Source organism: Cotesia typhae, unplaced genomic scaffold (genome assembly GCF_013202065.1).
Source record: "Cotesia typhae breed Kobodo isofemale line unplaced genomic scaffold, CoteBio_Ctyphae contig_123, whole genome shotgun sequence".
In the NCBI taxonomy this organism is placed as follows: domain Eukaryota; kingdom Metazoa; phylum Arthropoda; class Insecta; order Hymenoptera; family Braconidae; genus Cotesia; species Cotesia typhae.
In genome coordinates, this window is record NW_027423715.1 from 2163638 (window position 1) to 2215048 (window position 51411).

General features: G+C 29.2%; 3 protein-coding genes across 5 annotated transcripts; 1 reads left to right on the forward strand and 2 right to left on the reverse strand.

The window, feature by feature from the left end:
* The first annotated feature begins 653 nt into the window (after window positions 1–653).
* Egfr (epidermal growth factor receptor) lies at window positions 654–44088 on the forward strand. 3 transcript variants are annotated; one of them, XM_074257605.1, is made up of 7 exons: window positions 26186–26436; window positions 31511–31785; window positions 35491–36888; window positions 37845–37977; window positions 38777–40610; window positions 41386–42130; window positions 42755–44088. In XM_074257605.1, exons 2-7 carry the CDS (start codon window positions 31650–31652, stop codon window positions 43063–43065), a joined length of 4557 nt encoding a protein of 1518 aa, XP_074113706.1. In that variant the 5' UTR covers window positions 26186–26436; window positions 31511–31649; the 3' UTR covers window positions 43066–44088. The 3 variants fall into 3 exon arrangements, with proteins under 3 accessions (XP_074113719.1, XP_074113706.1, XP_074113712.1); XM_074257611.1 differs by having other exon boundaries at window positions 41398–42130; XM_074257618.1 differs by lacking the exons at window positions 26186–26436; window positions 31511–31785 and adding an exon at window positions 654–1146.
* A 658-nt stretch (window positions 44089–44746) lies between these two features.
* On the reverse strand, window positions 44747–47374 carry Mrrf1 (mitochondrial ribosome recycling factor 1). The gene is made up of 3 exons (XM_074257643.1): window positions 46681–47374; window positions 45962–46599; window positions 44747–45472 (listed from the first exon to the last, which is right to left on the reverse strand). Exons 2-3 carry the CDS (start codon window positions 46573–46575, stop codon window positions 45229–45231), a joined length of 858 nt encoding a protein of 285 aa, XP_074113744.1. The 5' UTR covers window positions 46576–46599; window positions 46681–47374; the 3' UTR covers window positions 44747–45228.
* Window positions 47375–47510: 136 nt separating this feature from the next.
* On the reverse strand, window positions 47511–50978 carry Hmgs (hydroxymethylglutaryl-CoA synthase). The gene is made up of 2 exons (XM_074257631.1): window positions 50236–50978; window positions 47511–49233 (listed from the first exon to the last, which is right to left on the reverse strand). The coding sequence occupies exon 2, from the start codon at window positions 49204–49206 to the stop codon at window positions 47827–47829; it is 1380 nt and encodes a 459-aa protein (XP_074113732.1). The 5' UTR covers window positions 49207–49233; window positions 50236–50978; the 3' UTR covers window positions 47511–47826.
* Window positions 50979–51411: the final 433 nt, after the last annotated feature.

Genomic DNA, 51411 nt, shown 5'->3' on the forward strand with positions numbered 1-51411 from the left:
TTCTAATTTCTAGATGTCAATTTTTTTTGCTATAGTTTATTTGTTATAAAATTTTTCAAGTTATTAATAATACTGAAGTTAGCAGTCAGTTAATTTTAAAAATTTTTTTAATAAATCAATTACAATAAAAAAATGCTTATAAAAATTTTCACTTGTAATTTTTATTAATTTTTACATGTGAAAACTTTTAATTTAATTGCTATAAATATCTAAAAAAATGTATAATCCTGAAGTGAGCCGTCAGCTGTTGATTTTAAAAATTTTTTTAAATCTATCAACTTCAGGTTATAAAAATTTTTATATCTGCCAACTTCAGTGTCATAATTATTAAATATGTGCTAAATTAATTAAATACCGAAAAATAAATTACATTTCTTCAGATAAATGATTCCAGCATCAATAAATATTTGTTTTTATTAATTAATGCGTTTATTTTGATTGCCTTGATGTGTTGAACAGCGATACGACAAATTTTCTGATGCAAAACTTTTGGAATGACGCTTCGTAGTGTTCCGTAAATCTTCGGTTATTTGTAGTAACGTCTTCGGGTGTTTACGTATTTTAACGGGCGCTACCTGTTGCGCATGCGCGGGATTTAGTGTAACCACTGACAAGCCGCGCGTATTCCCGACTCGACTAGCGTGCGAGTGCGTCGTGGACAAATGTCGTTTGCTTTTTAAACACAAACGTTTATTTTTTTTTATTTACATTTTTTCCTCCGTCCTTTTTACCGAGTATTTTTTTATAAAATAATTTGAAAACTGTCGAGAGTTTTAACAAGTGATATTTTTTAGTGATTAGAGACATCTGGTGATTTATTTTTATGGTTATTTATTAAAACCAGCAGCAATTAATAAATTTGAAGAAAACTGCCTGCAGGATTCTAGTGACAGCTTTGCTGATTGTAAAAAGATAATAATAATAAATAAGTAAATAAAAAGCAAGTGTTAAACCAGTGCAGTGGTTTATTTTATAAAAAGGCGAGTGTCAAGTGATATGCATTGTTTCCCGTTATTTATGTGGAGGTAGCTGTTACCAGAGACTTTGAGTCCTGGACAACTTAAAGGAAAATGGCAAGAGCCATAGTTGGAATCTACTTGCTCTCTATCTTGGCAGCTACTTATGCAGAAGTTATTGAAGAGCGAGGTAAGAAGATATTTTATTTTTTTTTTTTGGAGTTCTAAATTTTTTATTTTTAAAATTAATTACAATTGCTGCGATTTAAAATTAAGTTAGCCGACATTTAAAAAATTTTAGAATTTTTTTTAATTGAAAAAATGATAAAAAAAAATTTTAGAATTTTTTTTATTGAAAAAATAATTTAAAAAAATTAAAAAAAAATTTCACCTGTAAAAAACTGTAAGTGGAATTTTTTAAAAATATTTTTTTGTTCTAATTTAATTATTAAAAAAATTTTAAACTGTCGGCTAACTTAAGTATTATTTGCTGCGACGCAATTTTAATTATCTTCACTAGAAACGTTAATTTTTTTGAATAATCTTCGCTATGCTGATTATCGCATTCAAGATAACACCTATATTTGATCAACACCAACTTGATAAATAGTACTCTAGTATCAAGATAACATCAGCGTATGTCTTGCTCGAGGTTTTGGAATTGAAAAATCTCACGTTACCGAGATGTTTATAAGGCGAGAAGAAAATATAAAACACTTGCTACGCTGCTTTTATATTATTTATATATTCTGTTTTACGGCTTATTATTACTGAGTTTTATTCATATCATGTTGATACGAATATGAAATTTCGGTTTGTTGATGTACACTCGAGACGCTCATCTTCGTTTGAGAATAGTAAACGCTCTGTTCTGACAAAAGGTAGTATGTGTTTCAAAAATTTTACTTAAATACTGAAAGTTTAAATTCTTTTAATTTATGATATTTAAAATCTATTTGATAATAAATTTTTTGATATTAATATCCAGGTAAAAATTCTAAAAATTGTTAAATTTAAGGAAAAAAATTTTTTTAAAGAAAAACAATTATTAAAAAATTTTAAAAGATTGTTAGAATTTTTATAAGACTCAGTTATTTTGATATTTTTACTTCAATAAAATAAAAAATAAAAAATTATTCATTTTACAAACCACAAATTAAAAAAAAAAATTAAACTACTAGGTTGAAAGTAATTTAAATAATTAAATAACAAAAATCAATACTCCAAAAGATAATTTACTGCAAACATTATAATTAATCGAATTGAAATTTAACTCCTAAAATATTATGATATGTATCTAAATTTAAGTATCAATAAACGCCTTCTGTCAGAACAGAGCAGAGCCTGATTTTTATTTTATTTATCTGGATATTACACGGTTTGGTTAAAAAATAAACTCAAACAAATATAAATATTAAAATATTGAAATACATGGAGTATACCAGTAGGAGCAATATATAGTGCGTATGTGTACTAGGTACTAAAATTCCAGAGTTTGCGTGAATAAAATAATTTAATATTTTATAAACCGAGACCCTGGAGACCTGGGCAAAGAAATGTACCTGTATTATATTAATACACATACACATACGCTTATAAAATATATATAAACATATAATAGTGCTAGGATGTATGCTGGAGGAACGAAATGCCTCAACATCATCGAGCTCACTCGAATCTGCTACAAAGCACCGGCTCCTTGTCCCACTCGTTCTACTTGACCAAGGAAGGCATAGACAGAGGAGTGGTAGCCAGCCAACCATTAAGTCTGAATCCGAGTAGGTCTGATGTGAGTCCTGGGTCCGTAATATAAACCTATACCTGTACTACACTATACTACACTGTATACCTTTACCAAGACTGAGATTGAGACTGAGACTCTTACCTCCAGTGACTCCTCAGAAACTCTCTTTACTTTATATTACTTTATTTGCTACTTCATACTCCTAGTGGTTGGTTCCGAGCCCAGCTAGGACTGAAAACAGGGAATAGACGATATATAGTGCATCTACCTTCCACCTTGACTCTTCTTTCATGTCTTTCTTTTATCCACCAGTACTGTCGTAGTTGCCTTTTCATTTATTTCTTTTTTATTTTATTATTATTGTCATTATTTGCTATGATTGTTATTATCCTCTTTTTCCTCAATTCGTCAAAGTGTGACTTCTTTTATATAAAAAATGCTGGACACGGAACCCAAGATTGAGGACTAGACTTGGATTTGAGACTGGTTTTATTTTATTGTCCTCGTGTTAGGCTGCTGTACCTTTCTTTGTTCATCGTGTTAAGTTTGTTGTATATTTTCTTATATGTCTTTGCTTTCATTTTATTTCGCTGTGCATCGAGATTCTCAAGTTTTCATCTAAAGTTGTTGAAAAAATCAACTTTGACGGAATTCAGGGAATTTTTCTTTCAAATTATCAATATTGGATTAAAAAATTTGACTTGCATACTTTTTTATTATTCTGAAAAATCGTTCAACATTTTTTTATTGTTCAAAAGTAATTTTTAAAAACTACTCCAAAATCTTTAAAATTAAACGTATTTTTTTTAATTAAAAAACTTTCAATAATTGTAAAAATTGCTCCAAAAATAAATGTGCACAATTTTTGAAAGTTTTTAGTCTTTTTATAGAAAACGTATCCAAAAAATTTTCCAAAGTAATATTTTATTTTAATTTCAAGGCACTAGAATATTTAATATTCAAAATAATTTATTGGAGTATATTAAATAAAATATAACTCAGTTATATAAAAGTTCCATAACAATAATCAAAAAACAAATACATAAATTAGTCATTCAATCTTACACGGTATTTTTGTTTGTATATATATATATATAATAGTAAATCTCTTCACATATCAAACATATCAAATCGAGAAGATATAGAATTATGCGTATAATTTAAATATAACATTGATTCCAATTCTCAAATGTTTTCATACTGATAAAAATCTCTTGAAGCAAATCATAAATATTATTTAAATAATTAGATAATTTTTCTGTACCTTAAAGTTAACTTTAAAAAATTTTAATTAGAAAAAAAAAAACATTAAAAATGAGACATTTGAAAATTTTTATAAATTTTAAAAGAAAATAAATTATTCAAAAAAATCTATACGTATAAATCATAAATGCAATTTTTAGAAAATCATTTAAAAGTGTTTATTGATTTAAATGTAATTAAAAAACGTACACATAATTTTATCGGATTAATATTAATATAATTTATATTAATGTCTATAATTTTTGCACAAAGAATAGACGGAATTGAAGTTGGCTCCAATGGTACGGAAAAATAAAAAATCAAAGTCAATATAACTGAATTGTATGGGTGATATGACAAATAAAGATTTAAGAGTACATATGACGAGCACGATGATGATGAAGAAGTAGAAGTAGAGGTGAATGTATGCATTGATGCACTCTTTTAAAAGCCGTGATTGCTGTCGCGAGTACAGTAAGGCCAGGATAACTCAATTGGTTAGCAGCTTGATGCTAAAGTACATTTACGATAAATCACGATCGTAAAGTCCAATTCATGGTTCATTATAAATATTTTATTTGTATTAGATATTTTATTCAGCGTTTTATCATAAAATTATCCACATTCATCTAATTTGCGGTTTTTTTTTTATTTCCTTATTGTATTTATATTTATATTATCATTATGCAGCCTTCGCTTATTTTTCTAATTAAAAATATTACACAGAGGATATTGTTCATAGCAAGTGGCATTAGACTTAGTCATTTGTTGATTATTTATTATTGCACTATGACTGTGACTAGATTGTTGGTCAATGTAAGTGTAGAGTGCAATTAAACAAAAGAAGACATTTAATCAATAATAGGGTCGTATTTAGTGAAATAATAACAGCAATGATAATGATTAATGATCAATCATTAATGATAATCAACAGAGTAGATAGCAGATAGCAAATATGTATGATGATTTGCGGGTACTGATGTGTCATCAGTTGTCATCGAGATTGGTTCAAGTGGTGTTGACCTGGATGAGATCGAGGAGAAGAGACACGATGCTCTTTCGTGGGAACACGTCATCATCCACATTGAGGATCACGTGCTTTTATTATTATTTATTTATTTATACAAGATTCTTCAAATTCTTTAAAAAACCCAGAAAAAAAATTTTCTTGAATCAAGTATATAATTTTGAAGAACTTAATCTTTTTGATTTAAGTAGAAAAATTCTTGAATTAATAAATTTTTTTTTTATTTAAAAAAATTTTACTTAATTCAAGAATTTTTTTCTCGAATCAAGTTGATTTTTTTTTTACAGCTTATGCATTTGTTCATAGACTGGAATTTTATTTCAAAACTATTTCAAAATTAAAGAATCAGCAATAGTATCGCAAAAAAACAATTAAAATTATTCTGTAAAAATATTTTGAAAGATATTTTGGAGTCTAGTAGTTTTGATTTTTCTTTAATTGTTTTAACTGGTAAATTAATAATAACTTTGCTGAGATTTACTTAAATGATTGCAGAAGCGTCGTTTAATTTGATGATTCTTGAGAAAAGATCCTTGAGTCGAATGAAAATTAATAAAGAATATAATATTTAAATGAAAGACATAAAAGATCCTTCGGTTGTAGATTTCTTGTAGGTTTTGTTAATGAGTTTGGAATTCATGGGAATGTACTGTGAATAAGATGTTGATGGACGTTCATACGAGATTATTAAGTGTGTAAGAGATGAAAGAGAAGAGAAACCGGAGTATGAGACTCGATCTCTTAGTGTCAGTCTGGTAGAAAGACACGAGAGCCAGTATGAAGGCTTTTGTGTTTATTATACTCGTATGCTCTGTGTAATGACGTTCTGGATCTCGATGTGTGAGAGCAGCATCCACAGGGAGCGGCTTTTACACAATTATTTAATGGACTAATGAAATGATACACCCGCCGAATCTAAGCCATTTACAACTTTTATTTTATTACTCCTTTATTTGTAATTAATTCTCTTATTTATTATTATTGTAGAACATTGCGCTGCTGGAAATTTTTTATTCTTTAGAATTCATTATTAAATTTATTGACTATAAAATAATACTCTGTTAATTAACATAAATTAATGCAATTTTAAATTTAAACAAAATTTCATACTAAAATTAACAAATATCTAATATCTTTTTTAACGTAATTTAAAATTTTTTTTCTTATAATTAGTACGAATTAAATTTAAAGAAAATCAAAATTCTAAAGTCTAAAAAAAATTTAGTCTTAAATTTATATTTTTAAAAATAATTATAACGAATTCATAAAAAAATCATTTTAATTCACTTTCACTAATTTCATTGATATTTCTTTGTCTCTTAATTCTTAATAACAATTATTAATTCTTTCAATTAAAATACAATCTGTATTCTTTTAAAAAAATCTCACGGTTATGGTCGAAAGATAAATAAAATTTAATTTTAAACTTCCGTGACTTGCATCGAAGTTAAAAATCCTTGAAGTACATACTAAAGCTTTAATAGCCATGATTAGATAAAATTTCAAAGTGAGATACTTTACTAATGCTCCTAAATAGAAAAAACAAGCATCCTCTGCTTAATTATAGGACTTATTATCGATCGAAAAGATTTTTTTGTAAAATCATCTAACGATGTTTTTCTTCGAGAAATTTCATAGCTGAATAAATATTTTAGCAACAAAACTAAAATTTAAAATCCAAAGTTTCTTATTTTTACTTCACTTTGTGTTATTATCCTCGAGTACAAAAAAATTGAAAAGCTTGCATCGAAGAATAGACGGGAAGAGACTGCGTCCAGATTCGAATGGCTGGAATAAGTATAAGAATTTTTTCTTTTTTTTTTTTTCCATTGAAAAGGATAGAAGCATCATCCTCTCTTCCTTCATCAACAAAGTCAAACTGGTTTATCCTGTCCATTATCGTACCTCAATCGCGAGTTTCAGTTTGAGAGTCAAGTGGAAGTGGATGTAAAAAATAACTAAATCGATAAAATTAAAAATCATATTATTTGGGATAAATTTAAATTCATACTCGTAATAATTGAATTTATTTTTGCATAACGAAATTCGAAATCAAGCTTGAATGCCCTTCTCAGGTGTACGGGCCAGCATTTCTTTACGGGTATTTTCTTTTTCCTTTCTATTTTATTTGGATTTTTTTTTTTTTTTTCAACAGCAGAAAGACTCCCAGTGGTCCATGTCCATGTACCATACCGGCTGATCTAGACCATACAGTAGAGATAAATAGGATTGTACAGGTCACCCCCGTCTCACTAAAATCTTCTCGACAGGGCGTCCCTTTTTTTACTAAAGCCAAACGAATTCCATTCACTCATTCACTCTTGTGTTATGTTGTACCTTCGCTAGGTTGCCACATCCTCGTTCCTTTAAAATTCCAACTTGCTAAAAATACTTTGGATTTATTAAAATAATATTTTATTTAAAAATTTTACTCTTAAAATTGAATTTTTGTCGATTTTAATGATTCATATTATTTACATTATTTTTATTACTTTTGTTTGCGTAAAAAAATGAATCAGAGGCTTAAAATTAATTCAAAATTAATCATTTCAGATAAATAATTTTTATCAATTTCTGATTAATCGTAAAAAAAAAATTTTTTATAATTTTAATAAAAAAAATTCACCTGGAAAATTTTAATAAATACTTCCTGCATTATCTCCTAAAAAGATGCATCGAATGTAAATTAAAGTATGATACCAGTAAACACCCATTTCCGTAAATTCGAGATACATAATCGTTAATCTTTGAAACGGGCAATTTAATAACTTAATTAAAAAATTGTTTTTTAAAAAATGCAAATGAAAATGTTTCCTTGTTTTTGAGTCCGGCTCGAGAAAAAAAAAAATAATAACCTTAAGTAAGACAAATTTATTCATAATTAAAATTCTTTTTACTGTACAAAGCACAAGTTGAAAGGTAAAGGTAAAGGCAAAAGGTGACACAATAATAATAATAATAATAATAATAATAATAATAATAATAATAATAATAAAAAACATAAATGGCCTTCAATTAAAATAGTAGAGATTTAATAAAACGGAAGTGTCGGATAGATATGATAAAACGCGGCGTTAAACCTGACTTGCTCTTGAACGACGAACAAGTTCGAAGCCCCCTTCTATTACATTACATTTCATTTCTATAATACCAATACACATATTATATGCATATAGTATAAATATAAATATGTAATGTTATGTATTACATGTATACAGCGATATAAATTTGTCAGAGTAACCCCGAGACAAGATGAGAGTGAGATTCTTTTGTAGTTGCCGATTTAAAGGCTGGTTGAGAAGAGCGTGGCAGGATAGGAAAGAAGATAGGACGGATGTATTCTCGTCTAATATTTTTATTTTTATACTTTTATCGAGCATTGACACCACTAATCTTCCGAAGAAATTCACCAACATGTTTCCGATTGAAGCCGTGTATACATGTTGTATAAATATGTAATACATATTGAATGAAATACAGGCATATAACAAGAAAGGGTGGATAAGGGAGAGTGAGAGAGAGAGAGAGAGAGAGAGGAGGCTGGATCCACTTCTACGACAAATTGTTGAAGATGTTTTGTGATAATTGTCGGCAATAAAATACACAATGGCAATGAGATTGAGGAATTCGCTGTAGAACGTTCAGTTGTATTGATTATTCTTTCAGTGTGTTGTAAAATAAATGATGGAAATTAAATACGAGGATAAAATAATCTCGGCTATGTTGTGCAGTTTAACTTCTACTCAGTCAAGGCTCCTGTCCGCGATAACACTCAATACATTGTAATTTAATGTCATACACGCGCGAGACATTCATTTAATTCCCTTTCTAATATACCTCCTTCTTGTTCTTGTTCTTGAGTTTTAGTTTAAGTTATAGTTTGCGATGAGCTATGTCACTGTCACAGTTTGTCTGTGTGAGTCACATCATGTGTGTCTCCACACAAACTAAGACGGTGAAGTTTAATTGAGGTTGATGAGGGGGGCAACCGTATTGGCCCGGAATTCAATGTGTGATGCTCAAATGATGTTTTACGCTGGTTGTACATTCTGTTATTTATGTCTTCTATATCATTTTTATCGCGAACCCAAGGAAATCTATTTTCATAAATTACTCACTTTTGTGTTATATAATACCAGACACTTTTTATTTCTGGAATTTTATTTTTTATGATATTTTAAGCCCACTACTAGATACCTAAACACAGGCAATTCTTTTATTGACAATACTTTTGATAAATTCATTATAATTATATATCGTTTCATATCTACGGGAGATCAAAGTTGAGAAAAAACAAAGTAGAAAGATTTTTTTTAGAATGAGTAATTTTTTATGAGTTAGATGAAGGTTTTCTTCAAGATTTCCCGCAGTCAAGGTCTCTAAAATCCTGTTTTAAACGAGTGGATCCATAAAAATTCTTTTACTAAGTTAACCAATCAGATATTTAAACACTCTTTTAGGTGAAATCTTTTGTAAAATACCTCACAATATACAACAACTTAAAATACTTATCGTAATTAATTGTGTTAAAAATTGAAAAATTGAGCTATAAAAATTTTTTTATAGAATTTCTTATATTTTTGATATTTAAAACGAAATATGAAATAAGAATATCAAAAAATCGATGGATTACTTTTAAATTATTTATCGAAGGTAAATAATAAAATTACATGCAAAGATTTCCACTATAAGTTTTTTTTTAAATATGTTTAAATTCGTAGATTTCTTATCACCTAAAAAAAAAAAAAAAACGTAGAGCAGCATTCCGACATAATTACCCTGTCAAAAAATACTGAGGATATTTGACATTTAGATAAGATCATAAAATCAAACACAAAGTCACTAAATCTCTAAAGATTTGTCCTCCGACAGTATCTACGTGGGTTTTCCAGTTTGCAGTGAATAAATCACTTGGATTAGACTTTTTAGCATCAATTTCTATCTTAGTCATTGGAATTTTTTGTTCAGCCCGACTCGGCAGTCAATTAAACGTTTAATAACCAGACATAAAACTCGGTATGAATTTCTCTACAAATCAACGATATTAAATATAAACATAAATAATAATTACTGTTAAATACGAAAGAGAATTTACTAATAAACGGTTTGAACATCAACATCAGAATATTTAAATTAAATATTACCCAGAAACTTCTCATCATATCATCTGAAGATGCATCGGTAGCGTCTCATGATTGCGTGCAGCGGTTACAGAATGCAAGAGAACCTCTTCTCTACTTCTTAGCCTTTACTTTGATATTGAGTTTCTTATCCATCCTCAGCTCAACACAACATCATACACCATCCTCTTTTTTCTCTTATTTCTCTTATTTTTTTAACAATTTTTTTACCGCTCATTATTATCATTATTATTATTATTGTTGTCATTATTCTTTAACCTCCCGCTTCTTGGTGCATTCTCTCTCCGACATATTCTATCCCATTGAGGTAAGTAATAACCATGCAGTTTCCCATCGCGTCTTCAATGGGCGAAGATTGCATGTTCTGAGAGCTCAACCCAGTCCTTACCATTATTTATCTCTTTCTCTCTCGCAGCTCGCGGCACCAACACAATCCTAAGCACAAATAACACACACGTGCACCGCTTACTTTCGTGGCTCATTCAACCTTCTCTTTATTTAGTTTTTATCTTATTTTCCTCTGTTTTTTATTCAATATACAGCCGAAACTTGGTTCTACAAGCAAGCCGATGCACCTTACTCAAATTTTTTAAATTATCTGAAACTTAATATTTCAAAACATTAAACATACTATTTTTACATAGTAGATAGATGTAATAGGTAATATAAATAAACACGCTTTATATTATTTTGTTCGAGCGTAAGGAAATTGTGTATAAGAGAGATAAAAGACAAAGCAAAAATAGTAAATAAAATAGGGCCGAGTTTACTGGGTAAATCTTTGCTACTTTTCAAAATATAAAACTTCTATTGAGGATCTTTGCTTATGTAATTCTTAACAAAGAATTTTTTTTTAGACTCAAAAATTAATTATTTAAATATTCAAATTTGTATTATTATTTAATTGATAAATAATTCTTTTAATTCAAGAAAAAGAAATTTTTAATGAAGAAATTTTTTTTGAAAAATTCTATTGTCGTGAATCAAGTCGTAATTTTTTTTTAATAATCTCATAAAATTAACCAAAATCAATAAAAAATATTGAACCAAGAAAAATACATATATTGAAGAATTTAATTTTCTTGGTTCAAGATTTTTTTCTTAAATTGTTACAACAATTTTTACAAATTCCATGCTGCAAATTTTTCAAAATTCTACGATAAGATACTTTACAACCAATTTTAAATTCCTTCATTACATTTTATTTTCTTGCTTAATTATTACCAAGAAATTAACAAAAAAAAATTTTATTTCCACCGTAAATAATATTTATCGATCCACCAAAAAAAGAAGTTGAAGTAAAGAATCTTCAGCAGTACAAAGACTGGGAGCACTGATCAGAAGCTGCTGTTTTACCATATTGGGCATCTGTGCACTTACTAGTGAAGTAATCTGAAGATGGGCAATGACACTACACAACTATACAGTGGATCTAACAGCCAACAATACACCATTACTCACATAACACATTAGTGTTATAGACAACAAGTTTCAAGAAAAGAAAAACAGCCCAGATATGTCTCCAGAGACAAGGTCGGTATCAAAGAGTAAAGATGCGATTCCTCTCCTCCGGTACTCTACTGAGTTTAGTTAACTTTTGCGGTCGCGTTTACTTCTCACATGTGAGTGTATCAATGTGCACTAACATACAAATACACTGAACACATACAAAGATGTCGTGCTGGGGTGAATGTCCAGAGACTGGACGAACAAGTGAACTCGGCCGTTCACAATCCTGCATTACTTCAACTTATAGAGTTGCTATTACGTCTGTATTACAAATTTATATAATAAATGACAAATAATAAATATTTACGTATACAGAGAGAAATGTGCCAGGGATTGGGATTATGTTTGCACAATAGCAAGAGGAATCTTGACTTTGATCTCGAGAACGGACATTAGAGCTTAATTTTATTTGTTGAAAAATAAAACTTATTATTCCATTGACGCGTAAGTAAATAGATGGATTGATATATTTGTTGGGCATTGGCCACCCATCGTGGTGTTTTTATGAGAGCACTCGTATCACCAGCATGTAAAATTAAGAGGACAGGACCCGAATCTCCGCTGTAAGGTTGACATAGGAGCACCTGGGTATTGCGTTACACGTCTCAAGTACACACTAAATTCTCTCTTTACTCTCAATTCTCTATACATATATTGTATAATAATACTATACTACACGCTACTCTAGTCTACAATGCTTGTATAGTACTCAAAGTGGATGAAGTGTATGGAGGATGGGAACTCGATATAAAGATGAGGTGAGATGGGAACGGAAGAGTCGAGAAACCTACTTTGCGTCTAAACTTTTAACCAAATTATCTAGAGTAAATTTGTTGATTTACATAGAAAGTATAGTTGGAGGTGATTATGAGGGAAAATTTATTCATGTCCTAAGCAAATGTTTGAGGAAAAATCCCTGCAACAAAATTTTAGAAACTTTGTTAATTTTTAGGAAACGTTTGTTAAAATTAAACCAAAAAAATTAGAAAATTTTTATTTAATTTTAAAAAAATATACCCGCAGCTCTGAGGCTGCTTAATTATTATGTGGTGAATATACGTTTAGAAATGAGGACAGATGCATTTTTTGTTGCTCAACAGGACAATTTTCGGTTTGAGTTGAAACAGAAGGAAGATACTTTAAAAAATTTTCTCGGGTCTTTAAATGAAATTTGAGTTACTTTTTTACGGAGAAAAACATTTGTCTGAATTATGGCCCTTGAAAATTGTCGTTTGTAGAAAATAATCTAATTTAACCGAGATAATTTCGGTGGAAATTAGAGAGATGCAAAGTGAAATTTGAATCGATTTTTTTTTGTCGGAAAAAAAAATTTTCTATGAAAAAATTCTTGATAAAAAGTAGATTCAATATTATTATTTAAAAGTATCGGTAGTTTTTTTTTATTTTTTATTTTGCTGGGAAAAATCGTAATTTTTATTTTCACTGTAATAAATTTGCTTTTTTAGAAATAGAAATTTAAATAAAAATGAAAATTTAATGATTCAAAGATTTACTTACAATAAAAACATGAATTTAAATTAAAAAATAATAAATAATTAATGAAAAAAATTTCTTTTCCATCATAACCGCTCATGAATTAATAAATAAATGAAAATATAATGCTGAAGCAATAAATTAACAATTCAGAAGTCTTAAAAAAGATCAGAAAGTTAGTAAACAAGATAAAATGATAAAAGATTAATAAAAATAACAATAAATAGATTTATCGTCCAATTAGTAACCAATAAATTGAACATCTGAAGAATAAACAATTTTTTATGACCTCCCACATACAAAGTTTCTTACAATAAATAAAAAGATAAAACGTTTTTATCCTTCGCGATTTAAAAGAGTATATATTAATTCTCATCGTGTTTAGTGTCCGTAAAAAAAGACCATCTGTACATTTACTCGGTAACATATGCCTTTGCGCTCTTTATATATTTTTTTTTTCTTTATAATTTTTTCTTAACTTGTAACTTGCTTCTACATTACGCAGACACTTGTTTACATATCTCGTAATGTTTGTTTTCATAGCGACAATATTTGCGATTTAATCACCTCAGTAACTTAATTTATAATTTATCATTTATCAACTTACGATTATTCGTCCAACTTAAAATTAAAACTAGTAATAAAATTAGTGAGCCGATAAAACTCCTCTTGAAAACTATAATTATCATTAAATTCATCTACTTATAACTTACACTCCTCTGACTTATCTTTAGACTTAAAAACTAATTTGTAAGACGCCCACGACACATGCTTCGAATGATTAATTAACAACCCAATTTCTCACGCTCTGAATCCAAAAACGTTTGCAATGTTAATAAACAATAAATTTGTTTACTAATTTTTTTTTTTTTTTTTTTTTTTTTTTTTTAAAATAATAAGATAATTACTGACACATAATGTAATGTATATTTATTGTGTCATCTGTTTTAAATGTTATACTAAGTTTACGTAAATATGTAAAAGTATGACCGTGCCGAAAGTAAAAAAAAATTGTATTGCCTTGGTACTAAAATGAAAGGGGGGCAAAAAACAGACAAAGAAAAAACTACCAGGTGTATATTTCTGCAGTAAACTGTATAGTAGGCTGTAAAGAGTAGTGTGGAGTGAATATTAAAATACATGAGTGAGATGAGAACTGAACAGCAGCATTTAAAATTGGAGAAGAAGTATAACCAGAACCCGGAAGCAGGATCTCCTCACAAGGACGCGCGTCCTGTCCCGAAGACCTCTTCTTCAACAGAACAAATCATCGGCTTTCCCCACCCTCTTTCCTCATCTCTTCCGTTCACATGTTTTAAACCAGCTGCCTATACTGTACTATTAAATACACTAAATAAAACTAAACTACATATCTATAACAGGGTATACTTAGAAACTACACCGGCTAGTATCTTGTAGTCTGCTAAGTAGACTGGCTATTATTTTTATTTTTCCAAAAATTATATCCCTCGATTTCTGTCGTGCCGACCACAAATCTCGGGAAAATCCGTTCCACCTTTTCCTGGCAAATGGGTCATGAAAAATTTCATAATTGCAGGGTTCTTATTTTTTTTTTTTTTTTTTGGGTGGTAAAACGTTTTCTTAAGAAAATAATTTTACACGGTCAATTTGGCGTGAAATTTATTATATTCTGTTGAAATTAAGACGAACTGATGAAAAAAATTTAATTGATTCAAGAGCAAAAATTTTAAATGAAGAAAATAATTTTGAAGAAATATTTTATTTAAAAATTTTTTACTGATGAGAAAATTAATTTTATTTAAGAGAAAAAAATATTAAACCCACATTGAAAAAAAAATTCTTGATTGAAGGGTAAATTTTCTTAGATCAAGAAAATTTTCTTGAGCTAAGAAAATTTTTTTTTGCTCCAAAATAACTTTTATCTTCCTAAGAATTTTATTTTCAAATAAATTTGAAGAATATGATCATTTTAGATCAAACAAAAAAATTCTCGAATTAAATCAATTTTACCGCTCAATTAAAAAAAAAAAAAAAATTCTATAAAATGATATTCTTGATTTAAGATTTTTTCTCTTGAATAAAATATTTCTATCAGTGCAAAATAAAGTTAATACATTTTGTCAAATGTTCCTTCAAAAAATTCTAATTATCCTTTGTTTTTCTTACCAAAAGGAAATAAACTTAAACCGTGAGAGAAACCCAAAGTTGAATATCATTTTTCATATTGATATTCTTCCCATTCTCCGGGGGTAGCACTGGTAGTCATCTGCCATTCAGTTCCATCTCGCCCTTATATTCTTTAAATTATTATCCAGCCTCCCTATGCTCCTACGCCATACCTGCCCTCGGATCAGGATCATCCCACGCTCCAGAATATGGCAGGTGTTTAAATTTTTCCGGCCAACTGTGAACTTTACTATAAATGATATCGACTCATTTGCTAGAAATAGTTTTACATCTCTATCTCTTCATATAATTCTTTCAACTGGCTTAAGAAATTAAAAACATAAAATAATAAATCTTATTCGTTTTTAAATTTTATACAATACTTTCAACCGGCCTGAAGATAACTTGTTGGATCAGATGCTTAATTTTTTACCTGTGTTGAATCTAAAATGACTGTTTCAACATTTACCATCTAAAAAGTTATTGTTATTACCCATTACTCCCGTCAACCCGTTAACTGTAAAGTAAACGGAAATGAGAGATTTTCTAGCCTTCACAAAAAAACAAAAAAATAATCAGACAAAGAAGTTTCAAATTAAGTCCTTAACAGTTTTCCAAAGTTAATATTATATTAATTAAATACATTACATGCTCGATGTTTGAGTTTAAAAAGGAATGAGTGACTCGATACGAGTAACGGAAGTTCCTGGTTCGAATCCAGGCCTCGGTTTTTTTATCACCGTAAATGATAAATAAAAGTATTCAAATAAGATTAATCGTTTAATTTTTTTCGCTCAACTTAAGCGGAACGGCTCATTTTCTTTCAACTTAAAATCTAAATACTCATCTATACCCCTATTGTACCTTGTGAACTATTGACATTTTTCAAGATTTAAGCTCATCCCGATGTTACACTCATCAAGACCTTTCATTTAAGTACCCACATTAATTTTTCATATATTTATATATATCATATATTTATATATATATATATAAAATATATCAAAAATGCGTGTGGGTACTCAAATGAAAGCTTTTGATGAGTGTAACATTGAGATGAGCTTATATTTTTAAAAACGTCAATATTTAAAAAAATACAATGCAATTTAACAAAATTCATTATTTAATAAAGCAAAATTTTATTTATCTATAGTGTACAAGTCACGACAATCACGTAGTGACTGCAAGGTTGCTAGCAAATATTATTTAAAAAATTATTTTTTTATCTTTTTAATTACATAGTTTTTAAATAAGAATTTTTTTTTTTTACTATACGACTTATTGAGTAACATTAAAATTAATATTAATGTTTTCACAACAAATTTTATAATTTATTCAACAAATAATTTCCTTTACAACGCAAATTTTTTTCCTTGTTGAACAACACACAAGGTATCTTCATTCGTTAATACGGTATTTACAACTTTGTGTAATATCCAGTCATTCGATCTAATGAAAGAAGACATGCCAGTTATATTTATTATTCGAATGCACTGAGCTATTAAATTCTCTCACAGTCTTAGAAGCAAACAACACAACATAATCAACCCAAGACTTTCTACTCTTAACTTAACTTGTATTATGTTGAATGGGACGCTGCAAGGCATCCTTTTTCTCATCACCACATGGCCGCTACCCACTTCTCAGCATATGTTTCAGGCCCTATACATTTATTTTTATTGTCTTTACTATTATGTCCCGCATAACGCATAATACTCTTGTCTTGTATCTAGACCTCAGAGGGCTTAACTATTCTCACGCCTCCCACCTTTTTTTTTGCAGCGCTACAAATCAGGTAAATCCAATTTCTCTTATCAATACAGCCAATGTTTTAAATTAAAAGAAGAGTGAAAGGATTTCAGCCGTCAGTTTCTTATTAAAATTAAAATAATTCTTTTTTTTTTTTTAAACAATGCAACAAATAATTACAAGGAAATTAAACAATAAAAATACACGGCCGCAGAACTCGATACGTAATGTCTACATCGAACTTTCTCTTTACATTTTTTAAAACTTTGTAACTACCATGTCTTACAATCTAGTTACTCTATCTTTGAATATGCATGTCTTGGATTTATGCAATTTTAGGGACCAACACAATCTACAGGGAAGGAAATTTCCCGCTGTCGGTAATAAAGACAGTGATGTAATTATCAGTCGGTATAAATTCTGTCGGCAATAAAAAATTGTCTTGTCAGCCGCCGATAAAAAGTGAATTCTGTTTTTTAGCTAAAATTTAAAGCGACTTTTTCACAATTGATTTTTTAAAATGTGACAAATTTGAAAATTCAGTCGCGTTTTAACAAATTGCCTCGGTGAAACACTGACAAATAAAACTGTGCAATCTCGAATATTTATTTCCGTACATTCTGGAATTCTCTGCCGTTATTCTCAAGTAGAAGTGGAGATAGAGTAAGTAAAGAGTAAAGAGTGAAGTAAAGTATTCGTTGGCTGTTGGCTGGCGCCGAAGGTCGACGGCCTTCATCAGGATCAAGACCTCGTAGCCAGTACATATCACCTAGCAAGAAGGAATCTGACTTAATCCCAGGAATTCACTGAAAAATAATCGTATTTCTTAGTAGCTTTGTACTCAAATTTTAAACTCAGTATTATTGAGGAACAAATGTAAAATGGTAATTTTATTTGAGGGATAAAATAATTCTCAGCTGGCTGATAAATTTAAATTTTATTTTATTTAAATTCACCAAAATAATAATGATGGGTATCGAAGGTGATGTGACAAGATGACCTGCTGAAAATTACATTAATTACTATTCCAGATGAAGTATTGTTAAGTCATGAAAGGGGGCTTCATTAAAATTCTTACAAGCGTTTTAAAATTCACCGAGAATTATATCGCGTTCGTATCAAACTGTCTGTATACCAACCGTGACTCGACGTGTTTTTTTTGTCTGTACATATTTTAACCACATATATATGTATATGTATGTTCTTTTAAATCGAATTGAAACATTCTGAACATGTAATCAAAATCTGTCTATCAAATTCATGATTGATTTTCCATCACAAAACAACAAAAACAATTTAATATTACTTATATATAATATGTGATTATCTCTTGAGATTCTATCTCAATCTTTAAAATAGAATTTTTTTTCACTTAATTAACAAAAATTTTTTTTTTTTTTGTTTCAGGTGAGTAACAAATTACAATAAATCGAATCCACATGACAAATATTTGGCTCAAATTTAAGGTAAATCAATTTTTTTGGAAATGACAACTTTTGAGGTATTAATTATTTATTTTAATACTTGTTACAGTTTTTTATTTTTTTTTTTTTTTTTTTTTTTTTTTTGATAAAAAATTAACATTTTAAAATATTTTTTAAAAATTATTCTATTTTTCGGCGGATTTTCGATTTTAACCATGAAAATTCGTAAAAAAAATTTTTTGTATTAGCTTTAAAGCTTCTAAAAAATTTTTGTTGACCAAAAATTAATAATAAAATGTGTCCACATAAATTTGACAATTTTTTCTCATATTCTTCTTTAAAAAAAATTTTTTTATCGAAAAATTAAAATTTTTCAACAATCTTCAATAATTAAAAAATTGCCATTTTTTTTGAGATTTTTTTTCTAAATTATTCTAGTTTAAATAAACTTTAAAATGGTTAAAAAAAAAATTTTAATATAATTTTAATAGATTAAAGGAACAATTACCGTATTTTTCGTGAAGGTTACGAATAAAAAATATTTATTCCTCAGTATAGTCACCAAAAAAAATGGCTAAAAAAATAGAGATAAAATTCAAATCTTAAATTTGTAATGACTACCATTAGCATCCTTTTAACACGGTATCAAGTGATGATAATAAGTACCCAATTTGTTGAGTACTTTTATGCAAAACAATCGAAAATGTTTAGCATTGATTCAGACGACTGTATCTATTTTATATAGAGTATTGTGTACATGTATATATGTATTTGAAGATTAATATACGTTTGTACCCTTCAGATATATATAAAGTATAAGGATTTATACAGATGAGATTGGGTAACGTACCCACTGCCAATTTATTCTCTTTTAAGCCGAAAGAGAGAGTGGGCCGATAGATTAAACGGACAGATAGTTGTACCGCGGTCGAAAAGTGGTCGAAAAGCATCCTCTCACGTTCGTTCTCGTTTTACAAGTTGTCTTACAAGATTGAGGCAGGGGACCTCCGAGGTCGATAGTAAAACCTCGATCCCGTGCCGTGGATCCACGGGCTGCTTTTATATTTTATAATACCGTTTTAGTAGAATCATTCCTTTTATCAACTTCCAACCAAAATACACGAGATTTTGTTGTTTCTTCACTTTTTCCACCGAGGTATTAAAATTAAGAGAAACGGGCTTAAAATCCAGCACGACAACAAAACATTTTATTCCACTCTTTACGTCAATAAATAATATTTTGTTTTAGTTATTCCATTTGAATAATAACCACTGAAAATAAAAGCAAAAACTTAAAAATTAATGTCAAGTAAAGTACCTAGTTTTTTTGTTTACAACATTATTTATAAGTTCATTATTCATCAAAAATTCACAAAACAGGTTTTTTGTATAATTAGAAGTGTGGAACAACTTATTTTACAAGCACTCCACACTTGGATCTTAAATCTCAAAATTTTAAACTATCCAAACCAAATAAGGCATTAATGTTTTATTGGTATTTTTATTTAAATAAACACCGACGTACCAATTCACAATAATGTTGTACGACATTATTATATATTGTATTAAGAGTATTTTTTTTTTATTTTATTTTCAAGTTCAATATATAGAACAAACATCAACTGTAAATAGAATCTTTTCATCTGGCCCGTCAATGTACTTAGAATAGTCATTAAATATTTACCAAAGTATTTAGTTCTAAACTAGAATTTAGTTTTTGAGACGCTGTAAATTTTAAATGTGTTTAGAAAAAAAAGAGTAAAAAATTTTTTTTGTTATTGTGATATATATTTTAAAGATTTAGTGCCAAACTGTTGAAAAAAAAAACTTAAAAAGAAATATTTTGAACCAAAAAAAAATAATTTTCTAATTTTTAAATCAAGCTCAAAAATTTTTAACTAATTTGAATTCTGATTAAAAAATTTTTTTTTTGGTTCGAAATTAATTTTTTTATCAGTTAAAATTTTTTTAATAGAAAAATTGAATTTTAAAAATTTTATAAATCAAAAAAGTTTGTCATTATTTTTATTTAAATAATTTTTATTCAATCAAAACAATTTAAAAATAACACATTGAGTTAACACTTTAAATACTTTACAAACAACAACAAAAATTAGTTGTTACTTTTAGCATAAATGTGTTACTTCTTCAACATAATCTTAAAAAAAAAAAAAATCATAAATAGCTTGAAAAAAAAAAAAAAAATCAATGTAAATAATTCAAAAGATTTTTTACTCATATTATAAAATTTATTGGTATAAAATATACAAATATTCCCAAGATACTGATGATTTCTATCATCAGATCCTGAGGAGCCTTGAGCGCTTATTCCCATCTGTGATCCAGGATTCCCCGCTGAGCTAAAGGTATTTTTCTCCATCTTTCTTTTATCTCTTCCTCTCTCTCTAATAATATTATTATTATTAGTTTTCTTTTTTACTCAAAACGTTTAAACAAAACCAACGCGTGTCTTGCGGCGGCAGCACACGATTCCAGTGGAATGGAGAGTATGGAACTCGGATGGAGAAGATGAGAAGCTGGAGAATGAAGAAAAAGAAGACCGAGACTAAGAAGAAGAAGAAGAAGAAGAGTAGAGGATTCTTTTGTCTCTGAAGCTAGGTTCTCTTCAGGTAAGATCCTATCTGGCATAAATAATTATCCCTACGGTCTCATAGCGGACCTACTCTTAGTGCAGATGCCGAAAGGAGCTACCAGAATCGGTCTTCTCTCTTATTTTCGCGGGCTCGTATTCCGCGATGTGAACAATACTAACAATATATGTACATAAGTAAATGCGCTTTTGGGAATCCTGGGAATATTCCAAATTCTCGATTCTTTTGTGCCATTTAGAGATTTAAATTACAAATTATTCTGTAAATTGTAAACATACATAATGTTTTTATTTTTTTATCAAGTTTACAGCGTCTCAAATAATGTTATTTTATTAAAAATAATTATATTTTATTTTTATTTCTGATTAATCATTGCTGTTTATTTATTTATTTATTTTTTTTTTTAGCTGTTTGGATACAAATTATGCTAAATATTCTTTCAGAATTAGTAAACTTGACTTGACTCATTTGTAATAAATTTTTTTTATACGTTAGAATTTTTTTTTCCAAAGAATTTCGATCTAGTTATTGTTTTTCTAAGAAGAATTATATTAATGGTTAATTTTGATTTGTGTTGGAACGCAAGTTTTTTTATTGAGCTATTAATCATCGCTCGTATTTACGTTTATATTTTCAGTGTAAAAAAAATTTTTAAATATTAAATATAATATAAGTTAAAAATGTATATAAATTATCAGGGTATTCATAATGCTGAAATTTACGTTCGTGTGGTTGAATGATAGCTTAAGTGTTTGGAAAGGCTTTGATTTTGCCGAAGCCGCGGTAGCTAAATGTTTAACGCGTCAGTACGGTTCTCATCATGGTCAATTTATCCCCGCGGATATTTTGTCCGGTTTTGCTTCTATTCGTACTCAGTAATTATTAAAATCCAATGAGATTCTTACTTTAAATCCTCTATTTATTATTTTAGAGTTAAAATGGGCTTCGAGATTTTGAGTGATCGTTTATTTTACGCTGTAAAACGGACAATAAATTATAGAAATTCCTATTGTCAATCGAAAACCGGCTTGAATTTGTTTTTTAGATTTTTTTACGCTTGAAATATTTAATAGGATATAAATGAAAAATTTTTGGTGATTTGTTTTAATTTTTTAATAATTTACCGTGTTAAATTATGAAATTTCTAAGCTGTAAAATTTCAAATGAAAGAAATTTTTATCGAATCTAAATTGCACTATATAAAAAAATTCAAATTTTTTAATTTTTTACAAAAAAATATGAATAAATTTTCATCTCAATTGGTCATAAAAAATTATCATATTTTATCTGCTCTAATGGGTAAAAACAAAATAAATTTTCCACCTTAAATTCATTAAATTCTATTTAAATTTAGTAATTATTCATAAAAAATTTGAAATTTCACTAAAAAAAAATTTTTTATCCAACTAATTTTGATAAAAAAATAATTTTTACGCAAAAGTTAGAAACTTAAAAGTTTCGGGTTCGAATCCTGGCTTTGGTTTTTAAAAAAAATATTCTTATATTTCAAACAAATTATCCAAAATTAATAACTCAACTATTAATAAATAATTCTTATTATAAAGACATTAATTGAAAGATTTAAAAAAAATTTTAGACTCGAAAAAAAATGATTATAAAGTCAAGTTTACATCGACAGCTCTCAACTCCAATTCACGAAGAAGTAATAATTTATCCGGTAAGTTTGAATAATTTTTCTTTTATACATATTTCCATTATCCATTATCTCCAAAAAAATTTGAATAATTCTGTTAATAACAGTAATAAAAAAGGAAACCTTAAGTAGTTTTTCGTGCTCAATGCGAGTGTAACAAAAACAATTAATCACAATAATTATTTGTTTTGTTACGTCAGCCTATACGCATAAAGTTTATAACATATACATACAGTGTGTATAAGTATAGAAATTTTCGAAGAAGTACAGTTAGTTTTTGTAGCTAGAAGTGGTCCGTCAGTTACAAGTTATAAGTTTAAATGTTTTCATCGTCAAACACGTATTAAATCCCAACAATGACAAAACCAATCCCTCGATAAGCTCAAACTTCACCCACCATCTAACGACGCACCCACACGGTTAAAACTTTTCTCCTACAGCGCATTATATCCATATATATCTCTATCTAATGTGTATATGCTCACATAAACACATATTATGTATTATTATTAAAAATATATATATTTAATCCGCCTACGCGTTAATGTACCACACGCACGCTTACCTAGAATTTTGAATTTCAAAACAATTCTCCAACTAAATTTGAAAGTCATCGACGCTCCCCTTTCTCTGTTCTCCGTCTTCTCTTTCAATTTTACTTCTAAACAAGTAGTATTTTGTTTTTTAGTTTAGTAAATCTTAATTTTATAATCTATATTATTAAGAGAAAAAAAAATTTTTTTTCCAGGATAGTCATATGATAAAATAGGTTTTATCTTGTGAAATATTGACATTTTTCAAGATATAAGCTCATCCTGATGTTACACTCATCAAGAGCTTTCATTTGAGTACCCACATCAATTTTTCATATATTTTATATATTTTTATATATATATATATATATATATATATATATATATATATATATATATATATATATATATATATATATATATATATATATGAAAAATATATCAAAATGCATGTGGGTACTCAAATAAAAGCTCTTGATGAGTATATCATCGGGATGAGCTTATATTTTCAAAAACGCCAATATTTAAGAAAGTACAGAGCAATTTAACAAAAGTCATTATTTATTAAAGCAAAATTTTTATTTTTTTTGCTAAAATAAAACAATTGTAAATTTTTACACTAGTTAAAAAAATTGACTCAAATCCAAAAAAAAAAAAAAATTGAACTAAGAACAAAAATAATTTCTTCCACTTAAATTAAACAAATCTTCATCCATATCTATTTCAAAAACTTGTAGGTACATATAAAAAACAAACAACCATTTGTACCAGGCTCTACACCCTCTCAAAAACAGCATAAATAAAAATAACAAATAGCCAGTTGATATGCACACTGTGAAGATGAAGAAGGCAAAAGTCTGGAGGCAGATAATCTAGCCGCTAACGACGGTTGAATGTCAAACGAGTGAGAAACGAATTTTTTTTTTTTTTGTGCTGTACCCCAAATTTGGTTATTGTTCTCGGCATGTAATCCGTACTCCTAAAATTTAGTGTCTCACAATTGATATTCAGTTTGACTAATATAATATTAACTCCGCTTGAATATAGACAGACAAGGCAGGCAGGCAGACAGACAGACTAGACCCAAAACTCAAAGTCAAGATCAGATGTATGAGTAGGAGCTAAATAAAATAGAAAAGAAGATAGAAAATATGAATACCAAACCCGCCCAGAATTTAAAAGAAAATGGTCAAACCACTTGAAGGTAACAATGACTCACTGCAGGGGTGACGAGCGTGGATCTATCCAAGGGTTCCAGGTCTGCTCTAGGTCAAAAAGGATATATTATATTTTATACATCGAGTTGATCATATATTGTGAGATCCAACATTTTACAAAATCATCTACGACTATATATTATCCACAACTACTTGCAAACGTCTATCCATCAAGTCTATGCGTAAATCTCACACAGGTATATATTTATCCCCCCAAAAAAATCTCCCCCGAGGCACCTGCTGGAGCGATGTACCCCGAATTGAGTATACACTACACACTATATAATACTATTTGTATATAATGTAAGGGCGGCATTGAGAGACCCGAAAAGTGGCCTTGGGAAAAAATAAAATAATTTATACCCAGTGCTCCGACTCTGCCATTTTGTTATATTTCGTGTTAGCCGACTACGAGTGGCTATGTAATGCTTTGCACACATGTTAGCGAGATTATATTATACAGTGGTACAGAAAACAAAACCTGTTTACACATCGTCGCTCTTATTTGATTGCAAAAAACCACAAAACACACATTTATAAAAACTCCTATACTATGCTGCTCATTAATTGCACTTACTATTTCTTATGATTAAAACAATATTACCGCAGTCTAGATGTTATGTTAATCTTACCCACTCGGAACCAATACAAAGGGAATGTTTACATTTACAATCTAACTGTTAACTGTTTGGGTTATTAGAGTCTGGGTGGTAGAATTTCGTGTTAATGTTGGTTTTTAATTCTTTGGTGAGAAATTCTTTATTTTAATGAGATTCTTTTTAAAAGCTGGATGGTTGAAATATTGAAGATATAGAATCTTTTTTATTAGAAATTCAATCCTCTTCAAAAAAAGGTTTAAAAATTTTCCGTATTTTCAATTTTTTGCCTAGAATTTTGAATTGAAATCAAAAATTGAAGATATCGAAAAGTTGAAATTTTGAATTAAGAATTTTGAGTGCAATATTGAAGAATCCTTCAACAAAATTCCAAGTAATTTTTACCCTATCCCACTTTTGACTAAGAATTAAGCTTGAAAACAAAAAAAATCCTCAACTTTAAAGAATTGTATCAAAATTTCTTCAAAATTGTTTGTGTAAAAAGTGTGAACTGATATTTTTACACTAAAAACCCAGGTATAAAAAGTCTAAAAGTCAAAGCGGATATACAAGGTTGATTGTTCGTGTCGGTTGTACACGTATTGATATGTACTTGTTTTAAAAGAGTAAAGCTAGAGTAATCCTCTTCACCTTTATCTCGAACTCGAGCTGTAGCTTGAGCTTCAGCTCCTTCTTCTTCATCTTCATCTTCATTTTCATCTTGTTCTCCTCCTTGTCAATCCAACGAGATCCTTTTCCATTCTCCATCATTCGTTTCAGTCATCCAGCAGCCTTCCATCTAAAATAAGAATAAAAGATAGACCCTTGCTATCCTCTTCTTGAATCCAAGATTCGCTCGTGCCAGAGAGAGGACACCAATACTCTCCAGGCACAGGCCTGTACCTTCTATATGTGTATTAGAATCTCTGGCCAGGTAAATAAGCCAAGTCAGAGAAGGTACGGCTTACCTGCAGGCTCCTACTCCAAAAGATTGTTGGTACGGTTGTAAGTATAAGTATAAGTCGTGATCTGTTGCCGTAGTGGAGGGACTTTCAAAAGGAGGGAGTAGAACCCAAAGGTTTCAAACTTAACTTGCTCTTACAAACACTCGATCAGCCAAGGTGAGACGGCTACGACACGCGATAACTTTTATTTGTTTTGTTTTGAGTTTTTCTCGATTTTATCGAGAAATTTACCTTATCTTTTAATTAAACATTTTTTAGTACTGTGCTGTGACTAGTTTTTAATTTATCCAAACACGTGGTGCAATTTTTACACAATAATATTATTAATTAATATATAAAAATAAAACGTATACTGTGCAATAGTTGTATCAAGTTTTGGAGTAACTGTGCTGGATAATTTGTTGTTATTAAAGCCGTTGTGATAGGTGAGTTTAAATAAGATTATGAGCTTATCGTAAGCATTAAACCCATGGATTATTGATAAACATTTATTATTAGATTTATAACTTGTAATGTATGTATACCTAGAAAGACTTGAGCAATCGAAAAGAAAGTTTACACTCAATGGTGGGTAACAATAAATGCGTAGGCTGATATTGCCACAAAATTTAACAAAACTGCCTATCAAAAGTTACTTTTACAAGTTAATAAACTCTTGCAGTTATTATCAACGCCCAATATAATTTCAACTTATCCTTACCCAGGATATAAATGCAATATTTCAAATTTAATTCCCAAAACTTGACAATTAAAAATGCAAAACTGATCGAAAAAAGCTCAAATTGATAACAATTTCTTATAATTGCGCGGCCTCTTTTCTATCAAGAAGAAAAATTAAATTTCCGATGAAACAACACTTATTGCATTAATATTAATGTTAACGGTGACGTTAATGTATGTTGTGTATATATCCGATTCTATACTCATTGCAAATAATGAAATTACTGGTGAGGTTTCTCGGTTATTTATTAGTTATTACGCAAGCACGGAATTTATCAGAAGACGTCTTGAGTAGATTCTTTGCCCAGCCTCTGTGAAAAGAGAAAGAAGACACATGATAGACGAGTGTTACGGGTGTATCTGTCTCTGTCGAACACTCGAAGATCCATGTTTACAAGACGGTTAGTAACCACGGAGACTTGAACGACGGGATAAGAAACGAACGGCATGCGTTGGCGGCAACTGTCCCTTTCAAAAAACATCCATCTGTTTGGCTTTTTCGGATCATCTTCTTCTTCGTCTTCTTATTATTGCTCCTCTTCTTCAGGGACCTTATTTTATGATTGTCCTGGCTTCTATGCGGACTTTAGCACGTGACATCTGCTGCAGTTGCGCTGCTTTTGCCGCAAACTGGAAGAATTATCAAGCCAGCTTTCAAAGGACCTTTACAATTTCAGTTGTTAAACTTTTGAAGTGGATTTTTTTGGTTATTATTATTTTGAAGCGGTTTTGGTGAAGAAAACGGGTTGACTTGCTAATGAATCAAGGAAGAATAGTTTGAGGCTGTTAATTTCCTGAGAATTGAAGAGTGAAGAGCAGAAGCAATGTCGGGCAAGTAGTTGGCATTAATAGAAGTGGATAATTGTTTGTTGTGGATGTTTAATGTAAAATATAAGATGAGTTTGAGGTTTGAGATGCTGAAAGGTCCTCTATCCTCAGAGTCGAGCTGTTTGCTTCACTCCCGGAGTCCAGGTACGAGGGAAAGGCCCTGACGTCAGCGTCAGGAATGAGGTTAACCTGAAGGCAAAATCGAGCGGCTACAATTGCACGTGGTTGTTATGGTGGGCTTGCTGTTTGCTGTAGGATATTATATTGCATTAAATGCAAGCTAGGTCTTATCGCCGGGTTATGAACGTTGACTTGTGCCATTAACTATTCATGTCAAATGTCAATCTACTGAGAATGCACTTTATATTACTTGTCTGTATCTTTTATTGAGGAGAAGGGGAGCGATTTTATTCTTTTAAATTGTTAAGTTATTTTACTGAAGATGCCGACAATTAATTTAGGATTTTTTTCAATGGGTAGCTAATAAATTGAAGAGTTGTTTTATTTATTTGACAGCTGCACGATTTTTAAACACACTAATTGAGATTTCTTAGATTTAAAAAAAAATTTTTTTTTTTTTTGGAAAAAAATAAGTTAAATTTTAATTTTTACAGCTTGTTTTTTTAAACTTTTAAATTCATCGCATAAATTAATTATTTTAATTAAAAATTGGTGAAATTAATTACAAGTTTTTATGAATTACAATGTCTACTTTAATTTAGTTTGCTCAAAAAAATTTTTATTTCAACTTAAATCAAAAAAAAAAAAAATTTTTTTAAACATAAAAAAAAAATAAAGAGTTATTATTCGAAAAAATTTCTCATTCTGAGAGTGAAGTTTAAAAAAATTAGATATCATAATGGCTGGTGTTATTGCTGCGGGGTTAAACACCGTTGTTGTTATTGTTGTTACTTAATTTTTATTTTCGCTGAATTTCTGGCGCTCCGGGCTAGCTTGGCGTTTAACGTGGTGTAGTTATATGGCGGCATAATAATATAATGTGCAGAAGAGAAATGATAATAATAAGAAGAAGAAGAAGAAGAAGAAGAAGGATAAGAAAATGGAGGTAAAGTTATATATCGGCGTGAAGGAACTCTTAAGTTCTCGGTTCTCGTTTCTTAGCTGTATTCTGTTCTGTACGCTATACGTGCTCTTTGTTCTTTACTTGTTCTCATGATGTTAGGAAGGTGGTGTAGTGGAGAGAGATTATATACCATACGTCGAGCTGAGTAGAAGAGCACGTCTGGAACTGGATTCTGGATCCAACCACGATATCTTACACTAGGATCTTCGTGCCTAAACGTTTAGTTTCTGAAGCTCCGCACTCCTTTATTTTTATTTTATCTTTATTTCTGCTCGTTTTTATCTTTCGTCCAGTTTTTATGTTTTATATATTTTTCTTAAATTTACGTAAACATATAAATAAATGTATCATCTTATTTTTCATAACATTCTACTTTTGTAGTACTTACAATAACAATAATAAATAGCAACCTTGCAGTTACTATGTGAATTATAAAAAATTAAAATTTTGCTGTATTAAATAATGAATTTTGTTAAATTGCTCTGTACTTTCTTAAATATGGACATTTTTAAAGATATAAGCTCATTCCGATGTTACACTCATCGATACCTTTTATTTGAGTACCCACATGCATTTTCATATATTTTTATATATACATATATATATATATATATATATATATATATATATATATATATATATATATATATATATATATATATATATATATAAAATATATGAAAAATTGATGTAGATACTCAAATGAAAGCTCTCGATGAGTGTAATATCGGGATGAGCTTATATCTTTAAAAATGTCAATATTTCTCAAGATACAGGATCATTTCTTAATTTTTTATCGAGAGATAGAGCATTTTCGAATGCAGTTTAAATACTTATCATAATAAATTAACTATCGGTGAGAATTAAATGAAACTTTGAAAAGGCACAAATTCAATTAAGACCTTTGCAATGGCACTAAATTTTACTTTTAAAAACCGATTTTATCATACGACTATCCTGAAAACAAAATTTTTCTCATTCTTTTAATGATATAGATAACAATAATAATAATAATAATAATAATAATAATAACTAAAATGAAAAACTTATCAATCATAATCAGAAAAAAAAAACATTTATCAGTTTATATAATCACTCGACAAATGTAAATATAAATAACACATATACTAATCAATAATAATAATAATAATAAAAAAGTAAGGTAAAAATATCTATATCATGTATTTCACGCTACTGATGTCACATCAAATTGATAAAAAGTAGTCGCGCTATATAGAACCTCACCAGATACCTTATACATGCAAACCTCATCAGCGAAGTGAACGTAAATGTAACTGACACTAAATGAAAATAAAAATATATAAATATAAATGCTGAGCCCGTAGCGTACAGTACACAGAACGTGCCTATAGATGCTTATTAAAAATAATTACACAAATAACCGTGTTAATGAGTGTACATACATAATAACTCAGAGGAATAATCAACGAGGATACAATATGCAATAGAAAATAAAAATAAACATAATTATAATTTATATAAATAAATTCCTACAATGGTGACATCATCTCTTGCTTTGCGTAGTATTGACCACCGCCAGGACTTAGATGGAGCGAAAGAAATAAAACTTAAGTTTTATCTCCGATTACGCTTACCAAATCAATATTTATAAATTTAACAAAAAATAAACCCCTTTAATTTTTTTTTATTTATTTTATTTATTAAAAAAAAAAAAAAACGATAAGTAAATAAAAATAAAATAAAAATCGCTGAAAAAGTTGAGCGACTTTTAGTTATCGTGGCTTGTGACAGTATCTCGGTTTATAAACTTGAGTGGTGTTAGGATGGATCTTAAGTTCCCCTTGCAGGTGATAAGTTATGAGATAAGTGAAAAGCTAGTGCTACAGAAATTGCAGACTATAGGTAAATCCAGGCAACATGAAAGTAACAAAATCTCGTACCTCGTCCACATATGCACTTTCTCTTTGTATATTATATTATATTTTATATATATATATATATATATATATATATATATATATATATATATATATATATATATATATATATATGTGGTTAATTTAATGTGCAGTTAAATATACACTTATTCCAACGTCAATCTAGTAATTTATCATTTATCATTTATCATTTACCATTCACCATTCATCATTACGCCAATTCACTGCCGGTTTTTAACAATTACACCTTTTTTTCATACCAATCTTTCAATTGATTTCTAATTTTTAATAAAAGTAATTGAAATATTATTTTCCTAATCAATTATCGATTAATCATACAAAATCTGGATTTTTGCAATTTTTTATTATTTTTTAAACAAATTCTTAACCAAAATTTAGAAAAATGACGGTAATAGCAAAAACACCATGAGTATACATGAAAATGACGTTTTGTAAGTTAAAAACGCGGAATTTTTAAAATAGGCACTTAAAAATTAAAAAAATATATGCAGTATATTTTATAAATCAATTTTTTTAATATTTTTCAAGTCAATATTTTTAAATATTATTTATTATTTATTATTGTATTTTATTTGCATTTTTTTTATGATATATATATAAAAAAATAATAATTATAAAATAAATAAATATTTTTAAATATTAAATAAAAAAATTTTAATTGATTAAACTCAAACTTATTTAAAAAAATTCTTCATAAAAATAATTTATGTAATAAAAATTAAAAAAATTAAGAAATAAAAACTTAGCCACTAAATTTTTATTTTAAAAATTTTTAAATACTAAATTTATTCTTAAAAAATTTTTTTCAAGAGAAAATTGAAAAAAAAAAAACACTTCAAGGTTTCCTTAAAAAAAACTCTTATAATTTAAATAATTTACCCAAATAAAATATTCCCCATGAATTAACCACCGAATTATTTGTTACAGATGGCTACAATGATGATCTGAAGATGGCCTCACCTTCCCCAGACTTATTATCCCAAAAAAAAAACTTAATGACGGGTAGAGTAAGTCTCTTAAAGGGAGACAAGCACGGGACTTTTTTTAAGGGCATGTGAGGCTCAATATGTGCCACCATCGACACTCCGCACTATGGGCGCTGTCGAGATTTCAAGTTTGCGCCTTAACAATAATAATTGCTGTTATCGTAGGTAGCAATAATGTCCTCGGTGATCTCAGTTCCGAGTTCGTCAAAGGGAAAAGTAAGTCGGTGGCAGCCAACGCTAGAATAATTACAATAAAAATTCTAAATATAAGTCAAACATTGAGAGTACATTGACGTTTATTAATTGTTAAAAAAAACTTTAAATATCTGCATTTAAGGCCCGTAAAATATTTTTATTTTTTTTTTACTGAAAGTAAAAGAAACAAAACATTTAAATATTTTCTGACTCAGCTCTGTCTCAGGTTGAGTAAATATACCGTTGTCTGTAAGTGCTTCTCTGAGAAGAGCAACAACAGAATGAATTATTTCTAAAAAAATGAAAAATAATTTTTAACTTTTTTTTTTTTACATAAAAACTCGAAATAATATAATGATAATTTAAAATTCGATATTATATTATTATATTATTATAAATTATAAATTCCACGCGAGTATATTTTCTCGGGAAACATGAACATATCGTGCGCAACTGAAGAAGATCCTTGTTTCAGTGTAAGTTTATGTATATGAGAATTAATATCACACCTGAGGGTAAAAGTTTTGTTGTTACTCGGTAGGATTCGTGCGCTATACCTTCATACCTTCCATATCTAAATCTTTGATATATATGTGTGTAAATGTCTGTCTGTATACCCTGGTATTTACCGAGCTGGAGGTGAGATCCACTACTAAGGTAGAGTACAAGAGGTGAAAGACACAAGAAGGGGGTACCGACCGATGCGAGGACGAAGGTGAAACGAAAGATAGATGACCGCAGACGAACCAACCTATAGTTTCTTCTTATCCTTACACTTATGCTTCTACACTAAGTATATATACCAGGATCTTGTTGTATTATTTACTTGTTTTTCTTTCTTCACCTTCTTCTTCTTCTTCTTCTTTTTCTTCTTATTCTTCTCTGGTCCAGCAACGACCGGAGATAAGAAAAGGAAGGAGCAAAAGCGGAGCTCCTATCCAACAAAGCGCATTCCATGTTGCACCATTTCTTTTCTCGTCCATCATGTCCGAACGACTTTAAGGAATTCCGCTTTTCTTTGCAATATTTTTATCTCCTTGTACTCTTGTATCCTCAAAAATCCCAATTGCTTTCTAATAAATAATAATAATAATAATATTAGCCAAAGGATTGCAAAAAACTATGAAGAAACCGTTAAAAACAATAAAACCAAAATGTTACCATTTAAACTTGATTTATTTTTTAAATAATTTAATGCTATCGAAATATATACGTATACAAATGTAACGGTACTCATTACTTTAGGCCACCATGCATATAGTTAGTTTCTCGCTGTAGTCTCTGTCCACGGATTTATTGCTTTTGAGATAGATACAGATATAGCGGGCGAGTAATATAAGTAAGACATAAGACGCAAGAGCTAAGACACACAAGCTAGATTTTATGAAAGTGGTTCGCCCACTCGTTACTTGTTACACCAATGTTTAGCCAGCAACTTTAATATCTACTTAAGAACAATCAGTGCGTTTTTACCACTGCCTTAAGTGGGCATATTTGTCATCCTCATTTTAATTGTCTTTCCTTTCGAAATTCACCCACTTTGACAAGAGAGTCTATTAATTCCGGCCCGAATATGTTAGTGTAATTAACAAGGGAATAAAGTGTGACTGCACTCTATAAATGCGTTTTTGATTGACGGAAAAAGCTCTGCAAGCAATACGATAAAAAAATTCGCATCTCTGAGTCAAAAATTTTCACCTCTCTTAAGTGTAGATTTAACAAAAAAATTTTTTACTGCGAAAAAAATCAATTTTTAAAAATTTATCGTCTTTAATTAAGTTTAAAATTTTTCTTACTTTAAAATAATTTTTTTTTGATTCGAGAATTTTTTTATTGATTAAAAATAATTAAATTCTTTAAAATGATTTTTTTTTGGATCAAAATTAATTTTTTGATCAGTTAAAAAAAAATTGCAAAATTTTTGTAAATTTTAACTAAAATTAAATCCATAAAAAATAACAAATTAATAAAAAATCTAAAATGTTTTTAATATGCTACAAAAAAAAATTTATTTTATTTTAAATTAAAAATCTTCAAACAAAAACACAATTTTAAAAAATTTCACTGTCTAGAAATAAATAAAAAAATTTTTAACTATTCAATGGTTTTTGGTTAAAATAAAGTTTACTTGATTCATGAATTTTTTTTCTCTTGAATTAAATAAATTTTTAAAAGTACAAAAATTCCCTCTACGCTTATAATTACAGGGTACATGTATTTCTTTATTAATGACACTGTTTACTTGATTTTATAAAATTATTCGTTTCATAACTGGTTTAGATAAAGTTCATTTACTTAGAGACAGCAAATATTTTTTGCTAAGCAGTTGATCAAGACTTGGAGTAAAATTGTTGAAGTATTAAAACTGATATGTGTCGAAAGATTTCTTTTAAAGGGCAAAGACTAAAAAAATTAAAGTTTATTTGACTTGACTTTGTTTTAACGTTTTGATTCAACATATATTATAAGAACATCAGATTTCAAATGAATTCTCATTGCTTTTTTATAGAGAGTGAGTGGAATATGGTTGTTTTTATAAGACTGAATCAGTGCTCTTGAACGGGAAAGATAAATATGTTAACTCGAATTTTTTGGGTGATTTTGATGTCAAATAACGGCCCTAAGGCAGGTTTTTTAATCTGAGATCAAACCTTATTCGGAATCAATTCATCATTTTTAAAAAGCTCTTAGGATCAAAACAAACATCTCCATACTGAAAATTTTTACGTGAACATTTAATTTTTTAAAGTTTTTCTGATAAAAAATACACAGTATAATTTTTTTATCTATTAAAAATTTAATGAAAAAAAATCCGCTTTGGAATCCACAAAGATTCCGTTAGAATCATACTTTCTACTGCATTTCTATGTACTTCTGTAGAATCCCATGAATTTATATCAGAAGATTAACATAAGATGTTAATGTTTTTTTATAAGATCCATCTTTTCCATGGATTTTCCTAATATATTCGACCACCTGAGTTTAACGCCAATGATGCAATGCACTTTCAAAGTAATGTAGCGCTTTTATCTTTATAAGGTTATCAAATTTTATTTCACTTTTATGGTCTTAGATCAATTTACTTAAATTGTCGATTATAAAGTGTGACGAATTTTTAATCCTTATTACTGACTTTTTTATCACTGACTATGAATATTCATACCTTGATAAAAAAAATATTTATTTACTGTAAAACTCTCAAATTAAGAAAATAATTTTGAAGAATTAATGTAGAAAAATTCTTGGATTTAAAAATTTTTATTAAATCTAATAAATTTTCGTCTTGATTCAAAATAATTTTCTCAATCAAAGAGTTTTTTTTTTTTTTTTTTTTTTTTTTTTTTTTTTTTTATAATTACTTTTTCAAAATCCTTATTTTACTTTATAATTTATTTAAAAAGTAAAATATTTACCTCAGCGACAAAAATTGATGAACCCCCACAGAAAAAAAAAAACTTCTTGCACCAAAAAAATTTTAAAGAAGACAAAATTTATTTTGGAGCAAGAAAAAATTTTCTTGGCTCAAAAAACTTTGATTAAAAAATTTTTCATGAGTTCTTGAGTCAAGAAAATTTACCCTCGAGTCAAGAATTTTTTTTTCAGCGCACATAATAACAATAATAGATTTAAATAAAAAGTTGTCAATTCCAAAATGAGCCAAATATTAAATTTCCTGTGTTACCAAACTTTAACCACAGTACTAATAAAAAAAAATTAAATTTTCAGTATGCATCGGTACAAATGGACGAATTTCAGCGCCATCGAACACTCTGCACCACTACCGTAACCTCCGAGACCGGTATACAAACTGTACTTACGTGGACGGTAACCTCGAGATAACCTGGCTGCAAAACGACACCCTGGACCTGAGCTTCCTGCAGTACATTAGGGAAGTAACCGGGTACGTGCTAATCAGCCACTGCGATGTGCGTCGTATCGTGTTACCGCGTCTGCAAATAATCCGTGGGCGAACATTGTTCAAGCTGAGCATCGATCCGCATGAGTTCGCGCTGATTGTAACAATGTCCCAAATTTACAATCTTGAATTACCAGCACTGAGGGATATACTTAACGGTAGCGTTGGTATGTATCACAATTACAACCTCTGCCACGTCAAAACAATAAATTGGGATGAGATCATAAGTGGTTCGCAGTCAAAGTACGTCTATGTCTACAATTTCACGTCCCCAGAGCGTTCTTGCCCAGCCTGCGACCCGAGTTGCGTCCAAGGCTGCTGGGGAGAGGGCCCGGAGAACTGCCAAAAGTTTTCCAAAACTAATTGCTCGCCTCAGTGTTGGCAAGGGCGGTGTTTTGGCTCCCAGCCGAGAGAATGCTGCCATCTCTTCTGCGCTGGAGGCTGCACCGGACCGAAGCAGAGCGACTGCTTGGCCTGCAAAAGCTTCATGGACGACGGAGTCTGCTCTCTGGAGTGTCCTCCAATGCAGACTTACAATCCGACGACTTACTCCTGGGAGATAAACCCGAACGGGAAGTACGCGTATGGCGCTACGTGTGTCAGAAAGTGTCCCGAGCACCTTCTCAAGGACAACGGCGCCTGTGTCAGGTCCTGTCCGCCGAAAAAGAAGGCCAAGAACGGCGAGTGCGTTCCTTGCGACGGTCCCTGTCCAAAAACTTGCCCCGGCGTTGACCAAGTTCATTTTGGAAACATTGAGAGCTTCAGAGACTGCACAGTTATTGAAGGATCCATCACTATCATGGACCACAGCTTCACCGGCTTCCAGGATGTCTATGCCAACTACTCGTTTGGGCCCAGGTGGGAACCCATGCATCCTCGACAGCTCGAAGTCTTCAGCACGCTCAAGGAAATTACTGGCTACTTAAATATACAGGGTAATCACAAAGACTTTACCGATCTGAGGTATTTCAGGAACTTGGAGGTTATCGGTGGAAGACAACTCACCGAGTACTTTGCCTCGCTTTATGTTGTCAAGACTGCCCTCGTCTCTTTTGGCCTCAGCTCCCTCAAGAGGATCAACTCCGGGTCGGTTGTTATTTTGGAGAACAAAGACTTGTGCTATGCTCAGAGCATTAATTGGAACAAGATTAAAAACTCTTCCGAACATGCTAGTTTGGTGTCCAATAATAAAAATATTACCGAGTGCAGTAAGTTTTTTTTTTCATGCTTTTATTTATTTATTTATTGGATGAATTTGTACTTAAAAAAAAATTTATTTGATACAAGTGAAAAAAATCTTGAACTGAGAAATTTTTATTCAAGAATTTTTCGTTTTGATTCAGGACAAATTTCAAAATGATTTTTTTTTTCTTGAATCAAGTAATTTTTTTTTTTTTTTATATTTTTTTTATCATTCTATTTATGAAACAAAATCTTTTTACAATTCAATAATTTTATTTATTCCAAGGTCCTGATTAAAATCAGTATTATAAAAAAAAAAAATGAGTAATTTTTTAGAATAAAAACCATTTATAGAATTACCGTAAATTTTATTGTTTTTTTATATTAATTAAAATATAAAATTATCTAATTTTAAAAATTTTTAATTATAATAAAAAATTTGAGAATAAAATATAGTTTATAAAAATAAAACATATTTTTTAATTTATTAAACTGTAATTTATTTTTGTAATTGAGTTACTTGCTGGGTAATATATTAATTTATTTATTAAAAAGTCTTGTATAAATTGGTAGGAAATAATTTCCATTATTTATTGTAAGCGAACCTTTTTTTCGAGTATAAATTAGCATACTAAACTCTTCCCGCGTACCATTGAATTTAAATAATAAAGAGAAATAGTTAATAGAAATTATTGCGTATTATTGAAATCTATAATAAACAAAATTGTTCTATTTGAAAGCGTTAAACGGATATTTTAAAATCAATGTCTTTTACAAGATTTAATTAATGTTATCACAGCTAAACGTTTCGAAATCTCAGTTATGAAAAACACGATCGTGATTTCTAAGGCAAAGTCCACGCTCGAATGTTCCATAATGATTGTCCCCTTTCTTGATTAATATCGCAACTTTGAGGACTTGTTTTTTAAACCTTTACTTGCTTATAATTAAACTCAAACTTATCCGAATTGTCTATTTACAGAAAAAGAAGGCCAGGTCTGCGATGAACAGTGTTCAGACGCAGGTTGTTGGGGTCCAGGGCCATCGCAGTGTCTTTCGTGCAAAAACTTCTTGCTGGATAACGAATGCCTGGAAAACTGTAGTATTGTTGCCGGGTAAGTTCATTTTTTTATTTTGAGGGGTTTCTACGCACTTAGAAGGCAAAAAAAAAAAAAAAAAAAAAATAAACAATTTTTTCTAAAGAGCCTTTTTTAATTAATTAAATTTTTTTATTTTTAATAATTATATTTTTAGATATTTAACTTTAAAAAAAAGTTATCGATATTTTTTATCAAAATTTTAGCTTTAAATTTTTAATAAAAACAAAATATTTTTAGAAATTATTAATTCGTGGAAAAATATATTTAAAAAAATTGTGTAAATATTTGAGACTAATTTTTTAAGCTGTTTTTTTTATCAATTTTGCTGACTGACTTTGAAAAAAAAAATTTTTTAAGAAAAAGGCGCTTTAAAATTTTTAATCTAAGTCCCATTTTTGTGGCAAAACTCCAAGAAGAATTTTCTAATTTATTTTATGCAAAAAAAAAATTTTTTTAATTGTAATATTGAATCAAACAATTTTTAGAATTTTTTTTTGACTAAAAAAATAAAAAAAATATCCGTAGAAATAAAAAAAAAACTACTAGTGTATTTTTTAAAAATATTATTTTAGTCTTAATTTATTTTTTAAATAAAAAAAAAAAAAAAATGATTAGATCAAAAAAATTGATTTTTAAAAAATTCTAAGTGCGCATAACTCCTTAATTAAATTAAGACTAAAGCTTGTATTAAATTAACATAAATTTTCTTGACTGTTGTACGTAACAGGATTGAAGGTAAAATAGTAATAAATAACAATACAAATAATAATAATAATAAAAATATATTAAATAACAATCTAATTAACTATTACAGAATATACCAAGCGAATTCCCGCGAGTGCAAGCACTGTCACGAGGAGTGCGATGGCACCTGCAACGGACCAAAGGCCGAGAATTGCAATAAATGCAAACACATGCGTGACGGGCCATTTTGCGTAAAAGAATGTCCGACTTCAAAGTACAACGATAACGGTATCTGCAAGCCTTGCCACAAGAACTGCGTGGGCGGTTGCGAGGGCCCGGAAAACAACATCGGCCCAAACGGGTGCCACAGTTGTGAAAAGGCGATCATGAACAATAGCAGCGTTCCTGAAGGTTGCATGCAAAAGCTGGACAACTGCCCAGAGGGTTACTTCTACGAATGGGTGAGCCCGCAAGAAAAAGGGCCTTTAAAATTGCTCGCCGGAAAAGCAGTGTGCAGACGCTGCCACCCGCTGTGCAAAAACTGCACCGGATACGGCTCCCACGAGCAAGTATGCCGCGAGTGCTTGGATTTCAAGTTGGGTGAAAACTGCGTGCACGAGTGCCCGGAGAGCAGCAACTACATTCTCCCCAACACATCTCCTAAAATTTGCATTCCCTGCGCGTCGGAGTGCGACGGGTGTTACGGCCCGGAATCGCATCAATGCTACCGCTGTCGCAGTTTTAAAGTTCACCTGGACACCAAGGCTCCTGACAACACTTCGATGTTCAACTGCACCAACACGTGTCCTGCTGAAACTTCCTACAAGGTGACGTCCGAAGACGGCCGAGAAACTTACTGCGAATCTCAAACTCTGAGCTCTCAGTTGGAGCACGAGATGAAGCCAGTTGTCCTAGGAATCGTCAGCTTGGTCCTGCTGATTGTCATGATGGTCGGAGTGATTGTTCTCTGCCGCTGGTGGATAAAGAACAAGAACAAGGAGAACACGGTCAAGATGACAATGGCCCTGGCTGGGCTGGACGACAATGAGCCGCTTCGTCCGACGGGCTTGAAGCCGAATCTCGCTAAATTGAGGATCATCAAGGAAGAAGAGATGCGCAAAGGCGGACTTCTTGGATACGGAGCCTTCGGAAACGTCTACAAGGGAGTCTGGGTCCCCGAAGGGGAGAACGTCAAGATCCCGGTCGCTATAAAGGTCCTGCATGAAAACACCGGGGCAAATACTTCCAAGGAATTTTTGGACGAAGCTTATATAATGGCCAGCGTTGAACACCCGAACTTGTTGCAGCTACTGGCGGTCTGTATGACCTCCCAGATGATGCTAGTGACTCAACTGATGCCTCTCGGCTGCTTGCTGGACTTTGTCAGGTCTTTTAAGGACAAGATTGGCTCCAAGCCCTTGCTGAATTGGTCCACGCAGATTGCCAGGGGAATGGCTTACTTAGAAGAGAGGAGGCTAGTGCACCGAGACCTGGCGGCGAGAAATGTTCTAGTTCAGACTCCGAATTGTATTAAGATTACTGATTTTGGACTGGCCAAGCTCCTGGATATCAATGAAGAGCAGTATAAGGCTGCTGGAGGGAAAATGCCGATTAAATGGCTCGCGCTGGAGTGCATTCAGCACAGAGTTTTTACTCACAAGTCTGATGTCTGGGCCTTCGGTGTCACTATTTGGGAGATTCTGACCTACGGAGAGAGACCTTATGATAATGTCCCTGCTAGAAATGTTCCTGAGTTGCTGGAGAAAGGAGAACGATTACCGCAACCGGCCATTTGCTCCATTGATGTCTATATGATTATGGTTAAGTGCTGGATGCTCGATGCTGAATCACGCCCGACTTTCAAGGAGCTTGCTGATGAGTTTGCTAAAATGTCCAGAGATCCTGGGCGATATCTTGCTATCAAGGGGGATAAATATATGAGACTGCCTTCTTATAGTTTGCAGGTTTGTTCTTTTTTTTTTTTTTTTTTTTTTTTTTTTAATATTAATATTAAATTATTTACATTTTATATTAAAATTTTTACTCTAGAGTATTTATTTATTTATTTATTTATTGGCCATATAAATCAATAGAAATTATTTAAAATTAAATAACATTAAAGAAAACTAATTAAAAAAAAAAAAAAAAAAAAAAAAAGCGAGAAAAACGTTTAATTTATAAAATTAAAAATTACTTGATTTTTTTTTTTTGAGTTATTTTATTATTTTTATTTTTAATGATACTGAAATTAACAGACTAGCAATTTTTAGAATTTTTTATTTGAATAAATTATTATAAAAAAATTAAAAGAAAAATTTCACTAAATTTTACTAAAAAAAAATTTTTTTCATGACTTATTTTGAACACAAAATTTAACTTATTGTCTTAAAAATATAGATTAGTAACTATTTGGTAGAAAAATGAAGTGTTAAAAAATTAATTTTAATTTTTTTTATACAAATTGAAAATACAACTAAATTTTATACTGACTTATGTTCGTGAAATTTTTAATAAATTAATTGTTTTAATTAATAATATATCTTACAGTAAAATTTAATATTTAATATTGAATCATTGTAAAAATTACTATTACATAAAAGTTAAAAAATTTAATTCAAGCATAATTTATTTTAATATTAAATTCTATTTAATTAGCGCTGAAAAATTTTATAAATTAAAAAATAGTGATTAAATTTTTTAAATAATAAAAAAAAAAATTAATTGGTTTATTATTAACAGAATAACTTTCAGGATGAAAAGGAAATGATCAGAAATTTGGCATCAGCAGCAGAAGGGCCAGAAGCTCTAGTGGACGCCGACGAATATTTGCAACCGAAATCAAGAGCGCCAATTCCTCCAGGATTATCGGTGCCGAGTATCACCGATTCGCCACCAAACACGCCAATAAAAACCTGCTGGCCAAACGGAATCCCGTCGCACGCGGCCGCGGACTCGCCAACCCCGCAAAACCAGCAGAACTGGGACCGGGAGTTGTTGAGGTACGGTACAGCCGATCGTAGCGAAAGCACGTCGGCTAGTAACGACGCCGCGAGCTATCAACGCACACAATCATACCACAGTCAACACCACCAACTTCAACACCCACATTCCCACCATCAGCATCATAACAGCCATCATAATCAGCATCCACATAGTCTTAATCACCAGCATCATAATCAGCACCAACATTCAGGGAACTACAATTGCCCTAATGATCAGCATTGTCGAAATATTATTGGTAGCACCGACAATAGAAGCTCGAGATACTGCTCGGATCCCTTGAAAATAATCTCCGGAGTCAGAGATTGTGACGTGACGGACGACTGTTTTCAACCGGAAGTAGCAACTATCCATCAGCAAGCCCAGGTAGGCAATCTTAAACTTGATTTACCACTTGATGAGGACGACTATCTTATGCCATCTCCACAAATACCTGCTAATGCTACGCAGTACATGGATCTAATCGGAGATACTAAACCCAGTGGTAAGTTTTTTTTTTTTTTTTTTTTTTTATTCAGATGTTTAAATTAATATTTATAATTATTTTTTGAAATTTTTCATATTGTTAAACTGCTTATCATATGTAATTGGTTAAAGTGATCGTCAATGACCTTGTAATTACAAAGCGACCTTAAATAAATAAATAAATAAAAAAAAAAATTAATATTTAATATTTAATTTTGAGTATAAATATCGAGAAATTAATTTATTTGGATTTTTTTCTTTAACTATTATTTATTGGAGTCAAATTTTAATTCAAATTAAAGGTCATTTATTAATTATCTATCTAGAGATAGAGTATTTTCAAATGCAGCTTAATTCTTAATAATATAGATTATAAAAATATTGACTAATTTTAATTTATATTTATTGTATAAAATTTTTTTAAAATACTAAAAAAATACTCACATGTTATAAAATTTTTTTTCTAAATTTATTTAGTGCTCTAAAAATTAATCACTAAAAAATTTTGACGTAATAATAAGACAACTATAAATATTTTTAATTTTGAAATTAAAAATTACTACAAAAAAATTGGATCTACATCTGAACAATAACTTTTTTTTTAATGGACTAAATAATTTAACTATTTAATAATTTTTTACAGAAACGGAACCAAAGAGATTGATCAATGGTTATCGAAAGTATCCAGAATTCCTGAGTATCGCCGGGAAGACATCCCTAGACAACCCCGAGTACATAATGGGGCAAGACGACCCTCCTCTGAGTCCTCAAATAATAGGTATACCAACAACAGATCTCGACAAAGTTCTCGCCAACGGTGCTTTCGGCTCTCAACAAGTGAAACAGCGCTGCGCCGAGGAGGAGTCTGATCACGAGTATTATAACGACTTTGACCGGCTTGAACGCGAACGTCAGCCGCTTAATTCGCTACGAAAAAACGAAACGACTGTATAAGAATCCACAGTTGAGAATAATTATTTAAAATTTATAAATTTATAAAATCCAGTTACCTTAGATAGCGTAAACAATAACTGAAACAAAATGTTACGCTGCTTCAGTTATATTATTCGCAGTACTTAGTGAATCATGACTGGGCGTTGAGAAATTGCATTATTTTTTTTTATTATTATCTTCTTATTTGAATTTTTTTTAAGGGGTTACATGGGTTTCATAAATAATAAAAATATTAAAAAATACAAAAAAATTGAAAATTTGGCTAAAATTTCGCGAAATTTTTTTTTTTTTTTCTTTTTAAATAGTTGTAATTAAAAAAAAAAATCTTTCATTAGTTTTTCATTTTTTGACTTTTTTTTCAATAATTAAATTAGAAAAAAAAAATATTTTTACAAAATTGCACTTACAATTTTTTAAAAATTAAATTTCTTTTAAAAATTTTTTTTACATAAATAAAACTTAAAAAAAAATTTTTTTTGAAACCATGAAACCCATATTACCCTTTAAATTATGCCATTTTACTTCAATAATTTTATATATCCGCATTTTAATTTATAATTCTAAACAAATAGTAATAAAAAAAAAATTAAGCAATTTCTTAAAATATAAGTGCCATTATGTGGCTTGTAAATAAAAAAAAAAAAAAAAAAAAATTAATTAATATTAATTAACTTAAAAGACAATCGTATTAGATAAAGTAAAGAATTATTTAAATATCTCAATTTGTATTGAGGCTTTTATGATTTTTTTTTTTTTTTATTAATTTTAAAATCTACTCAGTGAGAAATTTTTAAATCAATAATGAATTTTATTAGCGACTGTTATTAAAAATTAATTTTTTTATTTAAATGTTGACAAAATCATATTTAATAACAACGAGCTAATTTGTAAAAATGTAATAAATTTTGTTTAAGCACTGGTATATCAGTAATGAAGCAATAATGAACAAATTATAAATCGGTGCACTCGAAAAAAAAATCTCGCGCGGTTTTTCCGCTGACTGTGATAGAATAATTTTTTTTTCTAATTAAAAAAAAAAATAATTAATAGTTTTTATTACCTATTAATTATTCATATTATTTTTTTAACAGCGAATTAATGAATTTATGAATTAAAAGAAAATTTTTTTTAAAAGCCAGTTTTTTGGCTTGAAAATAAATTTTTTCCTTTAAAATTTCGATAAATATCAACGAAAATGCATTTGTAAATAATTAATTAATTTTAATTATTTTAAATTAATATTTAGCGGGTAATTAGCGTATAAATAATAATAACGATATGTTAATAGATTAATTAGTTAATATTAATGAATAATGATAATGTGACTCGCAAATTATTTATCAAGCAGCGAGAAAAGTACTTGAAATTATTGTTGTCCCGTAGTTCAATATATAAATATATATTATATACATTTTAATATTTATATCATAAGTATATATTATATATATATATATATATATATATATATATATATATATATATATATATATATATATATATATATATATATATATATATATGGTTACATAAACATATTTATGAATGTAATTGAGCGTTTTGCGTCTAATTAATTTTTTTAAGAAATTAGTGCCATGCCTCAGCGGCAATACGGAAGCAAATTAATAAAAATTATATTTGGCGAATGAAATTATACTCGAAATTCTATCGTATTTATCGTGTAGTTCAAATTAATTTACAATATTTTTTTTTTTTGTATCAATTTAGCCATACTAAGATTTTTTATTTACATAAGTGTACATTATCCTATTCATTGTTACGATTTATCGTAATAATAAGGTTTTTTTAGATACGTTGTATAAAACAAATTGATTTATTACTTTAAGGACTATTTTAAGATAGTTTTTATATTTTTAATAAAAAAAAAAAATCGATGGGACTATTTTTTTCATCGGATCAGTACATTTTTAATAAGAGTAATTATTGTAAATAATTTATAAATTTATGAAAATAAATGATAAATATTATATGAAAATTTAATCCTTCGTTAATTTTTTTATCTATATTATTAAATTTTTATTAAAATACCATTTTTAAAAATATAAATAAATTTTAAATAAAAATATTAAGCAGATTAGATTCTTAAAAAACAAAAAATTTATTTTATAGGAAGTTTAACAAGAAACATTTTTAAAAATCTAATACTTAATCTGAAGTTTTCAAAAGTTCTTTTTGTTTTGTTTCAAGAATACCATCTGCTTGTTTGATATATTTATCACAGAGCGCTTCCAGTTGACTTTGAACCCTTCTCATTTGGTCTTCGTTAATCGAGGGAACTTTTTTGAGGTTCTTAAATTCTCGGTTTCTCACATCTTTGATATTGTCCCGGCATTTTACGAACAGCGCTTTCGCGTTTTTTGCCATACCTTCTCGATATTCTTTGGTTACTCTAAAAATGATAAAAATAAATAAAATAATTAATGTAAATTATTTTTTTAAATTTATTTAATAATATTAAATTAATATAATAATTATTATATTATATTTTAATACTTTTTTAATAATAATTTTAATTTTTTTTTTTAATAATTAAATTAAACCAAAAAAATATTTTAAAAAAATTGCACTTGCAGTTTTTAAAATTTTTTTTTATTTTTTTTAATCATTTTTTCAATAAAAAAAAATTTTTTTTTATTTTTTAGAAATTTAAAGCAATTAAATTATTAAAAAAAAAAAAATAATTAAAAAGTTTCACATGTGAAAATTAATAAAAATTACAAGTGAAAATTTTTAGAAGCATTTTTTTGTTATAATTAATTTGTTAAAAAAATTTTTAAAATTAACAGCTGACCGCTAACTTCAGTATTATAAAAAAATAGTTAAATTTAATTAATTTAACTATTAGAATTAGAATAAATAAAAAATAAATTTTACGTACTTTGGAATCGGTATAAATAAAGTCGTGCCATCCTGCTGAGGATTTAAATTCAACCCGCTTTTACTGAGAGCGTCGAGAATCTGCGGAATAGCCTGGGGAAAAGAGGTGACATTGACAACAACTACCTTAGGCTTATGAACAATCTGGGTAAGGTCTTGCAGCATGTAGTCCTCGCCTTCAAAGTGAACAGTGACTTGTTCAATAGCTCCAACAGAAGATCTTAGAGTCAAGTGCTTGACAAAACTACTCTTTAATTCCTCGAGCGCGTAATCCAGCTGCGACGTGTACTTGTCAACATCTATCATCTGTCGCGCTTCTAATAAATCAATGCGCTGAGCTTTTTCGACTTTTTTTTTCTTGTCACCTTTTTCTTTGCCCTTATCCAGAACACGGGACACGAAAAATAGCCTTTTGTTTACATTATTTACATACATACTTGCTCCGGTTGTTGAGTCATTTAATTTACAAAAAATACTCCTGTTATTCCTGTAAGTACTGTATTTATTATTGACGTTATATCTTGCATAATACTTCACTGATAAATCTGTAGGTATTTTATTTAAACTAAAAATATTATGAGGTTTTAATAATCTTAATTTCAAGGCCCAGCTCATTTTTAGTCCAATTTAATATTTTGCCTGAAAATTATAAGTGTAATGAAAATAAATTAAATTTTTTAATTAAGGTTATGTAATTTTAAAAAACTTTTTAATATTTACCGGTTTAAATATATACAAATATTTATTAGGGAAAACTTGCAAGTTTGAAGATCTTTTATAGTTTTATTTTTATTGTAAAATTACAAAAATTCGAGTTTTAGCGCCTCTGGCGGCTAACAGACAAACTAAATGACATTTTAAATGTCACCGCCAGAGGCGCTGAAACTTATTTTAAATTCTGGCGGACATCTTGAAATTTTTTAGATTTTAATGACATTTAAGTTAGCTGTCACTTAACAATTTTTTAATTTTCTTTAACAAAAATATTAGTTTTAAAAAATTGCATTCTTAATTTATTAAAATTTCTACAAGTCCATTTTTTTAATTATTTTTTTTTTCCCATAATTTATTTGTTAAAGAAAATTAAAACAATTGTGAAGTGACAGCTAAATTTAATGTCATATTATGATAACATAATAATAAAATTAGCCGATGTTCAATAATCTTTTGATTGTAATGTAATAAGAATTTTTTTTTTGTCAAGAAATTTGTAATGGATGTGAAAACAGCTGATAGATGATTTTTTTATGTAAGTATAAATTTTGTGAGTTTATAAAAAATTACAAATTACATTTTTGACAAATGTGTACTGGCAATGTTTTTTAATTTTTAAATGTGGAATTTTTATCACGATTTTTAATGTCAAAAAAACTGAAAAAAAAAAAAATCAAAAAATTAAAAACGTCGGTTACCTTTAATATTATAGAAAATTTGTTACTCTCTTATTTTATGAACACTATATATTTATATAAATATAAAGGAACATACCACCAAATAATTAATAAAAAAACCTTTTTATAAAATAACATAAATGATTATCAAATCCAAAATTTAACGATGATAAAATTCATATTTATAATCTCATATATTAATATAAAATTTCAAGCATATTTATAAAACCTCAAAAATACATCTATTACCACATCAATAAACGTCAATATCAATGACAGTTTACAAATTTGTTAAAAAAAAAAAAAAATTGATAAAATCTAACCTAATCAATCATTACAAAACTGAGTAAGAAATTCATTTACAAGGCACGTGACCTTAATTAGTTAAAAATTGTGGTCCTTATCCCAACTAATTTCAATCTGGATAAAAAACAATTAATTATATCAGTAATAATAATCATGTAAATAAAAACAATCATTGGATGAGTGGTAGACGTTGATAGCTTCTTCTGTGCATCTGATCAATTTTAACCAAGTAATAAGTTCCAGGAAACATTGGATCGACGCTTGCAGTAGCCTCGTAGGGTACAGTGTGGCAGTTCTTCTCCCTCATGGCGAGTATTTCAGTGTACTCTTCAGGAGTAATTAACTTCCTGGCGTCCAATTGGACTTTGATGTACTCCAAATTGCTGCAGATTTTCCTGAGCTGTTCCTCGGCTGTCTTATCACTGCCGACAGTCAGCGAGTACATGCTGGAAGCCAGGCCAGATCCGTAGGAAAAGATTCCGATTTTCTTCCCCAGGAGCTGCTCAATGGGCTTGTTGATTAATAAGCTGACGAGTCCGGAGTAAACAGACGGCGTGTACATATTGCCGACCAAGTTCGCGATGAACAAACTGGGCTCTGTTTTGTCTTTAAAGTTCTCGTTGCTGGCCTTCATGAAAGCTTTTTCTACGTCTCTGTCGAAGTAAGTGTCTTCCAGCTTCAAGTTTTTAAATTTTTCTAATTCTTGAGTTTCAGGTGAATTATTTTCTGTTAAAAAATCAATGAAAGCAAGCCTGGCGAATGACTTCTGCACGAGCTTGCAGTAAGGCGAGTGAAAAATTACAGCGTCAAAATTTTTGAGCGTAAAATTTCCAGAAGAAGAAGAAGAAGAAGAAGATTTAGCAACTTTCTCGCAGTACTTTTTGTAACAATTATCCAGAGCGCTGAGGTAGCACTGGATGGACAATTTTCCATCAACCACCGGGTACTCGGACCTCAGGTCGGGTTTGTAAAAATCGTAGGCGTGCTTCATATATGAAGCGCGGAGCCCGCGGTCGAACACCAGCGGCGCGTTGGGCCCTATTATCATCGCGATCGCTCCGGCTCCTCCGGTTGGCCTGGCACTGCCAGTCGCGTAGACCGCGTTGTCGGCGGCTACTACCAGGGCGAGTCTTCCGTCCCAGCTGCTGCTTTCCACCCAGGAAATCGCGTTGAAAACCGCCGCAGTTCCTCCGTAGCAGGCGTTGGTGGTGTCAACGCCCTCGATGTCCGTCGCACCGTGAGGTTCAAACAGCTGCATCAACACTGATTTAACCGACTTACTCTTATCAATTATGGTCTCAGTGCCGACCTCCAGGTGCCCGATCTCGCTCGGTTTTATGTTGTTACGGTCCAACAGTCGGTGAGTCACTGTCAAGCACAGAGAGTTTATGTCTTCACGGTCGTTGCAGAAACCCATCTTCGATTGGCCTAGTCCTATTGTGTATTTGCCTGCTGACGCTCCGTCGTACTTTTCCAGGTCGACTTGGTCTACATACTGCGCTGGGAAGTACAGTTCTATTGCTTTTATTCCGACGTTTTCTGGCCACATTTTTTTAGTTTTTGTTTTGGTACTTTTCTGAAATTATTAAAATTTTTTTTTGGATTTATTTTTTTGGAATTTAATATTATGAAGCTATAATTAGCTGACATTAGAAAATTTCTAGTTTTATTTTGATAATTTTTTTTTTTTTGTAACAATTTTTTCATTAAAAAAAAATATTTGAAATTTTATTATTTTAGAAGAATAGAAAAAAAAATTTTTATTGTTAACTCTAGTAAAAAATAGAAGAATTCTTTTAGATAAGATTTGGAAATATTTTTACAGCTTTTGTGATAACTAAGACTAGCTGAGTTAATTAAATTTTTGTTATGATAAAATCTTAATTGTAAAATTAGTAAAAATTAAAATTAATAATTGTAAAAAATTAGTTAAAATTTTTTTTTACGCTTTAACAAACACATTTTTAATGAAGAATCTACGAAAAAAGTTTTTTTAAATTCTTACATTGAAAATTCAATTTCAAAAAATTTTTAAAAGTGACAGATATCTGTTTCAATTTTAATAAATTAAAAATATATTGTTACAATAAATTTAAAAATACAAATGACAATTAATGATTATTTAAAAATAAAAATTAACAAGATTTTTAAATGTTTTTTTTAATAATACACTTAACAATTATATTTTTTTTTATTATTTTTATACAGCAATTTATTTATTAAAAAAATTATTAAATATTGGCTAAATTAATTAAAAAAATTTTTTTAACAAATAAAATTATGGCAAAAAAAAAAATAAGAACAAAAAATTGACATCTAAAAAATTAAAAAAGTAAAAAATGCAATTTTTCGGAGCAAATTTATTTAATAAAAAAAAATAAAACAATTATAATAGTGACAGCAAACTTTAATGTCATGCTAAATTAATTTTCATGAGTAAAAAACTTTTAATCGCTAAAATAACTAAACTGTCAGTGATTTTTTTGGTAAAATTTAAATAAATTAAAAAAATGACAAGTAAATATTATTATTAAAAAAAAAAAAAAAAAAAAAAAACATGACAGACAAAAATAATTACCTGGATATGTTGATATATTTAAAAAAATAAAAAATCCTGTATATATTGATCACGATAACATAATTTAATGAGTGAGTAATTAAAATTCTTTCAATTGTCCAAATAATAAATAAATTAAAATAAATAAATAAATAATTAAACAAAGTGACCTAAAAGCCTGTTTAATTGAAAAGTTAAATGTGTAATAACGGCTTTTTCCCGGTATCCAATCACCAGGAATTTAGGTTAGAAGTGAAACTTTTTTTTAGTTATAAAATCCCCATTTGTTTTCAAATAATAATTCATGAATATTTTTTTTTTTTAATTATTTAACAAGTAAATTAATAAAAAAAATGAAGTTTTATAAATTAACAAATTAATAAACAAGTAAACAATCGAAATGACACTTGTTAAACTAATCACGTTTTAACCTCTAGGAGAGTGAAATAGATTTGGAGAATTTTGACGTTAAATCTACGAGCACACGAAGATGAGTAACAAGTAACACGTTTGACTTCAGTAAAGAAACATCACTATCACCTATCACCTTGACTAAGTAGACATGTATTGTACGTATATATTTATGTTTAAATATTTATGTGTGTGTACACGTGTACAAGCTTCTATCTTCTGTATTTATGCCTGGCGTAAATTCACCTCTCAGGTTTGTACTTATTATATCAATGTTAAAATTTAAGTTTAATTTTAAGCTGAAAGCCAAATGCCAAACAGAAGCAAAAGGTCTTAAACACCCGAGTGCTATGCTCGGACTTTACTCTCTTTTACTCCTGCAAATATATTGTAATTATTATAAATATAAAATATATCAAGAGGGGATAACTTTATGTTACATTACTTTTACGATTCTATTTTATTCTCTCTTTTTCAATTTATATTATTATATTGCAAGTATTGTTTATTGTATTTTTATTATTTATAAATAGAGATTGTATTGTGTATGTTTTTTTTTTAGGATAAGAATAATGAGCGATCACATGCTGAGATTTTCTCTTTTATTATTTTTATTTCTATTGTGAAAAAATTATTTAAGTGTTAGGATTTATTTTTTTATGATCTTCAGAAGAATTTTTTTTTTTTTTTGTGTAAAGAAATTTTCTAATGACATTTAATTTAGCTGTCACTTGACAATTTTTTTATTTTTTTTAACAAATAAATTTGCTCCAAAAAATTATTTTT

What these genes read in the sequence shown, in the direction of transcription:
- Egfr (XM_074257605.1), top strand. Translation starts at nt 31,650, where the DNA reads ATGTGCCACCATCGACACTCCGCACTATGGGCGCTGTCGAGATTTCAA. An exon ending in TAAAAATATTACCGAGTGCA is followed by an intron (nt 36,889 to 37,844) that starts GTAAGTTTTTTT and finishes GTCTATTTACAG; the next exon opens with AAAAAGAAGGCCAGGTCTGC. An exon ending in AACTGTAGTATTGTTGCCGG is followed by an intron (nt 37,978 to 38,776) that starts GTAAGTTCATTT and finishes TAACTATTACAG; the next exon opens with AATATACCAAGCGAATTCCC.
- Mrrf1 (XM_074257643.1), bottom strand. Translation starts at nt 46,575, where the DNA reads ATGAGCTGGGCCTTGAAATTAAGATTATTAAAACCTCATAATATTTTT. An exon ending in TTATTTATACCGATTCCAAA is followed by an intron (nt 45,473 to 45,961) that starts GTACGTAAAATT and finishes TATCATTTTTAG; the next exon opens with AGTAACCAAAGAATATCGAG.
- Hmgs (XM_074257631.1), bottom strand. Translation starts at nt 49,206, where the DNA reads ATGTGGCCAGAAAACGTCGGAATAAAAGCAATAGAACTGTACTTCCCA.